Source organism: Phycodurus eques, unplaced genomic scaffold (assembly GCF_024500275.1).
Source record: "Phycodurus eques isolate BA_2022a unplaced genomic scaffold, UOR_Pequ_1.1 contig_214, whole genome shotgun sequence".
Lineage (NCBI taxonomy): Eukaryota > Metazoa > Chordata > Actinopteri > Syngnathiformes > Syngnathidae > Phycodurus > Phycodurus eques.
This window is the reverse complement of record NW_026904211.1, coordinates 3384-75472: the sequence shown is the minus strand read 5'-3', so window position 1 is coordinate 75472 and position 72089 is coordinate 3384. Positions and strand designations below refer to the sequence as shown.

At 44.2% G+C, this 72089-nt stretch overlaps 1 protein-coding gene across 1 annotated transcript; it reads right to left on the bottom strand.

Moving 5' to 3' along the window:
- Nucleotides 1-32292: 32292 nt before the first annotated feature.
- Nucleotides 32293-59982, bottom strand: LOC133398637 (oocyte zinc finger protein XlCOF6-like). The gene is made up of 3 exons (XM_061670005.1): nt 59710-59982; nt 56580-56736; nt 32293-34899 (listed from the first exon to the last, which is right to left on the bottom strand). The coding sequence occupies exons 2-3, from the start codon at nt 56704-56706 to the stop codon at nt 32345-32347; spliced, it is 2682 nt and encodes an 893-aa protein (XP_061525989.1). The 5' UTR covers nt 56707-56736; nt 59710-59982; the 3' UTR covers nt 32293-32344.
- Nucleotides 59983-72089: the final 12107 nt, after the last annotated feature.

Here is a 72089-nt window from a genome sequence, read left to right as displayed (position 1 = left end):
TCATGTTGAACAACACATGACAAGACAGGTTATAAGGATTAAGCTTCTTCTGAACCGGGAATCGAAGCCGGGGCAACCGGCGGTGAGAGCCGCCGATCCTAACCACTAGACTCAATCTTGTGTGGTGTGTGTGCGTGTTTGTGTGTGCGCCTCTTCTTCTTTTCCTTTCGGCTTGTCCCGTCAGGGGTCGCCACAGCACATCATCCTTTTCCATGCAAGCCTATCTCCTGCATCCTCCTCTCGAACACCAACTGCCCTCAGGTCTTCCCTCACGACATCCATCAACCTTCTCTTTGGTCTTCCTCGAGCTCTCTTGCCTGGCAGCTCCATCCTCATCATCCTTCTACCAATATACTCACTCTCTCTCCACTGGACGTCTCCAAACCATCGAAGTCTGCTCTCTCTAACTTTGTCTCCGAAACATCGAACCTTGGCTGTCCCTCTGATGAGCTCTTTTCTAATTTTATCCAACCTGGTCACAATAACAAATCGCAAATCTTCATTTCCACCATCTCCAGCTCTGACTTCATGTTGTCTCTTCAGTGCCACTGTCTCTAATCCGTACATCATGGCTGGCCTCACCACGGTTTTATAAACTTTGCCCTTCATCCGAGCAGAGACTCTTCTGTAACACCTACAGCACACCTCACCACTGTTCTGTTGCCCTCATACATGTCCTGTATTATTCTAACATACTATTATATATACATCTATTCTGCCACTCCAGACCTCCACATGCAGTACCACAGTTCCTCTCTGGGTACTCTGTCATAGGCTTTCTCTAGATCCACTAAAACACAATGTAGCTCCTACTGACCTTCTCTGTACGTTTCCATCAACATCCTCAAGGCAAATAATGCATCTGTGGTACTCTTTCTGGGCATGAAACCATACTGTTGCTCACATATACTCACTTCTGTCCTGAGTCGAGCCTCCATAAGTCTTTCCCATAACTTGATTGTGTGGCTCATCAATTTTATTCCTCTATAGTTCTCACAGCTCCGCACATCACCCTCGTTCTTAAAACTGGGCACCAGCACACTCTTCCTACATTCCTCTTCTCACCCACTAGAATTCTGTGAAACAAGCTGGTCAAAAACTCCACAGCCACCTCTCCTAGATGCTTCCATACCTCCACAGGAATGTCATCAGGACCAACTGCCTTTCCATTTTTCATTCTCTTGAATGCCTTTCTACCTCCTCTCTTGTAGGTCACCCGATGTTCCTGCCTCTTCTGAAAAAAGTGTTCACTACAGCCATTTCCATCCTTTTTGCAAAGTCTACCACCATCTGTCCCTCCAAGTTCCTTTCCTGGATGCCGTACTTACCCATCACGTCTTCATCACCCCTATTTCCTTCACCAACATGTCCATTACAATCTGCACCAATCACGACTCTCTCTGTCTGGGATGCTCAGAACTACTTCGTCTAGCTCTTTCCAGAATTTCTCTTTCACCTCTAGTTCACATCCGACCTGTGGGGCATAGCCACTAATCACATTATACATAACACCCTCAATTTCAAGTTTCAGCCTCATCACTCGATCTAACATTCTTTTCACCTCCAAGACATTCTCAGCTAACTCTTCCTTTAAAATAACTCCTACTCCATTTCTCTTCCCATCTACACTATGGTAATATAATTTAAACCATCTTCGACACACAGTAGCTGAATTTCAGACGTGTGTCCGGAGAAACCCACGCAGGCACGGGGGGAACATGCAAACTCCACTCAGGCTGGGCCGGGGATCGAACCCGGTCCTCAGAACTGTGAGGCTGACGCTCTAAACAGTCACCCACCCTGCCGCCGGGATGATTGACAATTAAAAAAAAAAACATCAAAAGGGAGCGGTAAAGTCATTGACTGTTGGGGTCTCGATTGATTGACATATTTCGGTTCTTAAAGGAATATCGAAAAAAAATTTTTAATCTTGATATCGTTATTATGCATAGATTTTTTTGTCATTCATTTCAGAAAGTGAAACCCATGTAAAAAAAAAAAAAAAAAAGGTATTACAAGCCCTTATTTTTTTGCAAGCTGGTGATAATGGCTTACTAATAATGAAAACCCCAAAATCATAGTCCTCAGAAAATTTTAATATCTATCCAACACAAAATTGTGTCTAGTGAAAATAGTGAGTGGCTAATAACTCTGCGAAGCACGAGCCGCAGTGGCTGGTGAGCAAAAAGTTCATGTCAAGCCCTGGAGGCTGATGAAAGAGAATATTCACATTGGCATGATCCATCCATCCATTTTCAACACCGCTTATCCTGGGTAGGGTCGCAGGGCGCTGGAGCCTATCCCAGTTGACTTCGGGTGAAAGGCAGACTACACCCGGAACTGGTCGCCAGTCAGTCACATGGCACATATAGACAGAGACAACCATTCACACTCACATTCATACTGTCACCACGCTGCCTGCACCAAAGTCAGGCGAGTGTATCACTACACCATCAGTGACTCATTGGCATGATGTTTAAATCTTAAAACAAATAACTTTGGCTCCGATTTGAAATAGTTGTAACTACTTCAAGGCTTCCTGTTAACAAGTGTTGAGAATTAGCACTCGTGCTAAAACACTGCTTTGTCGAATATTTTTGTGATGTTCATTTCAAACAAGCAAATGATTCATTGAAATAGACTGTGAGGAAACTTTAAACTCTTTGGGTAAGATGTAAAAACTGCATGTGATCCATGAATAAAAATGGACATACATTCTGTTTATGTAATATTATATTATGTAACTATCACAATGTACACTTTCTAAACTATGTATTTGTATTTGCTTTTATTTTGCTTTGTTTTACTATATTGTCTGCTCCCAGGTCAGCCTTGCAGCCTGGCTCGTCATCTTTCTGTCTTTGAAACAACATATCTTTATCCCTACCTGCCTGCCTTTTCTGTTCATTTTCTAAGTCCTTCTTTTTCTTACTTCCTTTTTCTCTTTTAGACGCCATGTTTAGCCAGAAGAAAAAGTCGTCATACCCCTCTTTTTCTATTTTTGATATATTATTTTTGTGTCGACTTTTATTTCGTCTCGAAGTTGAACCAATATTTTTGAATTTTGCTGGCCAGCAACACCGTATTTGGTTGTCCACGTGTTTAAAATGTTTATTTGTCAGGGTTTTTGAGTTGAACATATTTCCAGAAGCGTTCTTTTGAATACGTTTTACTGTTATTTTTTCCCATTTTGTGAATTTGGAAGTCAGTTTAGTTGCACCGAGAGTGACCTAAATACTGACTTTATTCAAATGACAGGGTGACAATGAACTCTGGGTTTTTGGTAATCCTCAAACTTCTACCCACACGGGCGGAGGATTCTTGCACCTGCTTCCAAAACCCAGTTGGTCACTTTCAATCCTGTCTTATACATTCATACCTTACACATTCACACGATACGAGTAACGTTTTATTACAAAACCCACGGAAACACGGAATTTAAGTACGTACAGGACTCCGTCGTCCCTCTTGTACCTGCCAGTGACTAGTATTACCCAAGGTTTATTCTTCCGCAGACTTCTTTATCGCGCAATTCTTTCCATCAAAATTGTCCATAATACTAATGCAAGCTAAGCAATCAATGATAACTTCTACAATTTATTTAACAGGTGCCCAAAACCCTCTTCTTTCCTAATTTTCCGCTTTACACCCCCCTTGCGTCATGGGCTAGCCCATGCGCCTCCTGACTTAACTGACCCAAAAAGGGAAGGGGGTTCCCCTATGAGGCCCTCCTGATTCCTCCCAATTCGGTGGATTCTTGGCACGCTCCCCTAACCACCCGCAGCGGCTTGCAATATCTTACCCCGCAGTCGTCCTGTAATCATTCCCCTTTTAGTTCCGTACCTCGTAGAGACCCTAGTTCGTCATCTGCGTCATCAAGTCCATATTATCCCCCAGACTCTAATAGCTCATTATACCATATTACTCGATATTTATTGTTCATGCCAAAATCCATATATCTGCCACTTGAACGAATCATAACCTCTGCAGGGGTGTCAATAGATGTTTCGTATTACTCATTACCCCTCAATCATATCATACTCAGCGTCAGTGTTACGCTAAGGTACTTACTACCATATCATGTGAACTCCCTCGACAGTATTGCATTAGACATTCCGATATTGGTCATACTCTGTATCCCACCAGTCATGCATGCACCATATCTTCCTAAGCTCTCCTCAATCCAACTTCCTGTGATGAACCTGCATAAACTAGCAACCTCCAATAACAGTATAGTGTTGAATCAAAGTTCAGAATTGGAATACTAACCTCCCGTTCGGATACATTACGAATCAATGTGTCCACTTTACCCGGGCACCCTTCTTCGACAGCTGTCTCAGGTCCGCCGGCAGTAGATGTTACTGGTTGGAACAGCAAAGTTCCAAGAGGCTACTCGCCCAGCAAATACACAACAACAGGAATACAAACCACCATCCACATTTAAACAGGTCATCTTCCCCGTTGCAGAGGCCCAGCTGACAAGTCCTGCAAACAAGTCCTTTAATAAATTAATCACACCTCTGCAAAAGATGCTCCTGCCAAGGGGGTGGACTCCATAATTCCTGCATTCATACCCCAGAGAAGGGACAAGTCGGCAATGGTCACCAAACATTGATATTATTTCCATAAATAACAAATCATATGTTAACACTGATAATTCATTGTTAACACATTTCCCAACAGCAGCAATGTCAATAGACCAAGAATCACATAATAATCGGCGTTAAGTCAGCACTCCCATAAGCTGCAATAGATCAACACTGTCACACTGCATCCTCGTGGGCGTCCTGAAAAATAAAGTTATGGCCACAATCAGAGTCTTCCCCGTGTCCTTATGTACACCGTGACAAAGGTCAGTTAGTCTACAGTCTGTGTAGACCGTACCCACTTGTCAGTCACAATGTCCTCGGTTGTCATAAACATGTTAGTCTCAGATGACCCCACAAAGTGCATAAAAGCCTTCTCCTCATGAGTGAATTTGACCCAGTGGTGCTTCAATCATGCCAGAACTAAAAGTTTGAATTCCTAAAATAGGGTCGTGGCCCAAGAGTACTTAATTTGACCTCCGGCTCCCAACATCTTGTGATGCTATGTTTGATATGGGTGAGACTTACTCTTGTATGTGATCACATCCACACAATCTCTTCTGTTAGCCGGCTCCATTGGTGCTCCATTTCTGCTTTTAATTAACACAACACAAACATTTAACACAAAACATAAACATTTAACACAAACCATAAACATTTAATACGACATGACAAGCGAGACTTCTCAGACAATAACATTGACCTGGACGTCCATTTCCACTTACACACCCAACCGACAAAACTGAACACAGAATATACATTGGTTGACTCGTAATTCCCAACCAACCCATTTGGAAGCATTTGTGTGCTTACCCAATTCGCGGATCTAAATTTGTAATTTGCGAGCTATGAAACTTGTGCAACCTCCTGAGGCTTTTTTAACGCAATTAATATCCAACTTCCTCGTTCCTGTTTGGGCAAAAACCGCCTCCTCCCCTGCCATCACGTAACTAGTATTTGAAAGTTGATCGGTTTGAACTAACTAGTACAATCACGACACGTGGTCTTCCTCCTCAGTACCGCGATATTCCTGCTAGATTGACGATTTAAAAATAGCTCTGGTACCAACTGATTTCTTATTATTACTATCCGAGTGTAAAAGAAACGGCTTGCTAGTATGTCGGTCAACTACCCCCACGTCACTGCGCATAATTTTCCACAGATACTTTTACCAGTCTACAGGTGTCCCTTCATTGCTTTCGCTAATATTCCATAACTAACTGTTTGCCTATGTCTCCTAATTTCCAATATTACATCTGCCAAATCCTCAAATCAAGTCACCCTCTTGCACGACAGACCAGATGAATTAATCGATCCGATTGTAAATCTCTCCATGGCCTTGGCAATGCCCCCCTTTGTATCCCACTTGTTATTACCCCAGCACAAAGTCAGGAGGGTTGACCCATAAAGGCCCAAATACCACACCTCTACATAACTCGACAACTTCTGTATTTTAGTTCTCCTAGTCAGCCAGCAATAGAGGTACAGTAGATGGTCTTGGTCCATCGATATTTACATGTGCAGCGTAGGAAGCTTAGTGAGGCATTTTCTAAGAAACTACTAACAGACTCCTTAACCAATGGTATGTGACATCAAGTAGGAGGTTTGCTCCTTTCTGACCTCTCTCTTCCAACCCCTACCGACGTTTAATACAAATTTTGAAGTAGAATCGTATCTGAGGACTGCATGACCTCATACTCCCATAATGGCAAAAATATTTCTTGCCATAATTTCTCCCACAATCCTATCTAGTGACTCTGCCACCCCAACTGACGAGGGAGACGTCTTAACTCTAAATAGAATTTAACCATCCTTATACTGAAAACTCCTAAATATATGTACTGCATAGCCTTTACCATTTATTGCTGTTCAAGGGCAGGTGACCTGCTTAATACCAATTACCAAATTACCTCAAGCATGTCCCCACCATTTTCCGACGAGCCACTGAGCACCGACCGACTACGACCTCAGTCACACAGCATCCTTGATGGCTTCTAGTTGTGTCCACTTTGTCCCCCACTGAAACAGACTTTTCATCATATTGTTCCAATCCGCTTGGTAAACGTTGAGACACAGGACCATTCAGCTGCTCTTTGTCTTTCCAGCTTTCGCTCTTTGTCTTTGTCTTTCGCCGTCTCCACCACAAAGTCCTTTCTTTGGCTCTCTTTCTGTCATGAGAAACATCCTTCAATCATCAGGTGGAAGAGTCTCTCTCAGTCCCTCGTGACAAATAATAACAGTTGCGCCCCCCTTCCTGGCTGCACAGCATTGCTTTAGTCTCTGTTATCCTGTTGCGGATGAACTTTCCTCGCATGGCAAAGCCGAAACCGGCGACCGACCAGCGGCTGTAACAGAATATGCGAGGGGACACACTGGGTTTTCACTTGTCAATAAGTTCACGCGTATACTACCGAGCCTCCCATAGTCACCTGTTCAGAAAACGGCGTTTCTGTCATAGCTTCTAAGTTTGGCTTATATCCGCTTACTTTCTAGCTTGTTCAACTAAATTAGTGGAAGATTTTTAAGTCCAGCTAACCTTTGTTCTTGTTCTCCATTTCACAGTTGTCCCTGATTTGCAACCTTCCTGACCCCCGCCCCTTACGTTCAGGCGTAAACTCTGCCTATCGTAAACCTCGCACACGCACCAGTCGTAAAGCTGGCCCCCTAGCTGGGATGCCTGTGTCCTGTCATAAACACTTTAGTGCAAGTTCCCGGCGATTTCAGGGCTCTGGGGCACAGCAGGACCTCCCAGATTATTCCGTCAGATATTTCTTCAAGAAGCCTAACTAGAAATTATTAATCTATATTTTGTGCTTTACTATTACCCTTTAGTTTATTATCACTTTATGTCCCACATGATCAATGCCTTGACTAAGCCTCCCAACCGCTGTAATGAACCAGTCCCCAATAACTGGGGCAACAATGTTATCTTATTTTTAGAAATCTAAGAATACTATCCCTGATAAATCTGTCCCTTTTGCTCAAAAAGTAGCTCTCCCCTTGTCCACAAATTGTTGTAATCAACCTGACTTAGGAGACAGAATGCAAATAAATAAACCTCCTCAAAATTGACTTGCCAGACAGATGGAAAAATCCTTTGTCTTCCTTGCTCTAGTGCTGACTCTGGGGAGACAATCAAACAGATTAATCCTCATACCATATTAGCCATTCTCAAAAACATGTACTCCACACATTTCCCTTGTACATGATGCAAATTAGGCACAGTCTCATGACGTATGTAGCGTAAGTAGCAACTCAACTTGACCCCTCTGGCATATCCTTCACTTCTGTGAATGAAAAGAGTTGCATTCGCTATGCTGTATTAATAGTCACTATACTGTATCAACTAAATATTGTAAGGATGTCTTTAGTTGACTGGCGTACCTCGCGTAATTTTCTTAATTCGGTTTGCCACAAACAGGAACTTCTATGTATATCTACTTACAAAAATTACAGACTGCCTGTATATTCCCAATTACAGTCTTCCAGCCGCTTACTTGTGTGCCACTCCGTAAAAAACACAAAAAATGACTCCCTCTGACACACAAGTTAACACATCTTTCATTACTTTGCAACGTATGTCAAAGCTCCTCTTCAAGGAACACACAAGAACAGCGCCACCGTAAGAGGTAGTTTACTTCTCACGATCCTCTATCATCTCCAGTGCTCTCTAAGCAATACATTCCCCCCCACCCCCCCCCCCCCCCCTCCACCCCCCCTTCTATTCCCATTACCAATACTCTCTTAATTTATCCCTACTAAACTGAGCGCACCCTTTACAAACTAGCTAACGTCCTTGTCATCACACGAGTATATTAAACTTCGGTGCGTTTTACTGTCTATCCCTTCGGCACTACATTAAAGTAATTCTATAACCCCTAACTATCGTTTTTACATTCCCCCTTTCGGCCCTTCAAGAACTCCTTTATATGTCCATCCATACCTCGGGATTCACTCGTAACACACTAAAATACATTCTCATCCACTTCTTACGTTTCATCTCATGTTTATACATCCATCCAAACCAGCACTTTTTACGCCATTCATTCAAACTCCGCGTGCAGCCCGAAGTGGGCCAGAACCGCCTCGATTCGCAGCGGTCCTCTTCGCTGAGGTTTTAACGGCTCCATAACACATGCGCGACCTCACCAATTCAACCGCCGCCTGTATCCATACAGTGAAGCGTTTATGCCAACAAAAACATCCGGGGTTGTGTCTAGCCTGCTTCTCCGGGTATACTGGCCCGCTCCGTTGACCCGGAAATAGAACAGCACGACGCGATCCTGACGTGATCAAGCCCGCCCGGCACTCGCGTTGTCTATTATTTTAATTTATCATCCGGAATATCGCGTGCCTACCACCCAATACTTATATCTTACTTGTATTTGTTATACAGATAATGGGTACCCTTTAGAGCGCTATATAGCTGTTTACATAGATATTAATATCATTATATTTATTATAGTTCTCGGGTTTTCTTCATATTGTGTACACAATTAATAAGTCGTATCACACACACTTAGTCCACGGGTCTTTTTCCAGATTGACAATGAGTCTCTTTCGTTCCCAAATAGAGCTCACCTCGTCTGTTACTTAATTTGCTCACACTTGATGACGCGCGGCCTCAGATTAGCATCACAAATCCGACCAGGAGTTGAACCTTCGAATTTCATTACACAGGCTTCACCCCACCTCGGCCCCGCCTTATATGGATGTGATCCCTCATCTTCCCACCGAGAGCGTCGTGTGATAACTTACCCCAATAGCCGCGTCTGCTAGCTTTGGCGGCCTCACATGGACCGTCACTTCTCTCAGACTACGCTTGCACACTCATTCTGCTAAGTAGTAACCTGGCCAGGTTGTGTTCAATCGGTAACTAAAGACTATGGGCTGTGGTACTCATCTGGTGACGTGCCTTGCTAATATACGGCCTGACTGACATCACGCCAGCATGCGAGCTCAGACATCCGCGTGAACGCATCCGTTCTGAAGCTAAGCGCACGTCCCAAATCGAGCATTCTACTGTTAACACTTTAAAACTTCTTTTGACATCACTGCGTGTCTCAAGCATTCATCCTAGAAGGGCCTTCCCCTTCGCGGGTCCAGCATCAAAATAACTAAAACAAAACAAAAACCAGCTGTTTCATCCATACTCCGCGGGTTCAAATACCAGTAAAACTCCGCGGGTTCAAATACCAGTAAAAACAACAACAAAAAAAACAGCTGTCTCATGCATCCTAGAAGAGCCTTCCCCCTCGCAGGTTCTAATACCAGGAAAAACAACACAAAATTTAGACGAAGCCTTCAAACACCCCCGCTGACACAGATGCACAGGCTCAACCCCACCCGCTGTTTCAATACAGCACATAAGCCACTCGCGTAAGCGGCGCGCGGCCGCCAGATTCAAACAGTGAGAAAACGCTCACCTTCTAGCCGGCATGAAATCTGAAGCAGCCCCGTGTCACCTCCACCCGGCTATGCAGCAAAGAATCCTGTTTGTGACGCCACTTTGTGGTGGATTTTTTTCGCCTGTGGTTCTGAGTCGGAGGTCACCCGGGAGAACTCCGACGTCCGTCGGGCATGGGATGAATGAAGACTTCGAGACACTTGCCGTTTGGGCTAATTCGATTTATTGAACAAGCCTTAGTGTCATAACAGCTGCTTACATTGCCAGAACAACGAAAAAGCCCCCAAAAACCCCTGGCTCTAAGTTTATCAAGGTTTCTCTCCCTGGGCGTGGCATTAGCGCCTCCCTGGGTGCACCCGGAAGGATGGTGCTCCTCATGACCGTATTTGACAAATATATCTCTATTTGTCTCGATCACTATTCAGGACTTGTTGTGGTTCAATGTTTGGAGCTGTTTGTGTTGTACTTTTCTATTATAAGTGCACGCGTCAGTGCATTTGAACGCATCGGCAACGCAGGCCAGCGAGTTTGCTCGTCCTGTTAACAGACAGCACGAGAGCAACAGTTGGGACATCGTGGGGATGTTCGACTTTCGGATAGGATCCAGAGACCCCGAACAGGAGAAGCGGTATGCACAAACGTTATCATGTTTAATATTCAATGTTAGAACAATTTAGGAACCTAGAAGTACGTAGTTTATTTCACCTTCAGTCGGTAATCGAACCCACTTCTCCCGCGCAGGATTCCTCTCGCGAGATACTCGTTTGGTTTTCATTGTGATAATGTCGCATCGCGAAGTTTGTCCAAGTGGACTTGCCGTACAACGGACGGGCCGCTGCACCTCTACCTTTTTTCGGGGACCGCACGCGCTTCCACGTGCTGCCCAACATTTTCCTAAATTTGCATCAAACGTGTAGTAAAAAAAGGCAAAAATGGGTACAAGGGTGCTGATGCCATTGTTTCCTCATTCTTTTCTTGTTCACATTTTTTCTCAACCATCTTTTTCTCGCTTACTCTTACCACTGGTCCTGTCTCGTCATCTTCCTGTCTTTGAAACAAAATTTCTTTGTCCCTACCTGTCTGCTTTTTCTGTTCACTTTCTAAGTCATTCTTTTTCTTACTTACTTTTTCTCTTTTAGACGCCATGTTTAGCCAGAAGAATAAGTCGTCATATCCCTCTTTTTCTATTTTTGATGTATTATTTTTGTGTCGACATTTTATTTCGTCTCAAAGTTGAACCAATTTTTGCGAATTTAGCTGGCCAGCGAAACCGTATTTGGTTATCCACGTGTTTAAATGTTTTATTTTGGAAGCGTTTTGGAGTTGAACATAATCCAGTCTTTACACGTTAAGCGTTCTTTTGGATCCGTTTTACTGTTATTTTTTCCCATTTTGTGAATTTGGAAGTCAGTTTATTTGCACCGAGAGTGACCTAAATACTGACTTTATTAAAAATGACAGGGTGACAATGAACGTCTGGGTTTTGGTAATCCTCAAACTTCTACCCAACACGGGGCGGAGGATTCTTGCATCTGCTTCAAAACCCAGTTGTCACTTACAATCCTGTCTTATACATTCATACCTTTACACATTCACACGATACTAGTAACGTTTTTACAAACACAGATTTTAAGAACGTACAGGACTCCGCCGTCCTCGCGGAATTTCTCGGACTCCGCCGTCCCTCTTTTACTTGCCAGTGACTAGTATTACACAAGGTTTATTCTGCCGCAGGGTTAACAACGTCCGCCACCGGCACCGTCAACCTGCAGGGCGCCGTTGGAAATTCAGCTACTGTGGGTCGAAGTCAAAGAAGAAGAAGAGGTGGAAAGCGGGTTCTTCGGCAGAAAGAGAAGAGGAAAGCACAGAGCCTAGAACTGATTGTGGGGACTTTGAATGTTGGGACTATGACAGGAAAAGCTCGGGAGTTGGTTGAAATGATGATTAGGAGAAAAGTTAATATATTGTGTGTCCAGGAGACCAGGTGGAAAGGCAGTAAGGCTAGAAGTTTAGGGGCAGGGTTTAAATTATTGTATGGTGTAGATGGGAAGAGAAATGGAGTTGGGGTTATTTTAAAAGAAGAGTTGGCTAAGAATGTCTTGGAGATGAAAAGAGTATCAGATCGAGTGATGAGGCTGAAACTTGAAATTGAGGGTGTGATGTGTAATGTGATCAGTGGCTATGCCCCACAGGTAGGATGTGGCCTAGAGGTCAAAGAGAACTTCTGGAAGGAGCTAGACGAAGTAGTTCTGAGCATCCCAGACAGAGAGAGAGTCGTAATTGGTGCAGATTGTAATGGACATGTTGGTGAAGGTAATAGGGGTGATGAAGAAGTGATGGGTAAGTACGGCATCCAGGAAAGGAACTTGGAGGGACAGATGGTGGTAGACTTTGCAACAAGGATGCAAATGGCTGTAGTGAACACTTTTTTCCAGAAGAGGCACGAACATAGGGTGACCTACAAGAGCGGAGGTAGAAGCACGCAGGTTGATTACATCTTGTGCAGACGATGTAATCTTAAGTAGGTTACCAACTGTAAGGTAGTGGTTGGGGAGAGTGTGGCTAGACAGAATAGGATGGTGGTGTGTAAAATGACTCTGGTGGTGGGGAGGAAGATTAGGAAGACAAAGGCAGAGAAGAGAACCATGTGGTGGAAGCTGAGACAGGGCTAGTGTTGTGCAGCTTTTCGGGAAGAGGTGAGACAGGCCCTCGGTGGACGGGAGGAACTTCCAGAAGACTGGACCACTGCAGCCAAGGTGATCAGAGAGGCAGGCAGGAGAGTACTGGGTGTATCTTCTGGCAGGAAAGGAGAGAAGGAGACTTGGTGGTGGAACCTCACAGTACAGGAGATCATACAAGGAAAAAGGTTAGCTAAGAAGAAGTGGGACACTGAGAGGACCGAGGAGAGGTGAAAGGAATACATTGAGATGCGACACAGGGCAAAGGCCAAACAAAAGGCATTTGATGACATGTAATCCAGGTTGGACACGAAAGAAGGAGAAAATGATCTATGCAGGCTGGCCAGACAGAGGGATAGAAATGGGAAGGATGTGCAGCAGGTTAGGGTGATTAAGGATAGAAATGGAAATATGTTGACTGGTGCCAGCAGTGCGCTAGCTAGATGGAAAGAATACTTCGAGGAGTTGATGAATGAGGAAAATGAGAGAGAAGGGAGAGTAGAAGAGGCAAGTGTGGTGGACCAGGAAGTGGCAATGATTAGTAAGGGGGAAGTTAGAAAGACATTAAAGAGGATGAAAAATGTAAAGGCAGTTGGCCCTGATGACATTCCTGTGGAGGTATGGAAGCATCTTGGAGAGGTGCCTGTGGAGTTTTTGACGAGCTTGTTCAATAGAATTCTAGCGCGTGAGAAGATGCCTGAGGAATGGAGGAAAAGTGTACTGGTGCCCATTTTTAAGAACAAAGGTGATGTGCAGAGCTGTGGGAACTATAGAGGAATAAAGTTGATGAGCCACACAATGAAATTTTGGGAAAGAGTAGTGGAGGCTAGACTCAGGACAGAAGTGAGTATTTGCGAGCAATAGTATGGTTTCATGCCTAGAAAGAGTACCACAGATGCATTATTTAATTTGAGGATGTTGTTGGAAAAGTACAGAAAAGGTCAGAAGGAGCTACATTGTGTCTTTGTAGATCTAGAGAAAGCCTATGACATAGTACCCAGAGAGGAACTGTGGTAATGCATGCGGAAGTCTGGCGTGGTAGAGAAGTATGTTAGAATAATACAGGACATATACGAGGGCAGCAGAACAGCGGTGAGGTGTGCTGTAGGTGTGACAGAAGAATTTAAGGTGGAGGTGGGACTGCATCAGGGATCGGCCCTGAGCCCCTTCCTTTTTGCAGTGGTGATGGATAGGCTGACAGATGAGGTTAGACTGGAATCCCTGTGGACCATGATGTTTGCAGATGACATTGTGATCTGCAGTGAAAGCAGGGAGCAGGTGGAGGAACAGTTAGAAAGATGGAGGCATGCACTGGAAAGAAGAGGAATGAAGATTAGCCGAAGTAAGACAGAATATATCTGCATGAATGAGATGGGTGGTGGGGGAAGAGTGAGGCTACAGGGAGAAGCGATAGCAAGGGTGGAGGACTTTAAATACTTGGGGTCAACCGTCCAGAGCAATGGGGAGTGTGGTCAGGAAGTGAAGAAACGGGTCCAAGCAGGTTGGAACTTGTGGAGGAAGGTGTCAGGTGTGTTATGTGACAGAAGAGTCTCTGCTAGGATGAAGGGCAAAGTTTATAAAACCGTGGTGAGGCCGGCCATGATGTACGGATTAGAGACAGTGGCACTAAAGAGACAACAGGAAGCAGAGTTGGAGGTGGCAGAAATGAAGATGTTGAGGTTCGCTCTCGGAGTGACCATGTTGGATAAAATTAGAAATGAGCTCACCAGAGGGACAGCCGAGGTTCGATGTTTTGGAGACAAAGTTAGAGAGAGCAGACTTAAATGGTTTGGGCACGTCCAGAGGAGAAATAGTGAGAAATATCACCTTTAACTAGTCCCTTTTAAGTATTTTGGCAACAGTGTTCATTCTCAACACTCACAGGGCTTTTAGAAACTATATGTACAGGAAGAAGATACATACAATAAAAGCTGGTACACAGAATACAAGCATGTAGATTTATGTCAGTAACATAGTAATTACTTTTATATTAAACATTTACATTTGCATTAAAAGCTTCTTTATCACTGCTTGTCTCACCAGGACACTTGTGTGTCTTAACCAGAGCCTTACAAGAGAATCTTTGACCACAAACTGAGCAGGCAAAAGGTTTCTCACCAGTGTGGGTTCTTGTGTGTATTTTTAAGCTTTGCTTTACGGAGAATCTTTGACCACAAACTGAGCATGCAAAAGGTTTCTCACCAGTGTGTGTTCTTGTGTGACTTGTCAAATGTACTCTTTGAGAGAACCTTTGACCGCAAACTGAGCATGCAAAAGGCTTCTCACCAGAGTGGGTTCTTTTGTGTATTTTTAAGTAACTCTTCACAGAGAACCTTTGACCACAAACTGAGCAGGCAAAATGTTTCTCACCAGTGTGTATTTTCATGTGTTGTTTGAAATTGCTCTTAGAAGCAAAGGTTTTCCTACATTTAGAACATTTCCAGCATTTACTGGAAGTGTGACATGTCATATCACCTTCCAACTGTTCATCAACATCATCATCATCATCACCGTCTGTTTGTGATCCTGCACAGTGGTCTCCATCACTTGAGCTGTTGCTGTTTGGTGGCTCCGCCCCTCGTCTCTCCTCACTTCGATCTTCATCTTCACTCTTCAAATGGACACCAGTCGATGGAACCTTGATGATTTCCTCCGGCTCTTCCTCTTTCATGTGAAGGAACTCTTCCTCCTCCTCTTTGATGTGTTGAACCTCTTCATCCTCCTCTTCCTCTTTGATGTGAGGGGACACTGACTGCTGCCGCTCAGGATGAAGATTTTCACTGACGTCTGCAAGACAAAAGAAGACAAACACAAATGGGTCAAATCTAATTTGTTTACAATATTGACAACCACCTTGGTCCTCGATCCTGTTTACACGTTAGCGCCTTCAACCAGAGAGCCTAATGGGACTAATGGGGTGACGCAAAATAGTAGAACAGCGGAACGTAGCAAAGTTGGGCGACCCTTCAATGTGCATGCACCGTTTTTTTGTTTTTTACACGTCATCGCCATTGAAGTTGAAAAAAGTAATGCTATTTGTGACAAAGTAAGGAAGAGAAATCACAGGTTTCAAATTTAAAGAGTGAAAGTAAATTGTTGACAGTAAAAAAAAAAAGTATAGACACCTAAAAATATACTTAGGTACAGTAAAGAAATAATGTTTACAGTAGTAAAAGTGCGATAGATGAAACGCGATATAGCGGAGGGTTTACTGTACTTGGCTACTTCCTACGATTGAAGAGTGATTTGACTTGGCATGAACAAATGTTGACTCAACTAGCCTACAAGACACAAAAAGGGCAAAAATCTTGCTGGCAATTTTCCAAACAAGTCGTGTAGGTTGTGGAACACTGTTACACTTTGATCATGCAACAATGGCCACAAGCCTTTCAGATCTTCTGAAATTTGTTCTCCAATGCTCAATCCACATCATCATGAGGGGATGCCATCAGACGACACCTTATTGGATATTATTTTTAAAAAATGATATCTAACGTCAGACAGTGCTCATCAGAAAAACCCGAGGCCAAATGGGTTCAACGTGCACGAGACGACTCCAACCGGACACGAAGATTGCACGAATGATGTTTTAGCCCTGTGATGTAGTGATGGGCTTACCGTGACGAGGATTCAGCACGTTCGGTGCAAATTCAGGAAAATGTTGTGCAGCACGTGAAATCGCGTGCGGTACCGAAAAAAGACTGCGGTCCAGCCAGCTTCCACTCGTAAAGTAGCAGTCAAGCCAGCCGCCCCGAATTTTGTTCATACTTGGCAAAAGGTCGCCAACTTGCGGCGAAGCCACCTTCAAAATAAAAGCTTACCAATAATGCGGACGTCAGTAGTCTTCGGTTAAGGAATGCAACCAGCAAAGTTAATTTGAATTTTAGTTAATTTGAATCTTGAACTAGATTACATACATACAAAAAAAATTTACATTATTTGATATCTTGGGAAAAATAAATGTCTTGCCCAAGGACACTTCGACATGCGGACAGTCGTAGCAGGGATTCGAATCTGTTCTACCGACTGAGTCAAAGCCACCCCAACATAACCTCATTGGTATCGCAAGACAAGTCCAGATCTGTGTGACAGACCACCAAGGACTCCACGAAAAGAGGTTTGATGAAGATCTGATATTTTATTTCAAAATAAAAATCTCTGAAAACTGTATATTTTGCTGTCATTACCCCTGACTGACAAAATCTGTTCAATCTTTTTAATGAGATATCGCAACACCGGTCCAGTTCTGGGGGACACTACACCTCCCCAGGTCTCCAACAAAAGAGATCCCATCCAAATCTGATGTGGCATTTCAAAATAAAAGTCCCCTGAAATTGGTATATTTCACTATCACTCCCACAGATTTAAAATATTCACTAAAAAAAAGTCTATGAGTTATCGCAACACCAGTCCAGTTCTGGGGGACACTCCACCACACCAGGTCTCCACTAAAAGAGGTTTGATCAAGATTTTTAAAAAAAAATAGAAAACCGTCTTTCTTTCCATCCATCCATCCATTTTCTACCACTTATCCGGGTCGGGTTGCGTGGGCAGTGCCCGGAACACCTCACCAGGGAGGCTGTGGGTCGTGACCATAGGTGAGGGTAGGAACGTAGATTGACCGGTAAATTGAGAGCCTCGCCTTACCTCTTTCTTTACCACAACGGATCGATACAAAGTCCGCAACACGGCAGACGCTGCACCGATCCGCCTGTCGATCTCCCGTTCCATTCTTCCCACACTCGTGCACAAGACCCCAAGATACTTGAACTCCTCCACTTGGGAAAGGATCTCATCCCCGACCTGGACTGGTCTCAGATTTGGAGGTGCTGATTCTCATCCCAGCCGCTTCACACTCGGCCAAACCTCATACTGAGGTTTGGCTGAGAATACTGAAGCCCCTCGAGGACCCTGCCGAGGGTGTAGTGCTGGTGGTCCCACCTTCTTAAAAAGGGGGACCACCACCCCAGTTTGCCAATCCAGAGGCACTGTCCCCGATGTCCAAGCGATGTTGCAGAGGCGTGTCAACCAGGACAGCCCTACAACATCCAGAGCCTTGAGGAACTCCGGGCAAATCTCATCCACCCCTGGGGCCTTGTCACCGATGAGCTTTTTCACCACCTCGGTGACCTCAACCCCAGAGATAGGAGAGCCCGCCTCAGAGAACCCAGACTCTCCTTCCTCATGGGAAGCTGTTTCGATGGAATTGAGGAGGTCTTCGAAGTATTCTCCCCACCGACTCACAACGTCCCGGGTTGAGGTCAGCAGCGCCCCATCCACACTATGCACAGTGTTGGCCAAAAAGGCCCGATAGGACTCCTTCAGCTTGACGGCATCCCTCACCGTTGGTGTCCACCAACGAGTTCGGGGATTGCCGCCACGACGGGCACCGACCACCTTACGGCCACATCTCCGGTCGGCCGCTTCAGCAATGGAGGCGCGGAACATGGTCCACTCGGACTCGATGTCCCCTGCCTCCCCCGGAACATGAGCAAGGTTCTGTCGGAGGTGGGAGTTGAAACCACAAAGTCGATCATCGAACTGCGACCTAGGGTGTCCTGGTGCCAAGTGCACATGTGGACATCCTTATGCTTGAACATGGTGTTCGTTATGGACAATCCGTGACGAGCACAGAAGTCCAATAACAGAACACCGCTCGGGTTCTGATCGGGGGGGGGCGTTCCTCCCAATCACGCCCTTCCAGGTCTCACTGTCATTGCCCACCTGAGCATTGAAGTCCCCCAACAGAACAATGGAGTCCCTAGTGGGAGCGCTCTCCAGCACCCTCCAAGGACTCCAAAAAGGGTGGGTACTCTGAACTGCTGTTTGGTGCATAGGCACAAACAACAGTCAGGACCCGTCCCCCCACCTGAAGGCGGAGGGAGGCTACCCTCTCGTCCACCGGGGTGAACCCCAACGTACAGGCACCGTGGGCGACTCCAGAGTGGAAGAGAGTCCAACCCCTCTCGAGAGGACTGGTACCAGAGGCCAAGCTGTGTGTCTCTTGGGACGTGGAATGTCACCTCTCTGGCAGGGAAGGAGCCCGAGCTAGTGTGTGAGGTCGAGAAGTTCCGACTAGATATAGTCGGAAAACTATTCAGTAAATTTTTAATCAAAAATTCAACCAGTGTGACTGCGAAATAAATTCCTGCAAACTGGACAGTCCTGGTGAAATTTCCAAAATATTTTGTAACGGTATCAGATAAAAATAATTATGGATATTAGGAACAAACAAAAAAACATTATGGCAAACAACGATGACAAATGCATTTCCACTTTATTTGAATAAAGTGGAAATCACATGGTTTCAGGTTTTTGGTTGACCTGCAACTTCTGATTGTCACGGTTGGTAATCGTATGATGTTGGACTGGACCCAAAAGGAGACAGAAGCGGAGGAAGTAGATGAGAATGGTTTATTCATTAATCACTCAGCGGGTAGGACATCCGAGGGGCAATGGTGGTCCGTTGGAACAGGGAAGGTGTAGGAAGTGAAACCATGGGCAGGTGGAAGAGCTTGGCGGCGTGGCGGGAGACATGAAAGGAGCACTGGAGACGGAGAAGAACACAAGGGGGAAAGTATGATTGCAGGTAGTTGAGGAACTTACGAGGAGGAGTCATGAAAGTTGGCCTGTGTACCACGGATGAACGTCGAAACTCTGGTGCTGGCTTCCTGGATCTGGCAGGCTTAAATGCAGTCAGTGTGGAGCGCTGATTGGGAACAGGTGGTCGGATGAGGTGCTGATTACAGGGGGGAGAGAGAGGGAGGGAATACAAGAAGTGAGATTTTTGTAAATCAGTATGATCTTAATTTCCTTTGATATTCAACATTTACTTTTTCATTTGAAGCTTCTTCATCACTGCTTTTCTCAATGCACACTTGTGTGTTTTAGCCTGATACTTATGAGAGAATCTTTGAGAATCATCTTCACTCTTCAAAGGGACACCAGTCGATGGAAACATGGTGATGTCCTCCTCCACTTCATGTTTGATGTGAGTGTGCTCTTCCTCATCCTCTTTTTTAATGGGAGTGGGCTCCAATTTCTCTTCCTCTTTGATGCGGTGGACCTCTTCATCCTCCACTTCCTCTTTCATGTGAGGGGGCTCAAGCTCCTGGCCTTCAGGATGAACATCTTCACTGATGTCTGCAAGACACAAGAAGACAAACACACATGGTTTGGTCACATCAATTGTCATTTTGACTTAAATGTTGTGTCATATGGTTTATATTCATATTTAAGTTTATTAGTAAAGTCATTTGAGTTAAGGTTTATTGGATATAATAAAAATAGGCAGCTCAACATTTACAATAAAATGTGAACAAGTATAAAATTATAACATGCATGAAACAAAAAGTATCAATAAGGGTAATACAGTGGACCCCTGCATTCTCGCAGTTTGGCATTTATTTATGGAGGTGCCAATCCTTGGTTACAGATGGAAAGAAGTACCTATTGTAAAGTATGAGACTGTAAGAGTAAGTTGCAAAAATGCAAATTTTAAAAAATATTTTCATGTCAGCGGCACGGTGGACAACTGGTTAGAGCGTCAGCCTCACAGTTCTGAGGGCCTGGGTTCAATCCCCGGCCCCGCCTGTGTGGAGTTTACATTTTCTCCCCGTGCCTGCGTGGGTTTTCTCCGGGCACTCCGGTTTCCTCCCACATCCCAAAAACATGCATTAATTGGAGACTCTAAATTGCCCGTAGGTGTGACTGTAAGTGCGAATGTTTGTTTGTATGTGCCCTGCGATTGGCTGGCAACCAGTTCAGGGTGTACCCTGCCTCCTGCCCGATGACAGCTGGGATAGGCTCCAGCACGCCCGCGACCCTAGTGAGGAGAAGCGGCTCAGAAAATGGATGGCTGGATTTTCATGTCAAAATACTGTCTACTGTGTGCATGTTATTTATTGTATTGAAGCATCTCTTAAATTGAGACTGGTTAGCCACTCAACTTAACTTCCATTACACAAGTCAGAAGCTCGTTTTGTGTGTGTGTGTGTGTGTGTGTGCGCGCGGATGTACCTGTGTGTATAAGTAAATACAGTAATAAATAATCAAAGTACAATCTCATCGTATACTGTACATGATAGCTGCCCCTGTTTTAGCCTGCTAAGAGCTTTTTATTCACAATATACTATGATTGAATGTCATCCATCCATCCACTGTCCGTCCCGCTTATCCTCACCATGGTCGAGCTGGAACCTCTCTCAGCTGACTCTAGGTGAGAGGCCGGGTACACCCTGAACTGGTCGCCAGCAAATTGCAGGGCAGACAAAGACTGAAAATTCTAAATTGCCCGTAGGTACGAATGGTTGTTTGTGTCATCTACTGCCGGGCAGACCTGGGACAGCTGTCGAAGAAGGGTGCCCGGGTAAAGTGGACACATTGATTCGTAATGTATCCGAATGTAGTATTCCAATTCTGAACTTTGATTCAACACTATACTGTTATTGGAGGTTTCTAGTTTAAGCAGGTTCATCACAAGAAGTTGGATGGAGGAGAGAAGCGGTTTCCCTAGGAGGACGGTGGATGGATGAAAGCTGAGGAAGATATGGTACATGCATGACTGGTGGGATACAGAGTATGACCAATATCGGAATGTCTAATGCAATACTGTCGAGGAAATTCACATGATATGGTAGTAAGTACCTTAGCGTGACACTGACGGTGAGTATGATATGATTGAGGGGTAATGAGTAATACGAAACATCTATTGACACCCCTGCAGAGGTTATGATTCGTAAAGTGGCAGATATATGGATTTTGGCATGAACAATAAATATCGAGTAACTATGGTATAATGAGTGTTGGATTTATCTCACCAAACATTATAATGAATAAACACAAAAGGAATGAAGCCGTTGGTCATTTTACTCATGAGGAGGGCGCATGGGAGATTGTTCAGGTTACAGCCTCTCAACACGCTCTAAACAATCTCCCCCGTCGCTCCTACATTTATTTGAAAATAGGAGGGTTCTACAAGACATAATGTTCTAAGCATTAAGACACAACACAAAACATAGGACCAGACGACACCTGTCCCGTCCCCGACCACATCCGATCACGTCCTTGGTCAAGGCGCCCTTCCATCAAATGTTGCTGAGTCATCTTCTTGAAGGCGAGACATCTTTCTATCTAAATATTGTCCATAATACTAATGCAAGCTACTAATGCAAAATACTAATGCAAGCTAAGCAAATAAATGATAACTATTAAAATATATCTAACAATGAGCTATTAGAGTCTGGGGGATAATATGGACTTGATGACGCAGATGACGAACTAGGGTCTCTACGATGTACGGAACTAAAAGGAAATTATGTGAAAATTAACGCAAATTTAAGTTACAGTACGACTGAGGGGTAAGATATTGCAAGCCGCTGCGTGTTGTTAGGGGAGCGTGCCAAGACTCCACCGAATTGGGGAGGAATCAGGAGGGTCTCATAGGGGCACCCCCATCCCTTTTTGGGTCAGTTAAGTCAGGAGGTGCATAGGCTAGCCCATGACGGAAGGGGGGTGTAAAGCGAAAAATTAGGAAAGAATAGGGGTTTGGGCACCATACGGGCTGGAACAAATTGACTATATTACAGGCAGGTGGCGGCACGGTGGGCGACTGCTTAGAGCGTCTGCCTCACAGGCGGAGGACCGGGGTTCAATCCCCAGCCCCAACTGTGTGGAGTTTGCATGTTCTCCCCGTGCCTGAGTGGGTTTTCTCCGGGCACTCCGGTTTCCTCCCACATCCCAAAACACATGCATTGTGAATTGAAGACTCTAAATTGCCCGTAAGTGTGAATGTGAGTGCGAATGGTTGTGTGTTTCTATGTGACCTGCGATTGGCTGGCAACCAGTTCAGGGTGTACCCCGCCTCCTGCCCGATGATAGCTGGGATAGGCTCCAGCACTCCCGCGACCCTTGTGAGGAGAAGCGGCTCAGAAAATGGAGGGATGGCGAGGTAGACGCACCATAGGTCTGAAAGACAATGTCAGGAGAGGGGTGATGACCTCCAGGTTACATTCCAACACCCAATGGGCAGATGCGGGAAGTAGTTGTGGACCTTTGTTGATAGGGTAGAACCAATGAAAGGGAACTCCATTTCACTACCGTGTGGGTGCCCGCAATATGATACTGTTCTTTGTAAACAAGGAGCAGAGTGGAAAGATAATCATGGGAAAAAACTTGATCTGCCGAGGTTAACGTTAGACGATAATTTCTTGTTGTTTAATAATTTTAGGAGGTTTGAGGTCAAAGGTGACTGTGCACTATTCATACAGCGTGTCCAAACCACAGACTGGGGACCATACACAGATTCTTGTATCAGACCGTTATCGAATAGTCGAGGTGACCTTACTAAACAGGTAAAGCCAACCTATAAGTTTGTTGACCTGGTAGAAGACAAAGGACGTGATCCTTAGGTGGGTTGGCGTTGCGATCCCGGGAGAGGAAGTACAATTGCCAGTTTTAAAGGTGGGTGAACCTAATGGTGACGTGGTATCAATGAAGTCCACGGTAATAGGTTCATATTTAATGGTAACTTTTGTGGATGGTTTTTAAATGGATGTTAGGTCATTTTCTTGGCGCAGATTCCTTCATGCCATGATGTTTCAAAACAAAATAATATTCAGCGGTGGTACGCGCAGGAGTCATGTCCGCAGTGGTTTGGAGGTATAAAGCGATGCAAGGGGGGTATTAGCACTTACGGATTAACCGACTCCCCAACTGTGTCTGCCCCAGGTGTGTGGAACTAACTGCCCTCCATATGTTGTACTATTAGATATCCATTTGAAAATGTGCTGGATTATGTTTAATTTTGTTGCAAAATACTGGCAGGTGTTTTTATTTTTCCAGGAGTGTCCTGGAGCTGTATAAACCTGGATTCTGGGACTTATTCATGGACTGTGATTGTGGACAGCGGGCCCTGAGCGGAAGGGTTCTGAATTTCTTCATCAATGACATGAGCTGTAGACCATATGGAGGGAGACCACCTTTATGATTTACCACCTTTATTTTGATATGTTTGCTTCCACAGTTCTTTTTTGTGGTTTACTCTGTTTTTGTTCATTTATTTCAATGTTTGTATTATTCTGTTGTATATGTTTTGCTATCCGGGTCAGGGTCCCCTTGGGCGATAAGATAAGGGGCTCTGAAGGGGGCTTGATATGGCTCTCTCTCTTTTCCTCGTCTCTTAAAGAGAAAGGTTTTTCGACTGAGAGCCGTGAATCCTTGGCGCTCCCACGAGGCTGCACGTACAAATGCATAAATTTAGGATTGGCGAGCGTCGTGTCTTTATTGTTCGCGGGAAGGAGATTGGGTTCTTTTTGGCTGTTCGGTACTCACGTGTGGCCTCAGGAGGCGACAAGGGGACGCAGGGAGTGATTCGGCCTTATTAGAATAATTGTTTTTCCTCGTCAATGGTTAACCTTAAGTAGATGCCTTGGAGCATGATAGACTTTCTTGACCAAGTAGATTCTTCCAAATTGTAGATAATAGGTTATCTTTTTGGGCTAACGCTGGTTTGTTGTTTCTTGCCAGGTGTCAGTTGCTAACTCTAGGTCTTGTAATGAATTTGGGGATCTCGTTAAAGCGGGGTTATGTAGTATATTTTAATAGGCAAGGGACAAATGGTTGGAGACCTGTATTCACACCAACTATCTTTTCTTTGTAATTCTACATCAAAGGACGTCCTTTAACCAGTTATATGTTTATTGGGGTTTCCTGCTTTTCCCTGACAGAAACCTGTCTGGGGTTTACAACAGGCGTCCCGGTCTTCAAAGAGGACTGTTTTACTAAGAGATGCCAGCAGGCGGGTAGGGTTATTTCACGCCCCCAAAGCGCAACATGAAGGCCAGTTTAACACTCCAAATATGGTCATGAGGAGCACCATCCTTCCGAGTGCACCCAGGGAGGCGCTAATGCCACCAGGGAGAGAAACCTTGATAAACTTAGATCCAGGGGTTTTCGGGGGCTGTTTCGTTGTTCTGGCAATGTAAGCAGCTGTTATAACAATAAGGCTTGTTCAATAAATCGAATTAGCCCAAACGCCAAGTGTCTCAAAGTCTTCATTCATCCCATGCCCGACGGACGTCGGAGTTCTCCCGGGTGACCTCCGACTCTGAACCACAGGCGAAAAAATCCACCGCAATACTTACGCAATATTTGGGATTCATTGCAGATGAGCTCATTGGGATGTGTCAGCCTATCACCCAGCTGGATCATTTGAGTCTCGGGCAATGGACTTCAGAATAGAACCAAGATGGCGCCTACCAGTGTGGTCGCCTCGGTAACGCGCTCTCTAGTATTGTCTTTGTTTTTGTATTTTCCGTCCGTCTTTGGAGACCTTACACGACTCACTTACACAAGGGGAGACCTGCTAACCATCAAGGAGGCTACTCCGGACTTTCTGTCACCAACTTTCGAAAATCCGCTGAGTTTTTTCCCCGAGTTACTCACCGGAGCGGCGTCCGCGGTTTTCGGCGCATGGATGCGGAAGCGGCGCCACAGAGGAAAACGAGCCGGCATTCAGGTGAAACGCCGCAAGAGAGGACACAGATTGGCGTTCCCGTCGATCCACCTCGCGAATGTACGCTCCCTACCCAACAAAATGGACGCGCTTCATCTTCTGTTAAAGACCAGTAAAGACTTCGGACGGTCCGCGGCCATGTGCTTCACGGAGACCTGGCTTTGCGACGCTGTACCCGATGGCGCCGTCATACTTCCCGGCTTCAACATTCATCGAGCGGACCGCGACATGGAATCATCGGGGAAAACGAAGGGCGGCGGGATATGCCTCCATATCAACGAAAAATGGTGTACGGACGTCACGGTGCTCAGCACACAATGCAGCCCGCATTTGGAGTCGCTATTCTTAAACTGTAAACCATTCTACTCGCCACGTGAGTTTGCATCGTTTATACTGGCTGTAGTCTATATTACACTGCAAGCTAACACGAACGCTGCATTGCTAACGCTCGCCGAACAAGTCAACGAAATTGAAAAAAAACACCCGGACTCACCCCTCATTATTCTCGGGGACTTTAACAAAGCTAAACTCAACCACGAACTCCCTAAATACAAGCAGCACATCGACTGTCCTACCAGGGAAAATAATACTTTAGACCACTGCTACACTACGGTAAAAAACGCATACCGTGCTATACCTCGTGCAGCCCTGGGCTCGTCTGATCACTGCTTAATTCACTTAATACCGACGTACAAGCAAGAAGTTAAATGTGCGAAGCCTACAGTGAAAACAGTCAAAAAGTGGACCAATGAAGCAAAGATGGAACTTCAAAGCTATTTAGACTGCACAGACTGGAGTGTCTTTGAAAATTCAGCTGGCAGCCTGGATGAATATACGGACACTGTCACATCCTATTTCAGTTTCTGTGAAGAGGTTTGTGTACCAACAAAATCATTTCGGACATTCAACAACAGCAAGCCGTGGTTCACTGCTAAACTTAAGCAGTTTCGCCAAGCTAAGGAAGATGCATATCAGAGCGGGGACAGGGCCCTGTATAATCGAGCTAGAAACCAGCTTACTAAAGAAATTAACATTGCAAAGAGGATCTATGCAGCAAAGTTGGAAAAACAGTTTAGCGCGAACGACTCAAAATCAGTCTGGCATGCATTCCAATCGCTGACTAATTACAAGCGACGATCCCCCCAAGCTGAGAACAACAGCACACTAGCCAACGACTTGAATACCTTCTACTGCAGATTTGAAAAGGACACTTTCACACCACACACCCACCCGGCCGCACCCGCGACCACAACCACACCTCTGACTTCTGCGTTAACCATCCATGAACAGGATGTGAGACGCATCTTCAAACAACAGAAGATTAACAAAGCGGCAGGACCGGACCATGTGTCCCCATCCTGCCTCAAAGTCTGCGCGGACCAGCTCGCTCCAGTCTTCACTCAGATCTTCAACAGATCTTTGGAAATGTGCGAAGTTCCATCCTGTTTCAAACGCTCCACCATCATTCCAGTCCCCAAGAAACCTGCAATCTCTGGTCTGAATGACTACAGGCCTGTCGCTTTGACATCTGTGGTCATGAAGTCCTTTGAACGTCTCGTGCTGGACCACCTCAAGAGTGTCACAGGTCCCCTGCTGGACCCCCTGCAGTTTGCCTACCAAGCGAACAGGTCTGCGGACGATGCAGTCAACATGGGACTGCACTTCATCCTAGAACACCTCGACAGTGCAGGGACCTACGCGAGGATCCTGTTCGTGGACTTCAGCTCAGCGTTCAACACCATCATCCCTGAACTCCTTTCAACCAAGCTTCTCCAGCTCAGCGTCTCACCTGCCATCTGCCAGTGGATTTACAGCTTTCTGACGGGCAGGACACAGCAGGTCAGGCTGGGGGAGGCCACCTCATCCACACGCAGCATCAGCACTGGGGCGCCCCAAGGTTGTGTCCTCTCTCCGCTGCTCTTCTCTCTCGACACGAACGACTGCACCTCAGCGAACCCGACTGTCAAACTCCTGAAGTTTGCAGATGACACCACTGTCATCAGTTACTTGCCAGTGACTAGTATTACACAAGGTTTATTTCGCCGCAGACTTCTTTGTCGCGCGATACATTCATTCTTCAAAAAAATTTAAAAAATTTAACTCACCAGTCGTCTTCAATCCTGTGGATTGTCGTCAACCTTCAGATCCCAGTTGAGAAGAACGAAGACCAGTCCCGGAAAGGGTCTCAATTGCCGTGGCCACGGTCTCTTAACTGGGTGTCGGCTCCACAACTGGAATCCTCGGGTGTGTTGACATCCGGCTCGAAGGACCAATTTAATGTTGGATTTATCTCACCAAACATTATAATGAATAAACACAAAAGGAATGAAGACGTTGGTCATTTTACTCATGAGGAGGGCGCATGGGAGATTGTTCAGGTTACAGCCTCTCAACACGCTCTAAACAATCTCTCCCGTCGCTCCTGCATTTATTTGAAAATAGGGAGGTTTCTAAGTTTACAAGACATAACGTACTAAGCTACAAGACACAACACACTAAGGGTAGGGTTTCAAGGTGAAAACATGGCACCTGCCACGTCCCGGCCACGTCCTTCTCTCAGATGATTCCTGCTGAGTCATCTTCTTGAAGGCGAGACATCTTTCTTTCTAAACATTGTCCATAATACTAATGCAAGCTAAGCAAATAAATGATAACTTCTACAATATATCTAACATGATCACATATACCGCACACTTTCGAGTTCACCACGAAAGGTCACTGCTTCTTTACAGTCCAGTTCAATCAATCATTCATTTATTTGATATGGACATCACTAAATTATTGGAAAACAAGGCATGCATTACTTTGTGTATTTTGGCACCAGTGCTAATTTGGAACATTTGTAACGGGACGTTTTTAAAAAAGACAAAGACAACACGATGATGAATGTGCTAGATAAAATACACAAATACAGATTTTTGTAAATCCTTATGATAGTCATTACTTTTGATATGAAACATTTACAATTTCAATCAAGGCTTCTTGATCGCCGCGATTCCCACCAGCACACTTTGTGTTTATTAGGCCAATACTTAGGAGAGAATCTTTGACCACAAACTGAACAAGCAAAAGCTTTCTCTCCAGTGTGTCTTCTCATGTGTCGTTCGCTCTTACAAGCAAAAGTTTTCGCACACTGAAAACATTTCCATCGTTTGTTGTCAGTGTGACATGCCATAACGACCTTTGGACGTTTTATCATCATCATCTTCATCAGTGTGAGGAGAGTGTGACGTCATGTCGTCACTATCTGAGAGTGGAGCTAAAAGGCTGTCTGCTTTTGATCCTCCTCAGTGCCCCAGCTTTGCAGTTTTTCCACTTAGGCCTTGTCGCTTGGGCCACATTTGCTTTAAGTTGAGAGCATTTTTTTTGGAAGGTTCCCAATGGATTATCCATTTTCTGAGCCGCTTCTCCTCACGAGGGCCGCGTGAGTGTTGGAGTCCAATTGCAGGGCACATACAAACAAACAACCATTCGCACTCACATTCACACTTACGGGAAATTTAGAGTCTCCAATTCATGCATGTTTTTGGGATGTGGGAGGAAACCGGAGTGCCCGGAGAAAACCCACGCAGGCACGGGGAGAACATGCAAACTCCACACAGGCGGGGCCGGGGATTGAACCCCGGTCCTCAGGACTTGGATGCTGACGCTCTAACCAGTCGGCCAACGTCCCGCCTCCCAGTGGATTAAAGACATTCAATTCTTTTTAATGGGGGAAATGGATTTGATGTCCAAGCAAATTGAGTCACAATCACTGTTTTAAGAAATGTATTTTATGAAAGATCACAAATACACGTTACAGTTTACCACCAAAAGTCACATTTTATTTCCAGTCTTATTTCAATCAATCATTCACTTATTTGATATTGTAATCACTAAAACATTGGACAAAATGCATGCATTCCTCAAAGGAAGTATGGGTCTTAATGGTCCAAATTTCACAAACAAGTTTGTTTATGTATTTTTTGCTCAAGCAAATTAAACAGGCAGTCATTTCCATTATCAATACATTTTGGAGCAATTGGTGAATAACGAATTCTCTTTCGAACGCCCCTTTTCTCATCACCAAAATCAAAGATTGGAAAGTACTGTCATAGCTGGTGTGGGAAAAAGCAATGTACTATCCTATGAAATGGCAGTAATTGGTCATATTTGAAACATCGTAGCTGTCAGGTGGAATCCGGTCACCTTCAAAATGACAACTTCCACCCATCCATCCATTTTCTGAGCTGCTTATCCTCACAAGGGTCGCAGGAGTGCTGGAGCCTATCCCAGCTATCATCGGGCAGGAGGAGGGGTACACCCTTAACTGGTCGCCAGCCAATCGCAGGGCACACAAATATTCAAACAACCATTTTCACTCATATTGACCCCTATGGGCAATTTGGAGTCTTCAATTAAGCTAGCACGCATGTTTTCGGAATGTGGGAAGAAACCGGAGCGCCCGGAGAAAACCCACGCAGGCACGGGGAGAACATGCAAACTCCACACAGGCGGGGCCGGGGATTGAACCCGGGTCCTCAGAACTGTGAGGCAGATGCTCTAACCAGTCGAAAATGACAACTTTTCAGGAAATTAAAAAAAGAACAAAAATACAGCTTGGTTTAGTTTGCAAACACCGCTTTGTTCAAGCTGGTATTTTCTCTTTAATTGTGGTCATATAATCATTGCACCACATGAACAACAGTTAGCATAATGTGAAAATTATGTTGAAAAACTAATTTAATGTACTGAAAAATCGCAAATGTATTATGGTCATCATAAAAATCATACAAACACGGCAGGTGAGTGCCACATCCTTGCAAGCCTCATGCATGAACTCAATAAAAGCAGATTAATATCCAAAAACTGTCAACAATCATCAACCAAATTTGTGCGGCCATCTCTACTCATGGCAGCTTCGACCTCTGAAAATATTCCAACAATCAGTCCAATTTTTTAGAGTTTATGGATCAGATAAGATCAAATCAGATCAGCTGCAGTTTCGGGACGTAACACGTTCGGCCGGGAGACCCTCGTCATAGGTCATCCGACGTTACGACAGCCAGCCAAAGTCCACGTCTGTCACAAAATGCCATCCACAGAAAAGCCTTTGTGATCAATACATAAATTTGATCTACACATACATACACACATGTACATTTGTTCAACTCAAAATTGAGCTGACGTATGAGTAAATAAATCTGCAAGCATTACTTGACGTGGGATGACGTGGCTGTTTTCTTTCCTCAAGGAGGCATTCCATTTTTTTTAAAACAACAAGCTCTCCAAACATTTTTTACTATCACTATTTTCGCTCATTATTGTCTTCTTATTATCATTATTGTCCCAGACGTTCAATGTGGTCAAAAATTACACCATGGAAAACATAGAAGTTCAATGAGGAAATGTCATCGGCTCCTGCTTGTGACGCGTCAGGCTGTGACAGGCTGACATGTCCAAATGTTGGGCGGGCCAACATCTGGCTGGAAATCTAATATTTTATCAGTAAAGGATTCTAAAATGACTACTGAATCTATTTTGGAGGGCTTTGTTCTGCAGACATCATTTATGAGTCCAGCACGATGTGCCCATGTTCAAACCATTAATTAGTCCCTTTAAAGTATTTTGGCACCAAGGTTAATTCTTTGCAATCGCGGGGCTTTTAGAAAATATATGGACAACAAGAAGATAGATAAAAGCTGGTACACAGAATACTAGAATGTAGATTTTTGACAGTAAAATAGTATTTTTTACAACCCCAATTCCAATGAAGTTGGGACGTTGTGTTAAACATAAATAAAAACAGAAAACAATGATTTACAAATCATGTTCAACCTAGATTTAATTGAATACACTACAAAGAAAAGATATTTAATGTTCAAACTGATCAACTTTATTGTTTTTAGCAAATAATCATTAACTTGGATTTTTATGGCTGCAACACGTTCCAAAAAAGCTGGGACGGGGTCATGTTTACCACTGTGTTACATCACCTTTTCTTTCAACAACATTCAATAAACGTTTGGGAACTGAGGACACTAATTGTTGAAGCTTTGTAGGTGGAATTCTTTCCCATTCTTGCTTGATGTACAGCTTCAGCTGTTCAACAGTCCGAGGTCTCCGTTGTCGTATTTTAGGCTTCATAACGCGCCACACATTTTCAATGGGAGACAGGTCTGGACTGCAGGCAGGCCAGTCGAGTACCCACACTCTTTTACTACGAAGCCACGCTGTTGTAACAGGTGCAGATGTGGTTTGGCATTGTCTTGCTGAAATAAGCAGGGGCGTCCATGAAAAAGACGTTGCTTGGATGGCAGCATATGTTTCTCCAAAACCTGTATGTACCTTTCAGCATTAATGGTGCCTTCACAGATGTGTAAGTTACCCATGCCATTGGCACTAACACAGCCCCATATCATCACAGATGCTGGCTTTTGAACTTTGCGTCCATAACAGTCCGGATGGTTCTTTTCCTATTTGGCCCCGACGACACAACGTCCACAATTTCCAAAAACAATTTGAAATGCGGACTCGTCGGACCACAGAACACGTTTCCACTTTGCATCAGTCCATCTCAGATGAGCTCGGGCCCAGAGAAGCCGGCAGCGTTTCTGGGTGTTGTTGATAAATGGCTTTTGCTTTGCATAGTAGAGTTTCAAGTTGCACTTACGGATGTAGCGCAAACTGTATTTACTGACATTGGTTTTCTGAAGTGTTCCTGAGCCCATGTGGTATATCCATTAAGCATTGATGTCGGTGTTTGATGCAGTGCCCCCGGAGGGATCAAAGGTCACTGGCATTCAATATTGGTTTTCGGCCTTGCCGCTTACATGCAGTGATTTCTCCAGATTCTCTGAACCTTTTGATGATATTATGGACCGGAGATGATGAAATCCCTAAATTCCTTGCAATTGTACGTTGAGAAGCATTGTCCTTAAACTGTTCGACTATCTTTTTTTCCACCTGTGCCGGCTTTTTTGGAACGTGTTGCAGCCATAAAATTCTAAGTTAATGATTATTTGCTAAAAACAATCAAGTTTATCAGTTTGACCATTAAATATCTTCTCTTTGGAGTGTATTCAATTAAATATAGGTTGAACATGATTTTCAAATCATTGTATTCTGTTTTTATTTATTTTACACAACGTCCCAACTTCATTGGAATTGGGGTTGTAGATTAAACATTTACATTTGCATTAAAATCTTCTTGAGCACTGCTATTCTCCCCAGCACACTTGTGTGTCTTAACCTGATACTTATAACAGTATCGTTGGCCACAAACTGAGCATGCAAAAGGTTTCTCTCCAGTGTGGGTTCTTGTGTGTTGTTTTAAGTGTCCCTTCTGAATGAATCTCTGACCACAAACTGAGCAGGAAAAAGGTTTCTCACCAGTGTGCGATGTTGTGTGTATTTTTAAGGTTTCCTGTCTAGAGAATCTTTGACCACAAACTGAGCAAGAAAAAGGTTTCTCGCCAGTGTGGCTTCTGGTGTGTCTTTTCAAGGTTCCCTTATCAGTGAATCTTTGACCGCAAACTGAGCAGGAAAATGGTTTCTCACCAGTGTGGGTTCTTGTGTGTTTTTTTAAGTGTCCCTTCTGAGTGAATATTTGACCACAAACTGAGCAGGAAAAAGGTTTCTCACCAGTGTGGCTTCTGGTGTGTATTTTCAAGGTTCCCTGATAAGAGAATCTTTGACCACAAACTGAGCAGGAAAATGGTTTCTCACCAGTGTGGGTTCTTGTGTGTTGTTTTAAGTGTCCCTTCTGAGTGAATCTTTGACCACAAACTGAGCAGGAAAAAGGTTTCTCACCGGTGTGGCTTCTGGTGTGTATTTTCAAGGTTTCCTTATGCGTGTATCTTTGACCACAAACTGAGCAGGAAAAAGGTTTCTCACCAGTGTGAGTTCTTGTGTGCATTTTTAAATCTCTCTTCACAGAATATCTTTTACCACAAACTGAGCAGGAAAATGGTTTCTCACCAGTGTGGGTTCTTGTGTGTATTATTACATTTGCCTTCTGAGTGAATCTTTGACCACAAACTGAGCAGGAAAAAGGTTTCTCACCAGTGTGGGTTCTCGTGTGTATTTTCAAGGTTTCCTTATGCGTGAATCTTTGACCACAAACTGAGCAGGAAAAAGGTTTCTCACCAGTGTGGGTTCTTGTGTGTTGTTTTAAGTGTCCCTTCTGAGTGAATATTTGACCACAAACTGAGCAGGAAAAAGGTTTCTCACCGGTGTGGCTTCTGGTGTGTATTTTCAAGGTTTCCTTATGCGTGTATCTTTGACCACAAACTGAGCAGGAAAAAGGTTTCTCACCAGTGTGAGTTCTTGTGTGCATTTTTAAATCTCTCTTCACAGAATATCTTTTACCACAAACTGAGCAGGAAAATGGTTTCTCACCAGTGTGGGTTCTTGTGTGTATTATTACATTTGCCTTCTGAGTGAATCTTTGACCACAAACTGAGCAGGAAAAAGGTTTCTCACCAGTGTGGGTTCTCGTGTGTATTTTCAAGGTTTCCTTATGCGTGAATCTTTGACCACAAACTGAGCAGGAAAAAGGTTTCTCACCAGTGTGAGTTCTTGTGTGCATTTGTAAACCTCTCTTCACAGAAAATCTTTGACCGCAAACTGTGCATGAAAAAGGTTTCTCACCAGTGTGGGTCCTGGTGTGCATTTTCAAGGTTCTTTGATAAGTGAATCTTTGACCACAAACTGTGCATGAAAATGGTTTCTCACCAGTGTGGGTTCTTGTGTGTATTATTAAGTTTCCCTTCTGAGTGAATGTTTGACCGCAAACTGAGCAAGAAAAAGGCTTCACACCAGTGTGTGTTCTTACGTGTATTTTTAAGCTTCCCTTCACAGAGAATCTTTGACCACAAACTGTGCATGAAAAAGGTTTCTCACCAGTGTGGGTTCTGGTGTGCATTTTCAAGGTTCCCTGATAAGTGAATCTGTGGCCACAAACTGAGCAGGAAAAAGGTTTCTCACCAGTGTGTGTTCTTGTGTGTATTGTTAAGTTTCCCTTATGAGAGAATCTTTGACCACAATCTGAGCAAGAAAAAGGTTTCTCACCTGTGTGGGTTCTTGTGTGACTTGTTAAATATCCCTTTCGAGAGAATCTTTTACCACAAACTGAGCAAGAAAAAGGTTTCTCACCAGTGTGGGTTCTCATGTGTATTTTCAAGGTTCCCTTCTGAGTGAATCTTTGACCACAAACTAAGCAGACAAAAGGTTTCTCACAAGTGTGTGTTCTCATGTGTTGTTTCAAACTACTCTTATTATCAAATGTTTTCTCACACTGAGAACATTTCCATTGTTTGTTGTCAGTCTGAAATATCGTATCAATTTCAGACTGTCCACCATCATCATCATGAGTAGAGTGCGACATCATGTCGTCACTATCTGATAGTGGACCTAAGAGGCCATCTGCTTGTGATCCTCCACAGTGGTCTTCATCACCTTCTGTTGTCATGTGTTGACTTGAGCTGCTGCCTGGAAGCTCTGCCCCTCTGCTCTCCTCACTTTGACCTTCATCTTCATTTTTGAAAGGGACACACTCGGTGATATGCTCCTCTTTTTCCTGTCTGTTGTGGGGGTGCAGTTCTTTCTCCTCTTTTTTAATTGAAAGGGGCTCCTCTTCCTCTTTGATGTGGTGGACCTCTTCGTCCTTCACTTCCTCTTTAATGTGAGGGGGCTCTGGCTCCGGCCGCTCAGTACGAAGATCTTCAGCAATGTCTGCAAGACACAAAAAGATAAACACACATAGTTTGCTAAATCTTTTATCATGTTGGTACTAATGTTGTGTATTATGCAGGGATCTCGTTTGATGTGCGTACCGCGTCTCAGATGCACAAAAATTAGCAGTGGCGCATAAAGTACATCAATCTGCGTCTTCGGACAGGCCTAAACACATTTAATACACAGAGAGAACAAGAGCAATGGATAACACAAAAATAATGGACGGTCTAAATAATAAGGTAACACCTGTTAAAAAAAAAACTGCAATATTGTGGGACCGTGAAGCAAGAACAGTGATATAGCGTAGGATTACTGCATCTGTATTCCGTGATGAGTTCCAGGGGCTCATTGTTTCCATGGCATGTCCATCCTCACATAGTCTCAAGTGTAAAATTGTTTATATTTATAATTCAGGTTGATATATTAATATGAAAGCACTGGCGAGAAACCATTTTCCTGTTACATTTGCACAAACCAACATTGACTGTCTGTTGTACTAGAGCGGCTCCAGCTACCGGAGACAAATTCCTTGTGTGTTTTGGACATACTTGGCAAATAAAGATGATTCTGATGATTCTGATTCTGAAGATGAGTTTGATATGTTGCAAATAATACAATTGGGCAGGTCAACAAGAACAACAATGTGAAAAAGTGTAAAATAATAAAGTTCATAAAAACACAAGTAACAATAAAGGTCATACAATGGACCCCTGCATATTCCCGGTTTGGCACTGGCAAATGTTTTGGTATAGTTTCCTTGTGACAGTGGCCTCTTGTAAACATAATTTCGGCAAACGTGGCCAAGAAGTACCAAGAAAAACCTACCCTCAACATTCCCCGGACGCACGGCTGTGATGTCCTTGAGCAAGACACCAATACTCCAAACCTCTCCCCAGGCGCTTAAAGGTCAGAGGACAAAGATTAAAAAAAATTTCTTGATAACTCTCAAACCCCTTTCCAAACCACCACTGCCATTGCGAAGTGATTATATAGGAGATATACAGAAGTTAAATCGATAAATATGATGCAGAATGCGCCTACTGCTTTTTGCATCCCGCGTCTTCCGGTCTGCGTCTCTTTCTGGCGCTGTGACGTCACACAAGCCAAACATCCTGTTCATTTGGCGTTGTGTGCTATTGTTCCATGCTGTTGTTCCCATCCTTGTATATTTATTGTCGTACGATTTAACAACGCCACAATGGTTTATTGTGTGGCATTTGGTTGTACAAATGGTACAGCCAGCGGCAAGAGTTTTTTTTTTTTGGCTTTCCAAGTGAAAAAGGAATATGTGACCATTGGGAAAGGAAAGTCAATCAACAGAAGAAGAAACGTGGTAAGCTATGGGTGCCTAGCAAGCCTTCCAAACTGTGCCGATCACTTCGAACCGGCGTGTTTTGACAAGCATTGGATACAGAGGCAAAAGCTGAAACTAGCTGCGGTGCCAACTATTTTTCCTACGGACATCGGGACCTCAACTGGCAGCAACAGAACTAAATCTCGCTGCCGCCACAGTGCAGCAGCGAAGCGGCGCAAACAAGAGGTGAGCATTTCCTTGTGCAAGCCCAATTCCAATGAAGTTGGCACGTTGTGTTGCACAAATGAAAACGGAATACAATGATTTGCAAATCACGTTCAACCTATATTTAATTGAATTCACTACAAAGACAAGATATTTAATGTTCAAACTGATAAACCTTATTATTTTTAGGAAAGAATAAGCAATTTAGAATTTTATGGCTGCAACACATTCCAAAAAAGCTGGGACAGGTGGGAAAAAAGACCTGTTTGGAACATCCCACAGGTGAACAGGCTAATTGGGAACATGTGGGTGCCATGATTGGGTAGAAAAGGAGCTTCCTTGAATTGCTCAGTCATTCACAAGCAAAGATGGGGCAAATTTCACCTCTTTGTGAACAAGTGCGTGAGAAAATAGTCGAACAGTTTAAGGACAATGTTCCTCAATGCATAATTGCAAGGAATTTAGGGATTTCATCATCTACGTTCCATAATATCATCAAAAGGTTCAGAGAATCTAGAGAAATCACTGCATTTAAGCGCAAGGCCGAAAACCAACATTGAATGCCCGTGACCTTCGATCCCTCAGCCGGGAGGATCATCATCAAACACCGACATCAATGTGTAAAGGATATCGCCACATGGGCTCAGGAACACTTCAGAAAACCAATGTCAGTAAATACAGTTCGCGCTACATCCGTAAGTGCAACTTGAAACTCTACGATGCAAAGCAAAAGCCATTTATCAACAACACCCAGAAACGCCGGTGGCTTCTAAGATGGACTGATGCAAAGTGGAAAAGTGTTCTGTGGTCCGACGAGTCCACATTTCAAATTGTTTATGGATCGTGTCCTCCTGGCCAAAGAGGGAAAGAACCATCCGGACTGTTATGGCCGCAAAGTTCAAAAGCCAGCATCTGTGATGGTATGGGGCTGTGTTAGTGCCAATGGCATGGGTAACCTACACATCTGTGAAGGCACCATTAATGCTGAAAGGTACATACAGGTTTTGGAGAAACATATGCTGCCATCCAAGCAACATCTTTTTCATGGACGCCCCTGCTTATTTCAGCAAGACAATGCCAAACCACATTCTGCACGTGTTACAACAGCGTGGCTTCGTAGTAAAAGAGTGCGGGTACTCGACTGTCCTTCCTGCAGTCCGGACCTGTCTCCCATTGAAAATGTGTGGCGCATTATGAAGCGTAAAATACGACAACGGAGACCCGGGACTGTTGAACAGCTGAAGCTGTACATCAAGCAAGAATGGGAAAGCTTCAACCATTAGTGTTCTCAGTTCCCAAACGTTTATTGAATGTTGTTAAAAGAAAAGGTGATGTAACACAGTGGTAAACATGACCCTGTCCCAGCTTTTCTGGAACATGTTTCAGCCATAAAATTCGAAGTTAATGATTATTTGATAAAAACACTAAAGTTTATCAGTTTGAACATTAAATATCTTGTCCTTATAGTGTATTCAATTAAATATAGGTTGAACATGATTTGCAAACAATTTTATTCTGTTTTTATTTGTTTAACACAACGTCCCAACTTCATTGGAATTGGGTTTCTATGTAATACATGCACGTAACTTCCAGGAAGTTTTCAACCATAGTTTAGCTCAAAACGAGGTTTTTATGACAACCGAACATACCGGAAGGTTAAGAGCGCGGTTATTCTATCCACTGCAAGGGTTACCAGAAGTGACGTTACAATTGCCAAACACAGCGCGCTACACACTATACGCAATGACGACGTGCTGGAATATGTGGAGGAGGAGGATTTAGACGTACAGGAGCACCCAACTGAACTTGGCATCGTCAAAGCGTACGTTTGAGCCGATCAGACAGTGACGACGACGAGCAGCCAAGTAGCAGCTGTACAACAGAAAAAGAGAGTGGCCACTGGCTCCATGTCCAAAGCATGTCTTTTTATTAGACTTTACACTGATTTTAATCGGGCTGATCGGTATCGGATGATATGTAGCATTTTATACTGACCGGCTTGAATGTCATAATTCGCCAGTCCGATCAATGACGTCATTGATTGGCTCCGCAAAAGACATTTACTCCACGGCGCCATCGTGCACAGTATATTTGAATCCAAAAGCTAGTTTATTTTTAGTCTTGTCGCGTCTTTTGACATAGCATTGGAGATAGACGACGGCCAATAAAGTTATTTAAAAATATATATTTTTTTAAATGTCGCCGGTGTGGAACAGACGTCTGAGACAGACAACACGTAATCAAACTACAAGACAAATTTGCTCTTTCACGATTGCACTGTCAGACTGTCATGGGTGTGTGTTCCGGTTTTTGTCTTCCCCCTGTTTCACACACACCTGCTCCTGTGAGCATCTTCACCACCTGTGCCTCGTTCACCCTAATTACCCCTTGTATTTAACCTCGTGTCTCATTCCCTCTCGTCGCCAGTTCGTTGTACCTTGTCGTCGCGTTCCAGCATTCCTTGTTTCCACGTCACAGACTCACAGTAAGACTTGACCCTGTTCCGATTTTCGACCACGCCTCTTTGCCTCATGTTTTTGGATACTGTTGCCTTTCTTGGATTGCCTGCCTGTATACCGACCTATACCCGTATATTAAACCTCTCTTTTTGGAAACTGTCCATGTGTTTTGGAGTCGTGCATTTTTGGGTCCTATCCTCTGTTCCGTTCATGACACAAACTACTGCAATGAAATCTTTTATTCAGATACCACCGCATCCCGTTTTTTACGATCATTGGGCTTTATCTTGTCAACTCAAATACGACCGGATACACTCGTTACCGTGGCGACAACAACAAGAGTGGAGCGCGCCGACAGTATTGTAAGGACAAAATGGGGAAAAACGTGTGTTGGCGGTGCTCAGGACAGGAGAGGACGTTCGTTTTAAGGGTTGGTTGAGGTATGTTCACGTACTTTTAATACGACACGGCTCGCAAGCAGGCAACAAAACGTTATGTAGCCGAGCAAGCTAGTGGTACCACGAACGGTCGGACGTAAACATGCCGCCGTTCTGTCGAATCATGCTCTAATGTTTCGGTGTGGGTGAAGTAATTTAATTAAAAATAAATTAATTTAAGCCAAGCATATTTTACAATTGAAAAATCTCACGGGACACCAACAAACAAAAATGTCACAAAACGTGGATATATTAATTACTATATTTACTTCCTGCCATCTAATAGAAGACCATTCATTTGTTGTCTGTCACTGTGCCTCACTGGCATAAATAGAGGAACAAAGATACATTATTTATTGTAAATGTAATTTTTTTGAGCAATTAGGTACACAAGTATATACAGTAAATGAACAGGGGGCTCATGTACAAAGACCTGCGTGGATTTCCTACTAAAACATGGCGTACGCTCAAATCCAGAAAACGTCGTACGCACAAAACTATCTAGATGTATGAAACTCTGCGCACTCACGAATCCAAGCATGTCCTTCGTACATTCCAATCAACGTGAAAATGAGCGCACTTGTTGGAGTAGCCGACTCCTCCCTGTCCACGCCCACATATGAATATGCAAATCACATTTAAATGAACCCTGCACCTGAGATGCCGATCTCTGCATGATCAGAAAAAAAGGAAAAGGAGCAAGGTAATGAAGAAAACTATTTTTTCTGGATGTGAAGTTGCTCAATGAAGTGGAGGTCCGCAAGAAAATCCTCTTTGGCACGCTGTCCTCCAGCGTTAACTCGCGAAAGAGGAGTGAATGGGACAGCGCGTGTGCGGCTGTCAATGCTGTGGAGACAGAACAGCGCGCACACGCTGAACTAAAAAAAAGAAGTGGTCAGACATTAAGGTGGATGTGAAGCGGAGGACAGCTCCCCACCGCCAAAGTGTGGCCAAAGAAAAGTAGAAGAACCGGCGCGGAGGGCCTCATCCCGTTCGATGAGAGAATTGCTGCGATCATGGGTGACGGTGCTCAGGACGTGGCTGACTGATCACCCCACAAGGTTAATACCATTGTCGGGTGGGCGGCCAGGCCACACACATAAGCAATGGTACAAAAAGGTTGTAATTGGCATATGTGGCTGGGTTAATGTGATTGAGCTTAGCCCCAGTTTCAATTCCTGGTTCAACCACCAGAGGTCGACAAACCAAATTAGATCATAAAGAAAGAGTCGCCAGGTCAAGCATAAGTCTTCTTACGTATATCAATACTATTAAAACCCCTTGTCATAAGTAAACAAACACATACTGAGGTCAACTGCTTATATAATCAATTGCTTGATTTTATATCCTTGAGATAATTTTGATGATTCTCTGTGATGTTATAATTTAGATGTTCTTTTGGAAATCAGTGATAAAAAGTACATCAAGCCTAATAAGGCTGTTATATATTATTTTGATTTTGCATTACTAATGTACGATGCTTTGGAACAGCTTTTATGCAAAGATTATAACCTGTGTAAGGTTGTCTCTCTCAGGCAACGGAGCACACGAATGCTCTACGAAGTAAGCACGGACCTGTTGAAATGCATGAGAGAATTGTATTCACATGAATGTATAAATATTAACTGATAATTAACATAAACACATGTATTGCAGAATGCTTAAGAGATTAACGAGAAGTGATGAAGTGTATTGATTGTGTTCAAGACATGAAATATGCTTGTCATTGAATGGATGTATCATGTGTGTAGTCAATAGTATTTACTGTGAACCTATTTTGGGTAAGCAAAAGGGAGGTCAAGTCGGGACACTGAATAGGGAATGGAGAGACGGGTACTTTCCACTAAGGTCAAGTCAGGACACTGAATGAGTAATGGAGAGATAGGTGCTTTCCACTCAAGTCAAAAAGTTAGGACGCTGAAAGGCGGGAACAGAGGTTATAAAAATCCCCCACACTGACAAACGGGGCTCCTTACTCTCTCGAGATAGGGAGACACACGTTCTTTTTTTTCTCCTCGCAATGCTCAGGGACAAGCTGGCAGGAGGACTTCATTTTTGAATCTCCTTCTTATTTAATTGGGTAAGACAAAAAGGATATTATAATAAGGTAACTAATAGAACCTCTATTGACATTGCGCGGAATAAGGGAAAAGGGCTAGTCAGCTGTTCAGGTACTCTTATGTCCAAATTATCTTATTATTAATTGGCGTTACGGCTCCGTAGGACTTGATCACTCCTTAAAAGCTCACTCAAAAAGGTAAATACTTATTTTGTGATTTTTTTTATTACTTTTGAACAACTTCTATTTCTTTCCATTTTTATTATTCTTATTATTGTTCATTATATATCGCAAACCCATACTGTCATATTATCAATCTAACCTGGTGTAATCACTGAAATAAATACCTTGCTTTAATTCTATTCTATCTTTGTCATTCTTATAATGAGAATTAATCTCGACCTTAACACTCAACCTCTTATAAGTGATTGAACTTTGACGATACCACTACCACCGGGTCGTATTACTAGTCCTAAAAAGAGTAACGCATCCAAATCGCCTTCGGCTCGATACCAACACCAATCCGTACGGTCCTGACAAGGACTGTTAAATTTACTAGGTCTTTAACAAATGCCAACGATTTATAAGGGATGGAGCTGCCGTAAAAACGGAGTACTCATTTTAATTATCCTTTCACTCGGTGCGGTTACTCATCAAGGGGTGATTAGTGAGGGCAGACCGGATTGGCTCCGTAAAACTAAAGGCAGTGAGCACACCTAGGCGAATTCATCTCGACACCGGCTTAACAGCTCCTCGTCCCCTCGCGCTCACGGCGTTGGTGCCGGCCGGGGGAGAAAATAAGGGGGAGCTCGACCCTTTAAACGGAGAGTCGGTCAGGACATTTCTCCCGATTAGTCCTGCGGGTAAGCGAAATCTGATACCATGTATTTTTTATAACTCAGAACAAATGTGTTCATACAGTAACCTACACTCAGCCCTGTGAGAAAAAGGTTCATGCGTAAATGTATGTGTGGTATTTGTAAAAAAAATCTTTTGAATTCAAATAGAAGCACATCACCATATCAAAGAGGATTTCAAAAACTTTGAGTCCTTGTTCATCAGTGCTAATTGTTCATGTCTCTCTGATGTGCAGATTTATGAGAACAGTTTCCCAACATCACCTCTAAGTGTCGCCGAAGCACCAAAAGCTGCGGAAACGTGCGTACGCCAGCCATGCAGTTGGCGTGAGGCACCGCACATTTCCACGGTCAAGTCACTCTTGATACATCTGAACTCTGCCGTGGAAAAGAACGGACGACACATTTTTGTACGGTCGCACCTTTTGTACATTTAAAGACATGTTCCTCTATCACGTGATCGGCTCGGTGATTGGTTATCGTTTTGTTAAACTCGTTGATCGGCCCCAAAAATCCTGATCGTGTAAAGCCTACTTTTGTACACTCACGGCTTGAAATAATGGCTCCGATAATTTTGAGCACAACTATACATATTATATATTCATATACGTTTCAGTGAGACATCACAAGCTTTTACATAGGATACAGTGCTCCTACATATTGTGTGCCCCTCGCTCAAGTTGCATTATAACACGCCGCACAGAAAGTATTTAGCGTCTCGGTTGGCTTGTCATACTGGCAAAAGTACAGACGACAGTACTGAGAAGTACTGCGTGGGTCTTTTTTTCCGACTGCCCAGTGCATAGTAACCATAATAGTCGTATGTATATACAACCCCAATTCCAATGAAGTTAGGACATTGTGTTAAACATAAATAAAACCAGAATACAATGATGTGCAAATCATGTTCAACCTATATTTAATTGAATACAGTACAAGATATTTAATGTTCAAAGGGATAAACTTTATTGTTTTGAATCAAATAATAATGAACTTAGAATTTTATGGCTGCAACACGTTCCAAAAAAGCTGGGACAGGGTCATGTTTACCAATGTGTTACATCACCTTTTCTTTTAACACCATTCAATAAACGTTTGGGAACTGAGGACACTAATTGTTGAACCTTTGTAGGTGGAATTCTTTCCCATTCTTGCTTGATGTACAGCTTCAGCTGTTCAACAGTCCGGGGTCTACGTTGTCGTATTTTACCCTTCATAATGCGCCACACATTTTCAATAGAAGACAGGTCTGGACTGCAGGTAGGCCAGTCTAGTACCCGCACTCTTTTACTACGAAGACACGCTGTTTTAACATGTGCAGAATGTGGTTTGGCATTGTCTTGCTGAAATAAGCAAGGGCGTCCATGAAAAAGATGTTGCTTGGATGGCAGCATATGTTTCTCCAAAACCTGTATGTACCTTTCAGCATTAATGGTGCCTTCACAGATGTGTAAGTTACCTATGCCATTGGCACTGACCATCACAGATGTTGGCTTTTGAACTTCGCATCCATAACAGTCCGGATGGTTCTTTTCCTCTTTGGCCCAGAGGACACGACGTCCACAATTTCCAAAAACAATTTGAAATGTGGACTCGTCTGACCACAGAACACTTTTCCACTTTGCATCAGTCCATCTTCGATGAGCTCGGGCCCAGAGGAGCCGGCGGCGTTTCTGGGTGTTGTTGATAAATGGTTTTTGCTTTGCATAGTAGAGTTTCAAGTTGCACTTCTGGATTAGCGCCGAACTGTATTTACTGACATTGGTTTTCTGAAGTGTTCCTGAGCCCATGCGGTGATATCCTTTACACAGTGATGTCAGTTTTTGATGCAGTGCCGCTTGAGGGGTTGAAGGTCACGGGCACTCAATGTTGGTTTTCGGCCTTGCCGCTGACATGCACTGATTTCTCCAGATTCTCTGAACCTTTTCAGAATCAGAATTATCTTTATTTGCCAAGTATGTCCAAAAAACACACAAGGAATTTGTCTCCGGTAGTTGGAGCCGCTCTAGTACGACAACAGACAGTCAATTGACAGAGAACGCTTTGGAGACAGGAAGACATGGACAAAAACAGTCACAGGTTGCCAGTTATCTGGTAATGCCGGTACTTTTTTTTTTTTTGACAATTGTGCAAAAAAGATGCAGAGTCCTCTCGCACTTAGAGCAGTTTGAATGACTAATCTCGCAAGAGTCCTGTGCAACGACCATTGTGCAAAGGGCGCAAAGACATCAAGGAGTGTATGCAGTTTAAAGTGTCGAGTCGTGCGATAATCTGGGACAATGTTGATTGTGCAAATGTTGCAGATACTCCTTAGTCAGTGTGCAAATGGGGCAGATGCTACTCTGGCATGAGTGGCCAGTATTGGTCAACAACAGATATGCAAATAGTGCAGCGTGGCGAGACGACTACAGTGAGTGCACGAGTAGTATATAATTGGCCCGACAGAAATGTGACAACAAACTCAGACAAAAGAAATTGGCAGCATGTTGCAATGGAATTGTAAGTTAGTTGTTTAAGAGAGAAGATGTTGGAATGTCTGCTAGTTCTAGTTTGCATTGATTGGTAGCGCCTACCTGAGGGAAGGAGCCGGAAGAGCCAGTGATCGGGATGTGGAGGGTCCGATTTTGCACGCGCTTGTTTTAGATGATATTATGGACCGTAGATGATGAAATCCCTAAATTCCTTGCAGTTGTACGTTGAGGAACATTGTCCTTAAACTGTTCGACTATTTTCTCATGCACTTGTTCACAAAGAGGTGACCCTCGCCCCATCTTTGCTTGCGAACGACGGAGCAATTCGGGGAAGCTCCTTTTCCACCCAATCATGGCACCCACCTGTTCCCAATGAGCCTGTTCACCTCCGGGATGTTCCAAACAGGTGTTTGATGAGCATTCCTCAACTTTCTCAGTCTTCTTTACCACCTGTCCCAGCTTTTTTGGAACGTGTTGCAGCCATAAAATTCTAAGTTAATGATTACCGTATTTTCCGGACGATAAGCCGCTACTTTTTTCCCGCGCTCTGAACCCAGCAGCCTATGTCAGAATGCGACTAAAATATTTTTTTTTTAAATCGCTAATGGCTACCAGGCGGTGCAAAAACAAGACAGGCCCAACGCATCTGAACGTACAACAAAAACTTGTTCGAACAGAATGCTTAAAACATGACCGTTTCCCATAATGCACTACGGTTTGGGCGTGCGCAGATGCCTCCAATGTGTAGAAGACGATGACGCTCGTTTTTTGGCGCGCTCGAAGCAAAACGCAGCACGACGCGCACAAACGCAAAATATGTTTTATTTTTCACACCCTCATCATGGAAAGTACAAGAAGAAAATCGTATGATGCAGCTTTTAAGTTGAAAGCCATCGACCTGTCCATCCAGGAGGGAAATCGAGCTGCTGCACGTAAGCTTGGCGTTCACAAATCGATGGTGAGGCATTGGACACGGCAGCGTGAAGAGCTGATGCAATGCCAAAAGATAAAGGCTTTCAGGTCATAAGAGCAGATGGCCCAAACTTGAAAATGTTCTTGAGGACTGGGTGAACACACAGAGCGCAGACGGCCGAGGTGTATCCACCGTGCAAATCCGACTGAAAGCTAAAAACCAAAAACGGAAAAAAAAAAAAATCATAATAAATAAATAAAAACAATCGCCAGCGAAATGTGTGTTGAAGCTTTTCAAGGTGGACCGTCATGGTGTTTTCGATTCATGACACGAAAAGGTTTGTCCATCAGGGCACAGACGACTGTGCGTCAACAACTCCCTCCCGACTACGAAGAAAAAGTTGCAAACTTCCAAATTCATTGCAACAAAAATAGCTGAGGGATCCATCGGACCAGACGACATCATAAATATGGATGAAGTGCCTTTGACGTTTGACCTGCCCCTAACTCGAACTTTTCACAAAACAGGAGCGTCATCCATTATGGTGAAAACAACTGGCCACGAGAGAACGCATTTCACGTGTGTTTTGAGCTGCACCGCTTCCGGAAAAAAGCTTCCACCAATGGTGATTTTTAAGCGGACGACAATGCCAAAAGAAAAACTCCCAAACGGCGTAGTCGTTAAAGTTAACAAAATAGGGTGGATGATAGAAAGCTTAATGAGTGAATGGCTGACTGAGTGTTACAGTAGGCGTCCGGGAGGATTTTTTTCACCGGAAAAAAAAGCATTGCTTGTTTTGGACAGTATGAGGGCGTATATACAGATTCTGTGAAAGCAGCCATCAGGAGATCAAACTCTATTCCAGATGTGATTCCTGTAGGTACAACAAAGTTTTTTGCAGCCACTGAGATTCGGCGTGAATCGTGCTTTTAAAGCGACACTCCGAAAATGTGATGACCAGCGGCGAGAAATCTTTCACAAAAAACTGGCCGTATACGAAGATCATCCTTTTCCGAGGTCCGCCAGTGGATCTTAAAAGCGTGGTGCAGTGCGAAAGAATCTACGATCACCAGCGGATTTCGAAAGGCTGGACTGCTACGTGAGGAGAACAGCACTGTCATGGTCTGTGTTTTGGTTTGGGTTGTGTTTAGTTTTGTTCCATGTTTTCCTGTGTTCCATGTTTGTCGTGTGCTCATTAAGTTGTTGTGTCCACCTGTTCTCGTCTGCTTTGTGTCGACCAATCAGCTCTCTCCAGCCACTCATGTCTTGTCCAGGTGTTCCTCGTTGTCTCGTCTATCTGTTTGTATTTAGTTCCCTGGTTTCTTTCAGTTCTTGTCGGTTCATTGTCGTTGTCACATGTCTCTGCCATGTCATAGTCGTCAGTTGTCTTTATCATTGTGGTATGTCATTGTCAGGTGTCATTTTCCCCATCTATTCCACGTCTTACTCACAGGTCATAGTTTGTTTCCAGTTTTAGATATTCGAGTGTTTCTTTGTTACTTTGATTTGATTGGTATCTGTTGTAGGACTTTGTTCAGTTTTCCCTTTTCTAAGATTAAATATTATTTTGAGACTCCCGCACTCCTGCCTTGCCTCCCTGCTTCCCTGCAATTGGGTCCACCATGTTCTTACTTTGTGTTACTCGCCCTCGCCCTAACCACGTACGTGACAAGCACAACTTCAGCGGTAACTGTGTCTAGAGATGAAAATGACATTGAGAGCGACAGAGAGACTGAAATGGTGTGTGACGGAAGAAGTTCTGGGGCTCTTCAACTCCGACACTGACTTCAGTGGTTCCAGGGAACAGGAGGAGGATGAATAAAAACAATGGCTTTTCTGTTATGTTTGAGCCATTTTACTGCCGTGTTACAGGCCCCGTTTGGAAACAATGTATGTAAATAAACATTTACGAAATCTCTCTGTGTAAATATCTAATTTCACAACGGATATATCCGCGGCCAATATATGAAAACAAATATTTTTTCTCTCCACAAAGTGGCCGTGGCTTATAAATCCGATGCATTCTATAGTTCGGAAAATACTGTATTTGTGAATATGTTCATGATTAATAAAGATGATACTGATTATTATTGTTACTTTTTTTTTTTTTAGGGTTTGAGTGGGGGGGTTAATCCTTGGTCACTCACAGAAAGAGTTGCCTCTTCTCATTTTTCAGTTACGTGCCAAGAAATGTTCAGTGTTTTTTTTTAAATATATTTTCATGTCAAAATCCAAAATGCGGTCTGTATGGATACAACATGTAGCCCCTCTTAACCAAACTTCCAATGAAAGTCAGAAGGCTCTTTTCTGTGTGGTTGGTAAGGGAGCAGATGTAAATACAAAATAATTTTACAAAGCCTCACCGCATTCATTCCAACATCATTCTTTCAAACTTTTGTGAGGGAGACTGGACATGATCACTGCATTTGTTTTTAGCTTGTAATGAACCCTGTATTCAACTTGTGCTATGATGGAATATTATACATTATGTAAATATGTAACTATATCACATTGTACAGTTTACTTTGGTTGTATTTCCTTTTATTTTGCTTTGGTTTACTCACTTAAATCAACCCCTCTGAATAATTTCAACTGACAACTTGTTCCTTTTTATTAGACTTTTGATGTTTAATGTATTCAATACCATGTCTTAGCCCTTTATCGCTTTTCTAATTTAAGATAATGTAATGACAGTTTCACTTAAAGAATGACAGGTTAGAAGAAATATCAGGTTTCGAAATATGTTAACTGAATTACTTAAGTAGAGTTCCAAGTCAACGAAAACATGATGCTCCAGTGCAATTATTATGTGGTTTCTAGCACAGACTCAGCCTGGATAATTTGACTGGTAATTTCAGTGGGTTGCTGCCAGCAGCTTCAACAGCGAACATCATTTACGTAATAAATCTTGGGGTGTATCCCGATTCTGGCCAATGATGGAGGATTGTTAACCTGACGTGCAAAAAAATTGTGCGGTGCAGTACAATGGTTCAATCGATCTAAGCGGATGAAACTCAAAACACTTGGGGTAAAAAGTAAGATTGTAGGACTGGGCGATATGGCACTTTTTTTTTCTGGATAGTGGCATCTGGTAAAAGAGAAAAAGATTTAGGAATACATACACTAGATTACTCATGCATCCAACTAAACTTTATATTTTATAAATATCCGTTGTGACTAAAATATGACCAAAATGACTCTGACATCAAAAATGTAATCCAAAAAAATACCCCAAAAAGTATTTTATATGATGTGAGACCAAATTAAGGCAGGTTGGCGCAGAATGTGTTTGTCTACGGAGGCCAAACAAAGTTTGTCTAAGTCGAGTTCCCATACTACATCCACTGCAGATCTACTTTCCAAATTACTACTGCATTGAAGGCTTGACACAGTAGATCCATCACTCCTCTCACCGCACGAAAACATAATTCATCAAATCCTTGGTCCCGGTAAACTAGTCTCGATGCATTTTGAATCTTCCCAAGCTAGTTTAGCCTTACTTTGCTTGCTAGCCGCACACAAAGAGAGACATTTGTTAGCAAAACATTGATAAGCAAAGATCATGTGTGAGGATAAAGTGTTGTGATTGTTGTGTGTAATGCGTGCAAGTACGACAGCAAAGTACGTGGAGGGTTAGCTCACTTAACTCACGCTCAGTCACTCCATACTCAAATTGACTAACTTGAGCCAACGTTCCAGCTGAAATGTTCCTTTTTTCCGTTCATCTTTGCTGATGTCACAACCGCCAATCAACAGGGCCCGCCCTTAACGGCCCACACTCAAGACTTCAGACATTACACTGTACACTATCGAACAAGTAATAACAGTGGAACTACTAATAACCTGAACCGTGAGGCATGCTGGGTCGCCGTCAACTTTGCTGATGCTACAATATGTTGACAAGACGATGGGACATTACTTGGGCAGGCCGCCCAAGAAGATGAAAACCTCCAATGACGCATACAAAACGGCAGAGCGGCAAAAGACTCAGTCGCGTGGACAGCTCCGCGGCTCCGCACTGTGATTAGCTAGCTAGTGTCAACAATCATCACGTCACTAAGTTACTATTCATCGCCTCGATTCGTCACTGGCACAAGCTGGCAGCACGAAATGTCCCTGCGGAAATGCCAGAGGGAAGCTGCCTGCGTGATGACGTTACAGTCGCTGATCATCGTGCCACTGACTCACTAATCATTGCCTGAATGTTGGCAGATTACTATGTCCAATAATACACGGACAACAACTGTGCGCTAACAAGAATGTTGTCATCATAGTCGGGTTAGGAGGAGGCATGGCACACCAAAACGGAATGACACTTTACGGCACTGGGTCGTAATTGTTGGAATATGGCATACGGCCATGAGACAGGCAACGATTAAGTATCTTCAAATACAACCCCAATTCTAATGAAGTTGGGATGTTAAAACAAATAAAAACAGAATACAATGATTTGCAAATCATGTTCAACCTATATTTAATTGAATACACTACAAAGGAAAGATATTTAATGTTCAAACTGATAAACTTTATTGTTTCTATCAAATAATCATTAACTTAGAATTTTATGGCTGCAACACGTTCCCAAAAAGCTGGGACAGGGTCATGTTTACCACGGTGTTACATCACCTTTTCTTTTAACAACATTCAATAAATGTTAGGGAACTGAGGACACTGATTGTTGAAGCTTTGTAGGTGGAATTCTTTCCCATTCTTGCTTGATCTTCAGCTGTCCCACAGTCCGGGGTCTCCGTTGTCGTATTTTACGCTTCATAATGTGCCACCCATTTTCAATGGGAGGCAGGTCTGGACTGCAGGCAGGCCAGTCTACTACCCGCACTCTTTTACTACGAAGCCACGCTGTTGTAACACGTGCAGAATGTGGTTTGGCATTGTCTTGCTGAAATAAGCAGGGGCGTCCATGAAAAAGACGTAGCTTGGATGGCAGCATATGTTTCTCCAAAATCTGAATGTACCTTTCAGCATTAATGGTGCCTTCACAGATGTGTAAGTTACCGATGCCATTGGCACTAACACAGCCCCATATCATCACAGATGCTGGCTTTTGAACTTTGCGTCCATAACAGTCCGGATGGTTCTTTTCCTCTTTGGCCCAGAGGACACGACGTCCACAATTTCCAAAAACAATTTGAAATGTGGACTCGTTCAGACCAATTCACAGAACACTTTTCATCGGTCCATCTTAGATGAGCTCGACGGCATTTCTGGATGTTGTTGATAAATGGCTTTTGCTTTTCATAATAGAGTTTCAAGTTTCACTTATGGATGTCGGTTTTCCATGCATTGCCGCCTGAGGGATCGAAGGTCATGGGCATTCAATGTTGGTTTTCGGTCTTGCCGCTTACATGCAGTGATTTCTCCAGATTCTCTGAACCTTTTGATGATGATATGGACCGTAGATGATGAAATCCCTAAATTCCTTGCAATTGTACGTTGAGGAACATTGTCCTTAAATTGTTAGACTATTTTCTCACGCACTTGCTCACAACGAGGTGAACTTCGCCCCATCTTTGCTTGTGAATCTTCTTTTCCTTTGGGCTTGTCCCGTTAGGGGTCGCCACAGCGCGTCATCCTTTTCCATGTAAGCCTATCTCCTGCATCCTCCTCTCGAATACCAACTGCCATCATGTCTTCCCTCACGACATCCATCAACCTTCTCTTTGGTCTTCCTCGAGCTCTCTTGCCTGGCAGCTCCATCCTCATCATCCTTCTTCCAATATACTCACTATTTCTCCTCTGGACGTGTCCAAACCATTGAAGTCTGCGCTCTCTAACTTTGTCTCCAAAACATCGAACCTCGGCCGTCCCTCTGATGAGCTCATTTCTAATCTTATCCAACCTGGTCACTCCGAGAGCGAACCTCACCATCTTCATTTCCGCCACCTCCAGCTCTGCTTCCTGTTGTCTCTTCAGTGCCACTGTCTCTAATCCGTACATCATGGCTGGCCTCACTACTGTTTTATAAACTTTGCCCTTCATCCTAGCAGAGACTCTTCTGTCACATAACACACCTGACACCTTCCTCCACCCGTTCCAACCTGCTTTGACCCGTTTCTTCACTTCCTGACCACACTCACCATTGCTCTGGACGGTTGACCCCAAGTATTTAAAGTCCTCCACCCTTGCTATCGCTTCTCCCTTTAGCCTCATTCTTCCCCCACCAGCCCTCTCATTCATGCACATATATTCTGTTTTACTTCGGCTAATCTTCATTCCTCTTCTTTCCAGTACATGCCTCCATCTTTCTAACTGTTCCTCCAGCTGCTCCCTGCTTTCACTGCAGATCACAATCTCATCTGCAAACATCATGGTCCACGGGGATTCCAGTCTAACCTCATCTGTCAGCCTATCCATTACTACTGCAAAAAGGAAGGGGCTCAGGGCCGATCCCTGATGCAGTCCCACGTCCACCTTAAATTCTTCTGTCACACCTACAGCACACCTCACCGCTGTTCTGCTGCCCTCGTACATGTCCTGTATTATTCTAAATTACTTCTCTGAAACTCCAGACGTCCGCATGCAGTGCCACAGTTCCTCTCTGGGTACTCTGTCATAGGCTTTCTCTAGATCTACAAAGACACAATGTAGCTCCTTCTGACCTCCGTACATTTCCATCCACATCCTCAAGGCACATAATGCATCTGTGGTACTCTTTCTAGGCATGAAACCATACTGTTGCTCGCAAATACTCACTTTTGTCCTGAGTCTAGCCTCCGCTACTCTTTCCCATAACTTCTTTGTGTGGCTCATCAACTCTATTCCTCTATAGTTCCCACAGCTTTGCACATCACCTTTGTTCTTAAAAATGGGCACCAGTACACATTTCCTCCATTCCTCAGGCATCTTCTCACGCACTAGAATTCTATTGAACAAGCTGGTCAAAAACTCCACAGCCACCTCTCCTAGATGCTTCCATACCTCCACAGGAATGTCATCAGGACCAACTGCCTTTACATTTTTCATCCTCTTTTAATGCCTTTCTAACTTCCCCCTTACTAATCATTGCCACTTCCTGGTCCACCACACTTACCTCTTCTACTCTCCCTTCTCTCTCATTTTCCTCATTCATCAACTCCTCGAAGTATTCTTTCCATCTAGCTAGCACACTGCTGGCACCAGTCAACATATTTCCATCTCTATCCTTAATCACCCTAACCTGCTGCAGATCCTTCCCATCTCTATCCCTCTGTCTGGCCAACCTGAATAGATCATTTTCTCCTTCTTTAGTGTCCAACCTGCCATACATGTCATCATATGCCTCTTGTTTTGCCTTTGTCACCTCTACCTTTGCCCTGTGTCGCATCTCAATGTATTCCTTTCGCCTCTCCTCGGTCCTCTCAGTGTCCCACTTCTTCTTAGCTAACCTTTTTCCTTGTATGATTTCCTGTACTGTGAGGTTCCACCACCAAGTCTCCTTCTCTCCTTTCCTGCCAGAAGATACACCAAGTACTCTCCTGCCTGCTTCTCTGATCACCTTGGCTGCAGCGGTCCAGTCTTCTGGAAGCTCCTGCCGTCCACCGAGAGCCTGTATCACCTCTTCCCGAAAAGCTGCACAACACTCGTCCTGTCTCAGCTTCCACCACATGGTTCTCTTCTCTGCCTTTGTCTTCCTAATTGTCCTCCCCACCACCAGAGTCATCTTACACACCACCATCCTATGCTGTCTAGCCACACTCTCCCCTACCACTACCTTACAGTTGGTAACCTCCTTCAGATTACATCGTCTGCGCAAGATGTAATCCACCTGCGTGCTTCTACCTCCGCTCTTGTAGGTCACCCTATGTTCGTGCCTCTTCTGAAAAAAAAGTGTTCACTACAGCCATTTGCATCCTTGTTGCAAAGTCTACCACCATCTGTCCCTCCAAGTTCCTTTCCTGGATGCCGTACTTACCCATCGCTTCTTCATCACCCCAGTTTCCTTCACCAACATGTCCATTACAATCTGCACCAATTACGACTCTCTCTCTGTCTGGGATGCTCAGAACGACTTCTTCTAGCTCCTTCCAGAATTTCTCTTTCACCTCTAGGTCACATCCTACCTGTGGGGCATAGCCACTAATCACATTACACATAACACCCTCAATTTCAAATTTCAGCCTCATCACTCGATCTGATACTCTTTTCACCTCCAAGAAATTCTTAGCCAACTCTTCTTTTAAAATAACCCCGACTCCATTTCTCTTCCCATCTACACCATGGTAAAATAATTTAAACCCTGCCCCTAAACTTCTAGCCTTACTGCCTTTCCACCTGGTCTCCTGGACACACAATATATCAACCTTTCTCCTAATCATCATGTCAACCAACTCCCGAGATTTTCCCGTCATAGTCCCAACATTCAAAGTCCCCACATTCAGTTCTAGGCTCTGTGTTTTCCTCTTCTTTTTCTGCCGAAGAACCCGCTTTCCACCTCCTCTTCTTTGACTTCGACCCACAGTAGCTGAATTTCCAACGGCGCCCCGCAGGTTGACGGCGCCGGTGGCGGACGTCGTTAACCCGGGCCACCACCGATCCGCTATGGAATTCTTTGGATGAACGTTTGGCAAGGTTTTAAGCCGGATGCCCTTCCTGACGCAACCCTCTGCATTTATCCGGGCTTGGGACCGGCCTACAGTTTGCACTGACTTGTGCCACCCATAGGGCTGCATTCCATCTTTGCTTGTGAATGACTGAGCAATTCAGGGAAGCTCCTTTTATACCCAATCATGGCATCCACCTGTTCACCAATGGGATGTTTGATGAGCATTCCTCAACTTTCTCAGTCTTTTTTGCCACCTGTCCCAGCTTTTTTGGAACATGTTGCAGCCATAAAACTCTCAGTTAATGATTATTTGCTAAAAACAATAAAGCTTATCAGTTTGAACATTAAATATCTTGTCTTTGTAGTGTATTCAATTTAAATATATGTTGAACATGATTTGCAAATCATTGTATTCTGTTTTTATTTATGTTTCCCACAACATCCCAACTTCTTTGGAATTGTACAATAAAAGCATCAGATAATCGCAACGGTGAAACATCTTTATTTGCCAAGTATGTAAAAAAACAAGGAATTTGTCTCTGGTAGTTCGGCCGAACTTGTACAACAACAGACAGCCACTGTGAAAAACTCTGATTTGTACCCATTATATACATATATATATATATATATATTATATATATATAATATATAATATATATATAATATATATATATATATATATATATCTATATCTCTCTCTCTATCTATCTATCTCTCTATCTATATCTCTCTCTTCTCTCTCTCTCTCTCTCTCTCTCTCTCTCTCTCTCTCTCTCTCTCTCTCTCTCTCTCTCTCTCTCTCTCTATATATATATATATATATATATATATATATATATAATATATAATATATATTATAATAATCTTGTGCAGTTTGTGTGATCGTCAAGCCTTTGGATAACTGCACTGAGGAGTGGCACCCTGTAGAGGGCACCAATGCCCTGAGGTGAAGGTGCCTCCCTCAGAGGAAGAAGAAGGGGGCGGGATAAAAGAGACTATGAGAAGGCAATGTATAGTGCAAAGATAATGGCAGAAACGAGAAAAGACACATTTAAAAATAAATAAAATAATTAATTAAAAATAATCGATATTTTATAAAAAACAATACACAATTTTAATAAATAAATAAATAAATAAATAAATAAAGCTTCCGGTACAAGAAATTTACTGTGCCAATGCAAGACAAATATTCCTGCAACTGACGGGAATTACGCCTTAGATCTTGCAGGGAAATACAGGATGACGTTGCGAGCTAATCGCTTTGTTCCAAAGCTATCGCCCAAAATGCCGGGCCATACATATGGCGAGATGCTTCCGGCCGCTTGCCGGCTGATCGTCTGCCGACCAGGATTTGGGTAAATGGGATCCGGAATCGTCAGATCGTGAACTCCCTCTGGATAGCCAGCCAAGCTTCCTCCGACGAAGTTAACTCGTTTGCAGCTAGAGTTAGCTACATTTCGCGAGCAAACGTGCTCCTTCAATCCTTGTTACATAAAAACATAATTTAGTCCCACTAGTTCACATTACAATGTAACATCTGCTGCAGTACTGATTTGAATTTTACATTTACAGCTCGTCCATCTTGGAGGAATTCAAGACCCGCGAGTCGAACATCTTTTAGGTTTGTGACTGAAATGTTTTTGTTTTTTTTTTACCCTTGCAAAACACGTCATCAATAAAAAGGATTCTCTAGTAATCGTATGTATTTTTTAAAACTTACAGGTTATGCATCCAGCAGTTGTTCGACTCCCATTCCAGTATGCAGTGCAGACAAAAAAAGGTAATTGAAAGCTTTTTTCCTCCATGTCCCATTCACTGTCAACAAAGAATAAAATCCAGATGTGGATAAAACTTTGCTAAAGTTTATGCGCACAGTAATAAAAACCTGGACTACAGAGCAAATGGTGGCGGAGGAGAATTACGAGGGAGAAAGAGAAAGTATGGGAGCCCCATGTTCATGCATTTTTGTCGAACGTAAATTCTGTAAATAGTTATACTTCTAAATAGGATTTTTTTTTCTGTCAAAAGTACTTTGTCTGTGTCGTTGTGTGTTCAGACGTTTGCCGTTTTCACGAAAGAAAAAAATATTGGTGTCAGTCATTGTTCTGCTTTATCTGTCTGCTTTCGCAAAAAAAGCTGTTTTCACTTTTGCTTATTACTAAAGAACAGTATAAGGGAGAGAAACTTTTTTTCCTGATGAAAGAAGAGACTTCTCTTTCTTTTGGTGTTTACATCGTCATAGTGCACAATATTCTGTGGGCCTTGAAAAATCTGTGAAATTGCTCGAAAATGTCTGGCAGTCTAGGGGTACCCTGCTCAGGAAAAGGCTGGCAGTGAATGAGTTAAATGCTTCACCAAACGGAGCCTGTAAATAAACACAGGAACAGCAATAAAATTCGAATGCATGCAACAAGTGACCCAACCTGCTCTGCGTTGCACAGTTTGAGGTTGCAGATTGAACGCAGCGTCTAGAAGTTGACGTTGCGGCTCCTTCTCCTCTTTTGGGCCCCAAAGTTCCTCCTCGTACTCTGCTGTCCTTCTTGCACACATTTTCACACGACGATCGCAACACTTTCCGCTCTACGTTGGCGGGATGAGAAAAGCAAGTGCAAATCGAACATGCGAAACAATTAAAGATTCAGATTTGGACATTGTGGGTTAAACAGCACGATAGTTCAAATGGCAAAGCACCGAAGTCAACAAAAGGAAACGGTAAAACATGTAATTATGCACTTTAACAGATAATAGAAATGAAGACGACAGCTAATTTTTTACTCGAGGAGAGACAATTTGTGATGAAATATTACAGACGTTCAACAATAGGATTCATGAACCAGATTTAAAATAATAACAAATAACCATCAATCCATCCATCCATTTTCTACCGCTTATCCGGGTCGGGTCGCGGGGGCTGTAGCTTTAGCAGGGACGCCCAGACTTCCCTCTCCCCAGCCACTTCATCCAGCTCTTCCGGGGGGGGATCCCGAGGCGTTCCAGGCCAGCCGAAGGACGTAATCTCGCCAGCGTGTCCTGGGTCGTCCCCGGGGTCTCCTCCCGGTGGGACGTGCCCGGAACACCTCACCAGGGAGGCGTCCGGGAGGCATCCGAATCAGATGCCCCAGCCACCTCATCTGGCTCCTCTCGATGCGGAGGAGCAGCGACTCTACTCTGAGATCCTCCCGGATGACCGAGCTTCTCGCCCTATCTCTAAGGGAGAGCCCGGACACCCTGCGGAGGAAACTCCTTTCGGCCGCTTGTATCCGGGATCTTGTTCTTTTGGTCACGACCCACAGCTCGTGACCATAGTGAGGGTAGGAACGTAGATCGAGTGGTAAATCGAGCGCTTCGCCTTTCGCCTTAGCTCCTTCTTTACCACAACGGACCGATACAAAGTCCGCATCACTGCAGACGCTGCACCGATCCGCCTGTCGATCTCCCGTTCCATTCTTCCCTCACTTGTGAACAAGACCCCAAGATACTTGAACTCCTCCACTTGGGACAGGATCTCATCCCCGACCTGGAGAGGGCAAGCCACCCTTTTCCGACTGAGGACCATGGTCTCAGATTTGGAGGTGTTGATTCTCATACCAGCCGCTTCACACACTGCTGCGAACTGCTCCAGTGAGAGCTGGAGGTCACGGCTTGATGAAGCCAACAGGAACCACATCATCTGCAAAAAGCAGAGATGCAATACTGAGGCCACCAAACCGGACCCCCTCTACACCTCGGCTCCGCCCTGAAATTCTGTCCATAAAGGTTATGAACAGAATCGGTGACAAAGGGCAGCCTTGACGGAGTCCAACCCTTACCAGGAACGAGTCCGACTTACTACCGGATATGCGGACCCAACTCTGACTCCGGTCGTACATGGACCGAACAGCCCGTATCAGGGGGTTCTGTACCCCATTCTCCCGAAGCACCCTCCACAGGACTCCCCAAGGGACACGGTCGAACGCCTTCTCCAAGTCCACAAAACACATGTAGACTGGTTGGGCGAACTCCCATGCACCCTCGAGGACCCTGCCGAGGTTGTAGAGCTGGTCCACTGTTCCACGGCCAGGACGAAAACCACAGTGCTCCTCCTGAATCTGAGATTCGACTTCCCGACGGACCCTCCTCTCCAGCACCCCTGAATAGACCTTACCAGGGAGGCTGAGGAGTGTGATCCCCCTGTAGTTGGAACACAGCCTGCGGCCCCTCTTCTTAAAAAGGGGGACCACCACCCCAGTCTGCCAATCCAGAGGCACTGTCCCCGATGTCCACGCAATGTTGGAGAGGCGTGTCAACACAGGCCCGATAGGACTCCTTCTTCAGCTTGTCGGCATCCCTCACCGTTGGCACCAACGAGTTCGGGATTGCCGCCACGACGGGCACCGACCACCTTACGGCCACATCTCCGGTCGGCCGCCTCAGCAATGGAGGCGCGGAAGATGGTCCACTCGGACTCGATGTCCCCCGCCTCCCCCGGAACATGAGCAAAGTTCTGTCGGAGGTGGGAGTTGAAACTCCTTCTGACGGGGGATTCTGCCAGATGTTCCCAGCAGACCCTCACAATACGTTTGGGCCTGCCATGTCAGACCAACATCTTCCCCCACCATCGGAGCCAACTCACCACCAGGTGGTGATCCGTTGACAGCTCCGCCCCTCTCTTCACCCGAGTGTCCAAGACATGCGGCCGCAAGTCCGATGACACGACCACGAAGTCGATCATCGAACTGCGACCTAGGGTGTCCTGGTGCCAAGTTCACGTGTGGACACCCTTATGCTTGAACACGGTGTTCGTTATGGACAATCCGTGACGAACACATAAGTCCAATAACAGAACACCGCTCGGGTTCTGATCGGGGGGGCCGTTTCTCCCAATCACGCCCTTCTGGGTCTCACTGTCATTGTCCACGTGAGCATTGAAGTCCCTCAGCAGAACGATGGAGTCCCCATTGGGAGCGCTATCCAGCATCCCCTCCAAGGACTCCAAAAAGGGTGGGTACTCTGAACTGCTGTTTCGTGCATAGGCACAAACAACAGTCAGGAGGCTACCCTCTCGTCCACCGGGGTGAACACCAACGTCCAGGCGGCGAGCAATAAGTGTACTCACACCTGCTCGGCGCCTCTCACCGTGGGCAACTCCAGAGTAGAAGGGAGTCCAACACCTCTCGAGAGGACTGGTACCAGAGCCCAAGCTGTGTGTGGAGGAGAGTCGACCATATCTCGTCGGAACTTCTCGACCTCACACACCAGCTCGGGCTCCTTCCCTGCCAGAGAGGTGACATTCCACGTCCCTGAAGCCAGCCAGGGGCAGAAAGCCCCAGACAACTTAACTCCTAGGATCATCGGGACACACAAACCCCTCCACCACGAGAAGGTGACGGCTCAAGGAGGCAAATAACCATTCAGAAAATAATCGTTAGAGGATATTATTTTAGTATCGAAGACAAAGCTGACAGAATTTAGTTGTTGGTGTGTGCGTGTTATTTTCACAACATTTAAGTGTTAATATTAGCTCTTGTGGTCCCCACTCCTTACTAGTAGGTGGCGGAAAGAAGAACACTTTACCTCCCGCTTGATCTCTGCTTCGCGAAGTGTTGATCCCAAACGTGTCTCTTTGCTAGCTAGCTAAGCTAAGCTAAAATAAACTAAATTTAGCTAAGCTAGGCCGAGAAGCTTCGACGTGCACGAGGCGACTCCAACCGGACACGAAGATGGCACGAATGATGTTTTAGTCCACTAAAGTCGCGATCAGGGGCGTCAAGCGTCGAGGATTCGCAACATTCGGTCCAAATTCCGGAATATTTGCTGAAGGACGATCGTCCCTCCTCCCGCAGAGCTAGAAGGGAAAGGACATGTATTACCCATGATCCTTTACGGCAGGCCACCGGTTTGAGCCAAATGAAGTCAAACCAGCCGCCCCTAATTTTGTTCATACTCGGCATTACGGTAATAAGCCGCCAACAAGCGGCGAACGCCACCTTCAAAATAAAATAAAAAGCCTACCAATAATCGGCCGACAGGGACGTCAATGCTTCGGATTTAAAATAATTACATTAAATAACCTCTCTGTTATAAAGCAACCCGTCCACTTCTGAGAAAAAGTAAACTATGCCAGGATTGCAACCAGCAAGGTTCATTCGAATCTTGAGATGCATTAAAAATTCAAGTTTATTTGAAATCTGCATACATGACTGCAAGTATATCTTCCATCCATCCACCCATCCATTTTCTTTACTGCTTATCCTCACGAGAGTCGCGGGCTGCCGGAGCCTATCCCAGCTATTTTCGAGCAGGAGGCGGGGTACACCCTGACCTGGTTGCCAGCAAGTATATCTTTTTCCCGAAAAATTATAATAAAAAAACAAAAAGAAATCCCATCAGTATCGCAAGAAATGTCCAGGGGCCTCGTGTACAAAAGGTGCGTACGCACAAAAACGTGGCGTCCGTTCTTTTTCACGGCAAAGTTCAGATGTATCAAGAGTGAAATGAGCGTGGAAATCTGCGGTTCCTCACGCCAACTGCATGGCTGGCGTACGCACAGCTGCAGAAACGTGCGTACTGTTGGTGCTTTGGCGACACTTCGAGTTGATGCTGGGAAACTGTGAGGGGCAGCCGTGGCGAAGGATGCCTCCTGAAGTCCACGATCCTCTCTACAGTCTTGAGCGTGTTCAGCTCCAGGTTGCGTCGGCCGCACCGCAGCTCCGGCCGCTCCGCTTCCTGTCGATATGCAGACTCGTCACCGTCCTCGATGAGGCCGATGACAGTGGTGTCATCTGCGAACTTCAGGAGTTTGACAGTCTGGTTCGCTGAGGTGCAGTCGTTCGTGTAGAGAGAGAAGAGCAGCAGAGAGAGGACAGATGGTCTGGGCCTGCCGCTTTGTTAACCTTTTGTTGTCTCACATCCTGTTCATGGATGGTTAACGCAGAAGTTAGATTTGTGATTGTGGTCGGTGTTGCGGCCGGATGGGTGTGGGGTGTGAGACTGTCCTTTTCAAATCTGCAGTAGAAGGTGTTCAAGTCGTTGGCTAGTGTGCTATTGTTCTCAGCTTGGGGGGACCGTCGCTTGTAATTAGTCAGCGATTGGAATGCACGCCAGACTGATTTAGAGTCATTAGCGCTAAACTGTTTTTCCAACTTTGCTGCATAGATCCTCTTTGCAATGTTAATTTCTTTAGTAAGCTGGTTTCTAGCTCGATTATACAGGGCCCTGTCCCCGCTCTGATATGCATCTTCCTTAGCTTGGCGAAGCTGCTTAAGTTTAGCAGTGAACCACGGCTTGTTGTTGTTGAATGTCCGAAATGATTTTGTTGGTACACAAACCTCTTCACAGAAACTGATATAGGATGTGACAGTGTCCGTATATTCATCCAGGCTGCCAGCTGAATTTTCAAAGACACTCCAGTCTGTGCAGTCTAAACAGCTTTGAAGTTCCATCTTGGCTTCATCGGTCCACTTTTTGACTGTTTTCACTGTAGGCTTCGCACATTTAAGTTCTTGCCTGTACGTCGGTATTAAGTGAATTAAGCAGTGATCGGACGAGCCCAGGGCTGCACGAGGTATAGCACGGTATGCGTTTTTTACCGTAGTGTAGCAGTGGTCTAAAGTATTATTTTCCCTGGTAGGACAGTCGATGTGCTGCTTGTATTTAGGGAGTTCGTGGTTGAGTTTAGCTTTGTTAAAGTCCCCGAGAATAATGAGGGGTGAGTCCGGGTGTTTTTTTTCAATTTCGTTGACTCTTTCGGCGAGCGTTCGCAGTGCGGTGTTCGTGTTAGCTTGAGGCAGAATGTAGACTCCAACCAGGATGAATGATGCGAACTCACATGGCGAGTAGAATGGCTTACAGTTCAAAAACAGCGTCTCCAAATGCGGGCTGGAGTGTGTGCTGAGCTCCGTGACGTCCGTACACCATTTTTCGTTGATATGGAAGCATATCCCGCCGCCCTTTGTTTTCCCCGATGATTCCATGTCGCGGTCCGCTCGATGAGTATGGAAGCCGGGAAGCATGACGGCGCCATCGGGTACAGCGTCGCAAAGCCAGGTCTCCGTGAAGCACATGGCAGCGGTACGGCCGAAGTCTTTACTGGTCTTTAACAGAAGATGAAGCTCGTCCATTTTGTTGGGTAGGGAGCGTACAGTCGCGATGTGGATCGACGGGAACGCCAATCTGTATCCTCTCTTGCGGAGCTTCACCTGGATGCCGGCTCGCTTCCCTCTGTGGCGCCGTTTCCGTCTCCAGGCGCCGAAAACCACGGACGCCGCTCCGGTGAGTAACTCGGGGAAGAAACTGAGCGGATTTGCGAAAGTCCGGAGTAGCCTCCTTGATGGTTAGCAGGTCTCCCCTTATGTAAGTGAGTCGTGTTAAGGTCTCCAGAGACGGACGAAAAACACAAAAATAGAAACAATACTAGAGAGCGCGTTACCGAGGCGACCACACTGGTAGGCGCCAAATGACATAATTTAACTCTCTTCTCCTAAAACAATTAAAGATTTTTTTCAGTGTCCTCTCCTGTGTATTAAAATAATAAATTGAGTAATCAAAAAGGACTCCAAGTTTTTGATATCCTCTTTGATATGCTGATGTGCTTCTACTTGAATTTAAAAGATTTATTACAAATACCATGCATTTTTGTAATTTACACCTGAACCTTTATCTCACAGGGCTGAGTGTAGGTTACTGTATGAACATATTTATGAGTTATAAAAATACAAGGAATTAACCTTGTGGAGTGATCAGTCAGCCACGTGCTCCCAGCAACCCTGAAAGAGTAATGTCATCCATGATTGCAGCGACTCTCTCCTCGAACGGGGTGAAGCCCTCCGCGCCGGTTCTTCCGCCTGTTTTGGCCACACTTTGGTGGTGGGCAGCTGTCCTTCGCTTCAAATCCACCTTAATGTTTGACCACTTCTTTTTAACGTTAGCCTGCGTGCGTTGTTCCGGCTCCACAGCATTGACAGCCGCACATGCGGTGTCACTCCTCTTTCGCGAGTTGTTCGTGCCAGAGGACAGCGTGCCAAAAGATGATTTTCTTGCGCACCTCCACTTCATTGAGCAACTTCACATTAAAAAAAAATGTTTTCCTTCATTACCTTCCTCATTGTCCTTTTTTCCTGATCATGCAGAGATCGGGATCTCAGGTGCAGGGTTCATTTAAATATGATTTGCATATTTCAATGTGGGCGTGGACAGGGAGGGGTGGGCTACTCCAACATGTGCGCTCATTTCTACGTTGATTGGAATGTACGTAGGAAATGTGCTTGGATTCATGCATTCGCACAGATTCATACATCAGGATATTTATGTGCGTACGACGTTTTCTGGATTTGAGCGTACGCCATGTTTTCGTAGGAAATCCACGCAAGTCTTTGTACATGAGACCCCAGCTCTTCCAGCTCCTTCCCTCAGGTAGGCGCTACCGAACAATGCAAACTAAAAATAGCAGCCAAAAAATTGGCAGCATGCTGCAATGGAATTGTAGCATGCTGCCAATTTTTTGTCTTGAGTTTGTTATCACATTTCTGTCGGGCCAATTATACATTGCCCGTGCACTCACTGTGGTAGTCTCGCCACGCTGCACTATTTGCATATCTGTTGATGACCAATACTGGCCACTCATCCCAGAGTGGCATCTGCACCACTTGCACACTGATTGAGGAGTATCTGCAACATTTGCACAATCGACATTGTCCCAGATTAACGCACAAGTCACTTTAAACTGCATACATTCCTTGAAGTCTCAGCGCCCTTTGCACAATGGTCATTGCACCAGACTATTGCTATATTAGTCATTCAAACCGCTCTAATTGCTAGAGGACTCTACATCTTTTTGCACAACTGTCAAAAAAAAAAAACATTGTACTGGCATTACCAGATAACAAGCAACCTTTTATTGCTCAGTGACTGTTTTTCTCAATGTCTGAATGTCTCAAAAGTATTCTCTGTCAACTGACTGATTGTTGTCATACTAGAGCAGCTCCAACTACCGGAGACAAATTCCTTGTGTGTTTTTTGGACATACTTGGCAAAATAAAGATGATTCTGATTCTGTAACAAAGTAAAAAAATAAAAAATAAATGCTTCCAACAAACTCCAGTGAGTCATATCTCATGTTTAAGGTAATGACAAGGGCCGACTAGATTTTTTGTCAATATGACTTTGTACGAGTACACAATGACCCAAAAATGTTTTTTATTATGTCACAACCAAACCCGTCCTGTAGACTCTCTACTTCACACAAGCCATAGTGGAGGTGAAGCGGCCACTTTTAGCTAGTACCAGACATCCATCCATCTATTTTCAACACCGCTTATCCTGGTTAGGGTTACGGGGCGCTGGAGCCTATCCCAGGTGACTTCAGTTGAAAGGCGGATTACACCCTGAACTGGTTGCAGGGCACATATAGACACGAACAACCATTCACACTCAATTCACACCATCACTGAGTTAGAACTGAACCCATGCTGCCTACACCAAAGTCAGGCGAGTGTACCACTAGACCATCAGAGACTTAGTGCCAGACATGTCTTCACTAATAACAACCGCATGGCCCAGTGTAACACTCCGCCACAGCGCCCTGACCCCCAAAAGTGCCCTCCACCATCCCTCATCATTCCTCAATAAACTCTATCATCAACCCCACCTCCACCTCTTACCTAATCCCTTTTCTGATGAATACAATGTTATTGTTGTACAATTATGACTTTGTTCTCTGAAGATTATAACCCAGTGGACAATTTTTTAATGCAGCCCTATGGGGGGCACAAGTCAGTGGAAACTGTAGGTTGATCCCAAGCCCGGATAAATGCAGATGGTTGCATCAGGAAGGGCATCCGGCTTAAAACCTTGCCAAACAAATATGAGCGCTCATCCAAAGAATTCCGGATCGGTTGTGGCCCGGGTTAACAACGTCCGCCACCTTTGGAAATTCAGCTACTGTGGGTCGAAGTCAAAGAAGAAGAAGAGGTGGAAAGCGGGTTCTTCGGCAGAAAGAGAAGAGGAAAGCACAGAGCCTAGAACTGAATGTGGGGACTTTGAATGTTGGGACTATGACAGGAAAATCTCGGGAGTTGGTTGACATGATGATTAGGAGAAACGTTGATATATTGTGTGTCCAGGAGACCAGGTGGAAAGGCAGTAAGGCTAGAAGTTTAGGGGCAGGGTTGAAATGATTTGACCACGGTGGAGATGGGAGGAGAAACGGAGTCGGGGTTATTTTCAAAGAAGAGTTGGCGAAGAATGCCTCGGAGGTGAAAAGAGTATCAGATCGAGTGATGAGGCTGAAATTTGAAATTGAGGTTGTTGTGTGTAATGTGACTAGTGGCTATGCCCCACAGGTAGGATGTGACCTAGAGGTGAAAGAAAAATTCTGGAAGGAGCTAGACGAAGTAGTTCTGAGCATCCCAGACAGAGAGAGTCGTGATTGGTGCAGATTGTAATGGACATGTTGGTGAAGGAAATAGGGGTGATGAAGAAGTGATGGGTAAGTACGGCATCCAGGAAAGGAACTTGGAGGGACAGATGGTGGTAGACTTTGCAACAAGGATGCAAATGGCTGGAGTGAACACTTTTTTCCAGAAGAGGCAGGAACATAGGGTGACCTACAAGAGCGGAGGTAGAAGCACGCAGGTGGATTACATCTTGTGCAGACGATGTAATCTGAAGGAGGTTACCAACTGTAAGGTAGTGGTAGGGGAGAGTGTGGCTAGACAGCATAGGATGGTGGTGTGTAAAATGACTCTGGTGGTGGGGAGGACAATTAGGAAGACAAAGGCAGAGAAGAGAACCATGTGGTGGAAGCTGAGACAGGACGAGTGTTGTGCAGCTTTTCGGGAAGAGGTGATACAGGCTCTCGGTGGACGGGAGGACGTTCCAGAAGACTGGACCACTGCAGCCAAGGTGATCAGAGAGGCAGGCAGGAGAGTACTTGGTGTATCTTCTGGTAGGAAAGGAGAGAAGGAGACTTGGTGGTTGAACCCCACAGAAAATCATGCAAGGAAAAAGGTTAGCTAAGAAGAAGTGGGACACTGAGAGGACCGAGGAGAGACCAAAGGAATACATTGAGATGCGACACGGCAAAGCAAGAGGTGGCAAAGGCAAAACAAGAGGCATATGATGACATGTATGGCAGGTTGGACACTAAAGAAGGAGAACAGGATGTATACAGACTGGCCAGACAGAGGGACAGAGATGGGAAGGATGTGCAGCAGGTTAGGGTGATTAAGGATAGAGATGGAATGTGTTGACTGGTGCCAGCAGTGTGCTAGCTAGATGGAAAGAATACTTCGAGGAGTTGATGAATGAGGAAAATGAGAGAGAAGGGAGAGTAGAAGAGGTAAGTGTGGTGGACCAGGAAGTGGCAATGATTAGTAAGGGGGAAGTTAGAAAGGCATTAAAAGAGGATGAAAAATGTAAAGGCAGTTGGTCCTGATGACATTCCTGTGGAGGTATGGAAGCATCTTGGAGAGGTGGCTGTGGAGTTTTTGACCAGCTTGTTCAATAGAATTCTAGTGCGTGAGAAGATGCCTGAGGAATGGAGGAAAAGTGTACTGGTGCCCATTTTTAAGAACAAAGGTGATGTGCAAAGCTGTGGGAACTATAGAGGAATAAAGTTGATGAGCCACACAAAGAAGTTATGGGAAAGAGTAGTGGAGGCTAGACTCAGGACAAAAGTGAGTATTTGCGAGCAACAGTATGGTTTCATGCCGAGAAAGAGTACCACAGATGCATTATTTAACTTGAGGATGTTGTTGGAAAAGTACAGAAAAGGTCAGAAGGAGCTACATTGTGTCTTTGTGAATCAAGAGAAAGCCTATGACATAGTACCCAGAGAAGAACTGTGGTATTGCATGCGGAAGTCTGGAGTGGCAGAGAAGTATGTTAGAATAATACAGGACATATACGAGGGCAGCAGAACAGCGGTGAGGTGTGCTGTAGGTGTGACAGAAAAATTTAAGGTGGAGGTGGTACTGCATCAGGGATCGGCCCTGAGCCCCTTCCTTTTTGCTGTGGTGATGGATAGGCTGACAGATGAGGTGAGACTGGAATCCCCGTGGACCATGATGTTTGCAGATGACATTGTGATCTGCAGTGAAAGCAGGGAGCAGCTGGAGGAACAGTTAGAAAGATGGAGGCATGCACTGGAAAGAAGAGGAATGAAGATTAGCCGAAGTAAAACAGAATCTATCTGCATGAATGAGATGGGTGGAGGGGGAAGAGTGAGGCTACAAGGAGAAGAGATAGCAAGGGTGGAGGACTATAAATACTTGGGGTCAACCGTCCAGAGCAATGGGGAGTGTGGTCAGGAAGTGAAGAAACGGGTCCAAGCAGGTTGGAACGGGTGGAGGAAGGTGTCAGGTGTGTTATGTGACAGAAGAGTCTCTGCTAGGATGAAGGGCAAAGTTTATAAAACAGTGGTGAGGCCAGCCATGATGTAAGAATTAGAGACAGTGGCACTGAAGAGACAACAGGAAGCAGAGCTGGAGGTGGCGGAAATGAAGATGGTGAGGTTTGCTCTCGGAGTGACCAGGTTGGATAAGATTAGAAAAGAGCTCATCGGAGGGACAGCCAAGGTTCAATGTTTTGGAGACAAAGTTAGAGAGAGCAGACTTGGATGGGTTGGACACGTCCAGAGGAGAAATAGTGAGTATATTGGTAGAAGGACGATGAGGATGGAGCTGCCAGGCAAGAGAGCGAGAGGAAGACCAAAGAGAAGGTTGATGGATGTCGTGAGGGAAGACCAGAGGGCAGTTGGTGTTCGAGAAGAGGATGCAGGAGATGGAGGCTTGCATGGAAAAGGATGACGTGCTCTGGCGACCCCTAACGGGGCAAGCCGAAAGGAAAAGAAGAAGAAGAGGACAATTTTTTTCCTCTCAAAAATAGAAAAGAGTTTATTCTTGTAACTTACTCAACTTACTTCTTGAAAAAAAAATACATTTTTATTGAATAAAATAAGACAAAAACAACCTTTTTGAGAAAAAAAAAAGACTGTTGCTGACTCTTAAACAAATACAGCTTTATTCTAGCCTAATTCTGAAATTTTTCTTTAAAAAATAATACTGTCAGGTTCAAGACACCTAAATCAAGACAGACACAGAGGTCGTTCAGTTTCCAGACTTGCAAGGAGAAAACGGCCAAGAGTGTACTGAGTTACAGTCTCCAACCATTTTTCTGAGTTCACTCTGCCGGATTCTCTCTTTTTATTACTTTAGGGCAGTTCCCTTGTTACATATGAGTTACGACGTCAAAAAGGTGGGGGCATACATGCTTGTTGATCAGCACATAACACTCTTCGTTGTGGTTGAGACAGTAGAAGAATGATATACTTCTTATCAAGACACAGGAAGACTCCAGCTCAAATTTGTCCTTGCACCTGCAAGCACATGACTCATCCTGTGGCAGAAAACTTTGCACGCAGTGATAAAACATTTCTCGAACTAGAAGTAAGCAGAAAAGCACAACACATGATAACTTATTTACAATTTTTCCATCAAATACTGTTCTCACAAAATTCAGACTGTTTGAAAAAGAAACTTAATTCTTCTAATTTTATGATTTTAAAAAAACCTAACCCTGTTTCTTAAAAATACAACATCATTCTTGTACAATTACAGCTTTTTTCAATGAAAAGGGACTTTATTTTCATACAAGTCTCTCTTTTTTAAAATAATAATATCCCTTTTTTCTTGAAAAAATAAGACTTATTGTTACAGCAAAAAGCCATTCAAACAAAAAAAAAGCACATTTTCTCCCCAAAAATGATAAGATTATGACTTTTTTCTCAAATTTTCATCTGCGATTTTTTTTAAACCATTTTTGTACGGTAATTACTTCTTTCTTGAAAAAATATGACTGTTCTAAAAAGATTCAACTAGTTTCGAAAAACATAATTCTTGTAATTATATGACTTTTATCTTAAAAAACATGAGTTTTGTATTGTACAATTCGAATTTTTTTTCTCTAAAAATGTTTATGAAGGCGGCACGGTGCATCGACTGGTTAGAGCGTCTGCCTCACAGTTCTGAGGACCCGGGTTCAATCCCCGGCCCCGCCTGTGTGGAGTTTGCGTGTTCTCACCGCGCCTGCGTGGGTTTTCTCCGGGCACTCCGGTTTCCTCCCACATCCCAAAAACATGCATGCTAGGTTAATTGACAACTCTAAATTGCCCGTAAGTGTGAATGTGAGTGCGAATGGTTGTTTGTTCCTATGTGCCCTGCGATTGGCTGGCAACCAGTTCAGGGCGTACCCCGCCTCCTGCCCGATGACAGCCGGGATAGGCTCCGGCACGCCCGCGACCCCGGTGAGGAGAAGCGGCTCAGAAAACGGACGGATGGATGTTTTGGAAGAGTCTACCTTTTTTCTTGATGGTAATCCCTTTTTCCTTGAAAGAAAATAAGCCGTGATTGTTACAACAATAAGACATTAATAACAAATTATTATTATTATTTCTGTTCCAAAAACATACTTGGATGATCAAAACATTTTTTAAAGGTTATGGATTTTTAAATTTTCAAATATGGCTTTATTCTCTTGAAAATATATGATATGGTATCGTATATATATATATATATATATATATATATATCATATATTTTCATATATATATATGTGTGTGTGTGTGTGTGTGTTCTTGCAAATTTCCCACTGTTTCTCCTCCAAAAGTCTAACTTTATTGTTGTAATTTTGCATCCATCGGGCAGGAGGCGGGGTACACCCTGAACTGGTTGCCAGCCAATCGCAGGGCGCAAAGAAACAAACAACCATTCGCACCCACAGTCATGCCTACGGACAACTTAGAGTCTCCAATTCATGCATGTTTTTGGGATGTGGGAGGAAACCGGAGTGCCCGGAGAAAAGCCACGCAGGCACGGGGAGAACATGCAAACGCCACACGGGCGGGGACGGGATTCAACCCGGGTCCTCAGAACTGTGAGGCTGACGCTCGAACCAGTCGGCCACCGTGCCGCCTAATTTTGCATCTTTATTATAAAAAAAAAATTAGACTACCCTTAAGTTGACCTCTTGAAAGAATATGACTTTTTAAAAGATATATATTGAAAATCTTACAAGTTTGCATGTTCAGGCAAGCTTGTACTTTAGTTTGATTCTAAATGTTAAACAGCAGGGTGGGGAATAAGTTGAATAAATAACCTCCAAGCAGTAGCTCAAAGGGAAAGGAGATGTATTGCCTGTGTTCTTCCTCTTCTTGTTCTTCTTCTTCCTTGTTGGCGGGTGGCATCACACGTTCAAGATGCATTACCGACATCTCCTGCGCTGGAGTGTGGGTTCAGAGTACGTCCATACATACGCACAGTACTCGGGAGCAAAATAAATAAAGAACTGTAGACTATATTCTCTTTATCAATCCTGTTTCATTTAATAACTGAAACAAGCCTTTGATCTTCCTTTCTTCCGTGTTGAGTACATTTCTAAGATTAAATACTGGAACCCCATTTTTCTTCACCTCATCTCTTAGCGTATTTCATCCCTTTGTCAATAACAAATAACACGTTCCACACTCTCCTCCTCCACTCCACATTCACACAAACCCGTCCCACGCTTACCAATTAAACGCATTGCCCCGTTCAGCCCTGTATGTCCTCATCTTCATCTTGTTATGATTGTGTTTCTCCCCACTGCTGTCATGCCCCCCACCGTCTGCTGAATTTGATCGAAATGCCGTCCTGTGTGACCTCCATTCCAAAGTTTTTGCCATTCTGTTTTGATTATTGTTTTTCACATCATCCTTGACCTCACCCATCCCAAAAGATATTCCAAACCATTCTTCTCGCCTGTTTTGCAAAATAATCAGCTTTTTCATTCCCCTTCATTCCTTTATGTGCTGGAACCCACATAAACCTGACGCTCGTCTCTAATTTACTTAATCTATACAATATCTCATAGATTTCAAATCACACATTGGACCTACTTTGTGATACCATGTTTTAAAGTACAATAATACTGATCATGCATCTGAACAGACTACAACCCGCTTTAACCTGTTTTGTTCAACCAACTGTAGTGCCATCATGATTGCAAGCAATTCCACTGTATGTACTGCCAAGTGATCGGATTTTCCGTTCCTGAATGTTTCTATTTAAGTCTGGAATGACACATGCAAATGTTGTTCTCCCATTCGCAATATCTTTTGAACCATCAGTAAAAACAGTGGCGGACAATGTATATGTTGTTATAAGTCTCTGTCCGACGACTGCGTCCCAATTTCCTTTTCCTTTGTCACTGTGTACTCTTTCTTGTATATGACGATCTACTTCCACCGTCCTTTAATCTTAATGTATCGCTCTGCATGACTTCTAGTTTTTTCAATACTGTTTTTGCCGCCCCTTTATAGACCAGGCTTCCACAGTCCAGCACTGATCGCATTAAACGAACATAAATGTTTTTCTAACGCGTTTTTACTTGCACCCCAATCTGACCCCGCAAAACTTCTCATTATATTTAAAACCATTTTGCATTTTTTCTCTCAACCTAGTTTATATACTCACTCCATGTCATCTTTGAGTGAAATACAACACCTAAAAAACAAACAAAAAAAGGAACTTCTTCAAATTGGTTTCCATACATCTTTATCGGCATCTTTTTGTTCCCCTTCCTTTCCTGAACCCACTTTGATATGGAGACTCGAGTCCTTGCTTCTCCACATAATACGTTAGTCTATCTACAATCATCCTTTCCATAACCTTCCCTATTTGATGTAAGTGCAATGGGTCTGTAGTTTGCTGAATTTGTGGGCTCTTTCCCTGGTTTTATTATAGGCATGACCATTGCTTCTTTCCATGTATTTGGTAGTTTTCCTTCTTCCCATATTCTATTTTACATTTCCAACACTTTATTTTGTCTTTCTACCCATTTTTTTTCAAACATAATATAAGAAATCTGATCTTTCCCGGGTGAGGTTAGTCCAGACTTATTTATTGCTCTTCTCATTTCTA

Excerpts from the sequence above, each read along its gene's own strand:
- LOC133398637 (XM_061670005.1), bottom strand. The coding sequence starts at position 56,706 with ATGTGTGCAAGAAGGACAGCAGAGTACGAGGAGGAACTTTGGGGCCCA. Across the intron at positions 34,900-56,579 it reads AACTGTGCAACGCAGAGCAG|ACATTGCTGAAGATCTTCGT; the intron begins GTTGGGTCACTT and ends TGTGTCTTGCAG.